Source organism: Setaria viridis, chromosome 2 (assembly GCF_005286985.2).
Source record: "Setaria viridis chromosome 2, Setaria_viridis_v4.0, whole genome shotgun sequence".
NCBI classification, from domain to species: domain Eukaryota; kingdom Viridiplantae; phylum Streptophyta; class Magnoliopsida; order Poales; family Poaceae; genus Setaria; species Setaria viridis.
This window is the reverse complement of record NC_048264.2, coordinates 22306635-22377717: the sequence shown is the minus strand read 5'-3', so window position 1 is coordinate 22377717 and position 71083 is coordinate 22306635. Positions and strand designations below refer to the sequence as shown.

The following is a 71083-nucleotide window of genomic DNA, read 5'->3' as shown; positions in this document are numbered from 1 at the left end:
TACTTGATGAGGCACAAGTCTGAAACCTTTGAAAAGTTCAAGGAATTTCAGAATGAAGTTGAAAATCAGCGTGGCAAGAAAATTAAGGCCTTACGATCTGATCGTGGAGGCGAGTATTTAAGCCACGAGTTTAGCAATCATCTAAAGAGTTGCGGAATTGTTCCACAACTTACGCCGCCTGGAACACCTCAGAGAAACGGTGTGTCCGAACGACGTAATCGAACTTTGTTAGACATGGTTCGATCAATGATGAGCCAGTCGAATCTACCGTTGTCATTTTGGGGATACGCTCTAGAAACAGCAGCTTTCACACTTAATAGGGTACCATCTAAATCCGTAGTTAAGACACCATATGAGATATGGACTGGAAAGGTTCCTAGTTTGTCTTTTCTAAAGATTTGGGGATGTGAAGTGTTTGTCAAGCGACTTCAGTCGGACAAGATCACACCCAAGTCGGATAAGTGCATTTTCGTGGGATATCCAAAGGAAACCTTGGGATATTATTTCTACAACCGATCAGAAGGCAAAGTGTTTGTCGCTCGGAACGGGATTTTCCTAGAGAAAGAGTTTCTCAAAGGAGAAAAGAGTGGAAAGACAGTGCATCTTGAAGAAGTTCAAGATGAGCCAATCGGGCAAGAATCAATGAGTGATGCTAACGTAGCAGAACAAGTTGAGATACCCATGGCAAGAGAAGCACCGCCACAACCACGAAGGTCGGCAAGGCTCCGCGAAATGCGGGAAATATTATTGTTGGACAATGATGAGCCTGCGACATATGCAGAAGCAATGATGGACCCAGACTCCAAAAAATGGCAGAGTGCCATGCAATCCGAAATAGAGTCCATGGGAGACAATCAAGTTTGGAACTTGGTTGACCCGCCTGATGGTGTTAAAGCCATAGAGTGCAAGTGGATCTATAAGAAGAAAAAGGACATGGATGGAAATGTTCACATCTATAAAGCACGACTTGTCGCAAAAGGTTTTCGACAAGTTCAAGGAGTTGACTACGACGAGACCTTCTCGCCCGTAGTGATGCTTAAGTCCATTCGGATTATTCTAGCTATAGCTGCATATTTCGATTATGAGATATGGCAGATGGATGTCAAGACAGCTTTCCTGAATGGAAACCTAGCTGAGGACGTGTATATGATACAGCCCGAGGGTTTTGTCGATCCGAAAAATGCTGGAAAGGTATGCAAGCTTCAGAGATCCATTTATGGATTGAAGCAAGCATCTAGGAGTTGGAACATTCGTTTTGATGAAGTGGTCAAAGGGTTTGACTTCACCAAGAACGAAGAAGAGTCTTGTGTTTACAAGAAGGTTAGTGGGAGCTCTGTAGTATTTCTAATCTTATATGTGGATGACATATTACTGATTGGAAATAACATTCCTATGCTTGAGTCCGTAAAGACTTCACTAAAAAATAGTTTTTCGATGAAGGACTTAGGGGAAGCGGCATATATTCTGGGCATTAAGATCTATAGAGATAGATCGAGAAGGCTTATAGGTTTAAGCCAAGATACTTACATTGACAAAGTGTTGAAGCGGTTCAGCATGGAAGAGGCAAAGAAAGGGTTCTTGCCTATGTCACATGGCATACATCTCAGCAAGACTCAGTGTCCTTCGACTGCTGATGAGCGGGATCGCATGAGTAGAGTGCCATATGCCTCGGCTATTGGATCTATCATGTATGCAATGATAAGTACTCGCCCAGATGTTTCATATGCGCTAAGTATGACAAGCAGACACCAATCTGATCCAGGTGAGAGTCACTGGACAGCGGTGAAAAACATTCTTAAGTACTTGAGAAGGACTAAAGATATGTTCCTCGTCTATGGAGGTGAGGAGGAGCTCGTTGTAACAGGTTACACCGATGCTAGTTTCCAAACCGACAGAGATGATTCAAAGTCACAATCAGGATTTGTGTTCACGCTGAATGGTGGTGCTATTAGTTGGAAGAGTTCCAAGCAGGAGACGGTGGCCGATTCTACGACAGAAGCCGAGTACATCGCGGCTTCGGAAGCCGCGAAGGAAGGTGTTTGGATAAGGAATTTCCTCATTGAGCTTGGTGTGTTCCCGAATGCGTCCAGCCCATTGAATCTCTACTGTGATAACAATGGGGCAATTGCGCAAGCAAAGGAGCCAAGGAACCACCAGAAGAACAAACACGTAATGCGGCGATTTCATCTTATTCGAGACTTCGTTAATCGGGGTGAGATCAAGATATGCAAAATACACACGGATCTGAACATTTCTGATCCGTTGACAAAACCACTCCCGCAAGCTAAGCATGATGCGCATGTAAGAGCTATGGGTATTAGGTACCTTCTAGATTGACTCTAGTGCAAGTGGGAGACTGTTGGAGGTATGCCCTAGAGGCAATCATAGAGATGATGATATTCCATTTGTATCCATGATTTGTATATTGTGTTCATTGAATATCCATTAAAGGCTACTTGAATTGATTTGCAATTATGTGAATTGTATGTGAAACTCTTTACTTGTATGGTTATTCTAAAGTTGTCCCTAGTCGGAGTTCATGTGAGGACACACATGAATATTAGACTAGCACATGTATTAGTTGATGACTATGTTTCACAAGTCATGGACATGGAGATGTTGAACTAATAATGTGAACACATGTGGAGACATGTGTTGGGACTGACCCAACACGAGAAGTAGTTCTCTCTTTAAACAACATATACGCTTTGTCCTTAGACCTGAGATTGTCGCATGTATTCTAGATGTGGATCGACCTACTTAGGGGCCATCAAACGCTACGCCGTAACAGGGTAGTTATAAAGGTAGCTTTCGGGTTTGTCAAGAAGCATGCTATGAGACATGGTCAATCAAGATGGGATTTGCCCCTCTCTGATTGAGAGTGATATCTCTGGGCCCCTCGAGTGATCGGATCCGAAAATGCATGGCCATGCTACGTACGGTTAAGAGTTAACCTACAAAGGGATTCCGAATCACAGGATCGAGAAAGAGCGGTCGGCTTGAAGCTAGACCAAATATCGTGAGGCAAAGGGAATAACATGTATATTATGTTGTGATGGTTCGTCTGATATGATCTTCGTATGCGTATAGGAGTTGGCACGTCTTGCTAGAGGCCGCTACCGACTATTGGGCCGAGTAGGAGTACTCGGGCCATGTCTATACGTATCCGAACCCATAGGGTCACACACTTAAGGGGCTGGAAGCCCAATTCGGATCTGATCCGAGTTGGATTAGGTTTAGGAGTACTAATGGGCCTCGGATCCAGAGGCCCATCAGGAACCTCTATAAATAGAGGGGTGGGGGCACCCTAGGGTTTACACCTTTTGGCGAAACAGACTTGCCGCGCCTCCCATGCCCTCGCCTGTTGCAACTCGCGGATCTAGCAATCCGGCTTGCGACGCTTCCTCCCTGCACGTGTGGATACCTTGGAGGTGTTGCGCCTGCAGCACTTGGACGAGCCATCGACGAGCCGCCGACGAGCCACGACGAGCCGACGACGAGCCGCGGCACCGGAGGCGATCTTGCTGCACGTGGACGAGCTGCTGAGAAGCTGCTAGACGTGATCGACTACGTACGACTACGTGATCGTCTTCACTGCACCGACGCATATCTACATCTTCCGCACCAGTAGTGCGTCGAGTGGTAATCCCGTGATCCTTATACGGCAGTTCTTCCTGGTTATACGCGGTAGAAAATTTTGATTTGCGCTAGCGTAGCCTACCTCGTATTCCAACATTTTCAACCCAAATGCAACACTTGTAGTGAGGTTGCTTCTCCCTCTAAGAAATATCGTCATGGAGGGATGAGCAAAATAGGATTCCACTATGGAATGAGCGCCCCAAATGCCACTGCAGCTTCCGTGTGTGTAAATATGGGAGGATCGATTACCTCGGGGGAAGAAGATGTGTAGTTACTTCAAGTGTCCTGACATTGATGATGATTTCAAGATCCGTCCGTTCATAAGCATTTTAAATATGTTTTCTATGTACCGATACCTAGAACTAATCACGAATCAACATGTAGGCTTGCACATTTATGGAATGGATTGACACTACACCTTTAGGGGAGGTGGGTATAATCCTAGTGGTGCTAGAGACCAAAGGCCAATACTATGCTAGGCTGGAAGAGGCTCGAGTGGCGGCACGTCTTGCTCGGCTCGAGAAAGAGCGACACATCCGCCAACAATTGATTCGTTTGAAGGGTAAGGAGGATGAACTATAGAGGCGACGTGAGAGTTAGGTGCTTGAGAGGCAGCACTGAAATGCTATGAGGAAGAATTCAAAGCTCGTCAGGCGCAACTCCTATAGGAAGAAGAGCGACAGAAGAACATGAAGAAGCAGGATAGAGAATATTCCTCCAAAACAGCAAGGACGGGAAAACTTCCCCGGTTCACCCAGTAGAACATTAGTTGTGATCCACCAATTTACATTACCTAAGGCATTTTATCCTAGGCAAGGTGCTCTTTAGGTTTGTCATGTTGGGCACCTCATATGCCATTGTACTGTTGTTTGCACTTTAATAACATTTCTTCTTGATGCTTCAAGTACTCAGATTCCACACTATTGCCATTATACTACTCTGCTGCTAGTACAATACTCAAATAGCGCTAATCCACTGTTGACGTGAACTGTCACTGAAAAGCCTACATAATGGACTGCAAGGACCCTAAACGTGAGCCTTCTTAGGCAGATGGGACTCCACATTGGGCCCTACGTCCCTGCACCTGCAAAGCCTATATTTAACCTTTTTTCAGGATGATTGAACATGACGGGGTACTGAACAAATGGGGGCACAGTGCATCTCCATCTCAACACTCCTTATATGGACCTCCCTCTCCCGTATCCTTCCACACCACTGAGTAGGAGGAAGAACAATGACGTCCGCAAGAGGGAGATGTCGTGGGAGGAGGGGAAGAGGAGGAGATGCTCCTATTCCCACCATCACTTGGCCAGGTTCTTTTAGCCCAACGGAGTATAAGGCACCTCTCGATGACTTCCCTCTGTATGATATGGCTAACTACGCCCCTCCAAACTGCCTTAGGCCTTATGATGACCGCCATGATGCTGACCAATGTGTCACCATGGTGTGGCTTGCATCGTGCAGCTGTTTGATGGCTACGGTAATTGTCGGTGTTTTATACCGGCCGTCTACCAAGGGGTACCCGAGGTAGCAGAATGTGTAGCGGGGGATCGCCGGACCTGGAACTTGAAGGTAAAAGCGAGGGCACAAGACACGGATTTATACAGGTTCGGGCCACTAGAGTAGCGTAATACCCTACGTCCTGTTTTGGGGGTGTTTGTATATTGCGCCCTGCGCTTGGGTGTTGAGATGTGTTCTGCTGATCTAAGTACCCTCGTCCTCCTTTATATACTCCAGGGGGCGGGAATCCTAGTCGGATTACAAGGAGGATTCCTAGTAGGGGTACACGGTATGAGTCCTAGTCGGATTACAGGGGAATCCTAGTAGGAGTCCAACTTCTTCCTTCCTTGCGGGTACTGGGGATCTATCCCCGACAAGCCCCCGAGCGCTTCATAGTCGAATGCAGTAGTCTTCAAGTACTTTTAAGATATTTGCCGAGTAGTCTTGGTGTTCCGCGAGTACTTTATCTGGCGGAATCTTCAAAGCTTCTCAAAGCTGCCATGAGGCTATGGTGTGCTCAAAGCCTTGATCATCTTGATATTGCAATCTTCATGTATGGAGGGCGGCGAAAGTCGCACTCCATATGGAGTAGCTCCCGAGCCTTAGGTTGAATCGCAGAATCAGGCTGAGGGTCAAAATCTTGAATCTTCTTCTTTCAGCATGAAAAAAGTCTTGGGTGTAGCTTATCAGCCCCCGAGCCTTGAATTGATTGAAAAATCAACTCAAAGGTCTTGAATTTTCACTCAAGTTATCATCCGAGTAGTTTTTGCGGCATCCAGCCCCCGAGCTTATGTGCCAGGTGAGCCATAGGAGCCACGTCGAGTAGTTTATTGGCGCTTAGCCCCCAAGCCTGAGAGTTAGCTGGGCCACTGGAGATATTCCAAGTAGTGATTGGTGCTTAGCCTCCGAGTTCGGGAACTAGTCTGTGCCTCTGGAGGCACGCTTAGCGTCACAACGGGCATTGTCGCCGAAGCTTGGCCTGAAAGAAAAGATGCATACATTATGTAGCATTTTTGCAGAATATTGAAACTGTTGAAATTTATTCAGCGATCAATGTAAACATTGTGTGTCATACTCTTGTTCCAATCATACTCTTCCCGAGTAGTTAGCCTGTTACGTTTTAGGCTCTCAGTCCCTGTTTAGCGTAGCCGCTGCGTGTGTGAGAGCTGTGTCTTGTGTACGCGTATGGGCATTGCTGTTTGCACGTGTATGTGTGCTAGCATTTGACGTCACAGGTGCACCCGAGGCTTTCACGAATTAAGGCGTGTTCTGCTCGAGAAGAGTAGTGACCTTAAGAGAAGACAAAAAGGAATAGTCGCTGTTGCGATAAAAACAGAGCACGGTAGCGCGAGAGAGTTTGCTACCCTCCGGCGAGTAGAGCGCTTGTTGCGCGCAAGAGGAAAGCAAGCTAGGAAATAGTCAGAAAAGTGACTTAGTTTGATTCGTGGACGATTGTCGATGAAGCCGTGGCGGTCGTCGATGAAACCGCGACGATTGTTGATGAAGCCGACTAGTCGGAGTTGATTCCAGCTAGTTGTCGACGGCGGGAGGCCCGCCCCCGACTAGTTTTTTAGTCAAGATGAGTAGTCGCCATAGTTGCCGGCGAGTCGTCTGTCGAAGTAGTCGTCAGTGAGCGTCACGACGTAGCCGGAGTAGTCGTCGGTGAGCATCGCGATATAGTCGGAGTAGTCATCGGCGAGCGTCACGACGCCGTAGGAGTCGTCGACGACAAGCGCCACGATGCCATAGGAGGAGTCATCGGTGAGCGCCGCGACGTAGTCGGAGAAGTCATCGGTAGACGTTACGATGTAGTCGGAGTAGTCACTGGCGAGCCACTCGACGAAGTAATCGAGACGAGTAGTCGAAGTTGTCATCAACGAAGCTGAAGGAGTTGTTGACGAGGTAATTTGCGGCTAGATGTGGCTGGAGCAGTACTCGTGTACTTTCTGTACGTCTTGAAGCTTCATGATAGCCTCCGTGTGCGTGTAGCACAATGCTTTGAGCAGTAGCAAAAACTGCTCCCTGTCTTGATCCATGTGCGCAATACATATAAGTAATTTTATCTCATTACGCCTCAAATTGTTTTGTTTTTGTTTTTTTTTTCACGAGATGTACTCAGAAGCCTCCACGCTTGAGCAGCCGGTGTTCCTTCTTGGAATCGGACACGAGAAAAGAACCTTTGTCCGTTCCGTGTCCGGCTAGGAACGGAGACAGTTGTGATGCATTGATAGACAACACAGAGAATCGTGTGGGTTAACCTCCTCTGTTGTAGCATGCTCGGCGCCTCTGCAGATGATCCTATGACCAAATTGGACGGAAACCAATGTGCTTTGGAGTCGACGCAAGAGCTTGTTGAGTTGCTTATTGGTCGAAACAACCACCTTGGCACGCTGAGTAGATTGATTTTGAAGATGAGATCCTTCAAGCTCGCCTAATAATCTCGACGATGTGCCCCACGGTGGGCGCCAATGTCGGTGTTTTATACCGGCCGTCTACCAAGGGGTACTCGAGGTAGCAGAATGTGTAGCGGGGGATCACCGGACCTGGAACTTGAAGGTAAAAGCGAGGGCACAAGACACAGATTTATATAGGTTCGGGCCGCCAGAGTAGTGTAATACCCTACGTCCTGTTTTGGGGGTGTTTGTATATTGCGCCATGCGCTTGGGTGTTGAGATGTATTCTGCTGATTTAGGTACCCTTGCCCTCCTTTATATACTCCAGGGGGTGGGAGTCCTAGTCGGATTACAAGGAGGAGTCCTAGTAGGGGTACACGATATGAGTCCTAGTCGGATTACAGGAGAATCCTAGAAGGAGTCCAACTTCTTCCTTCCTTGCGTGTACTGGTAATCTATCCCCAACAGTAATGGAAGCTGGCATTTCTTTTGATGCCTATATGGCTTCGTGAGTAATGTTATTACTTCCTTACTCTTGCTAAGCTTTTCATGCTACAAACTAACATCATGTTCAGTCTTATCTCGATGAAGGAAACTGCCGCTATGCGAAGTGGGTCGATCCTCCACTTCATGAGCCAACTCAAGAGTAAATCCACTACCTCAAGTGTAAGATCTTTGACCTCGAGCGTAGGGTAGAGGATCTTCAATCCAAAGTTGATGCAAATCCTTGGGCAAACATCGCAGGTGACTTGATTTGTACCGACTCATGGTGCAAGTGCCCCTATCACCACAACAAAGGATTGCCCACTGTCATCGCCTTCCTCTGGGGGTGCTGGCTACTATGAGGCTGGACCCTCCCAGCTCTCTCAAAGCTAGTTCTACTAGAAAGTAGAGATGACCCTATCCCGGCTATTTCAATTACCTAAGGCATGTTAGGTTTAGCAACGGCACATGTTTAGGATAGCATCCATGCCGCACATGCCACTACAATCTATAATTAATTGTTCAGTCTAGAGTCATTGGTGTTCGTATGTTGTACACAAATTTCATTTTTATATGTTGCAATTTTGCTGGAAACAGCTATGTATTTAATAGCCGGGAGTTAATTCAATTTCAATTATTTCCTCGAAGGGTTCTATCTCCCTCAAATTAGGAAGTTTCATATTGCAACCAATAGTGACATATTCGAACATTTAGTGCTTCCAATCTAACTTTATTTTTTTTTTTTAACTTAGAGAAAAAATTAAACGAAATAAAAATAATAAAAAAATCAGCCGATTGAAATGGCTGCTCCACCTCCTGCCACCGGCGGAATGGTGGGAGGGGGAACTTACTGCTGTTTGAAATGACGGTAAATTCCCCCTCCGCTACCACATCACCACCATGTAACCAACTGCCGTTTGAACTGGCGGTAACTCCTTTTAATTTTTTTTAACTTACCGACATTTCAACTGGCGATACAGGTCTAGTTCTGCGATTTTTTTGCTCGGGTATTTATTTCTGCAAATTCGTAAAAGAAAAAAATAACGTAAAAGAAAATAATAATAATAAAAAATTCCCTGGTCCCGATAATGCAAATTTAACCTTTAAATTCAAATTCACCTTATGTGTTAGCTTGATGAACCTGACACTCTTACACATGCATGGATTGTGCTAAATACGTGTAATAGTTTGGAAGATACACAAAGTTTGATAGGTTTTCAACGGTTTAAGATTGAAGACACCCATCCATCCTTTCTTTATGAACGCGCCATACTTGTTTTTCATTAAGCAGGAGGAAAAGCGACCTTTATATCGCCAGCTAGTTTATAAGATTTTTAAAAATAAAAAAAAGCAGGAGCTCTGCTAAATTATAGAAGAAGTTAAAATGGTTTGTGTTGCATGAATGAAAGAAAGATCTCAAACTCAACCCGGGCAGAGCTTGACCAAGCAACCAGGAAGGGCCGCCTATGTTAATCGAACTGTGAAACCAACAAACAATGTAAAAATTACGGTTTAATCAATGGAAAATTTTGCTTGGTGGTCTTTTTTTTTTTGGGGGGGGGGGGCATCTAAGATGGCTTAGATCTGGCTTATGCGTAAGTCATTTCTTTAATTATTGGATCTACATATAACCGTTCAGATGACTGACACTTTTTGTTTCTCTTTTGCGTAGCACATTTTGTTATGAGGCACACTATTTTCAATTCCTCATGAAGCTGCAACACTTTTTTTTAACAAGTGGATATTGTTACTTGGGAACTACTATAGGCCATAGAAATGACTTATCGAGTATAAGAATTTTATTGAACAAATTATAGTGCAAATTACGTTTCATACACAAAGGGCTAGAAAAAATTACCCATAAAAGATACAAGTCACCTTACAAAGGTGCAAATTTGTTTTAGTTTCTTTTTTAGGCAAATAAACATGATCTTTAAAGATTAGTTAGGGGACACTACATTACAATAAGATTCAACTAGTGGGCAATGCAAGTGGCACTTGCCTCAACTTAGGGGGTGTTTGGGAGGAGGGGGCTAAATTTTAGCCCCCGTCACATCGAATGTTTGGACACTAATTAGGAGTATTAAATCTAGACTAATTACAAAACTAATTACACAACCCCTAGGCTAAATCGCAAGACGAATCTATTAAGCCTAATTAGTCCATGATTTGACAATGTGGTGCTACAGTAACCATTCACTAATGATGGATTAATTAGGCTCAATAGATTCGTCTCGCAATTTAGCCTAGGGGTTCTGCAATTAGTTTTGTAATTAGCTTATGTTTAGTCCTCCTAATTAGTATCCGAACATCCGATGTGACAGGGCTAAAGTTTAGCCCCCTCCTTCCAAACACCCCCTTATTATATACTGCAGCGTGAATGGATCTCCTAGCTAAATGCCCTAAATCCATCCCCTCACGCTGTACCTCAATAATCTTGGCCTCCTGCCGCAGCTCTATCAGCTCCTTGGTTCTTCCATTCTACCAAAGGGTAAGGGCTTCCCATAATCAACCATGCATGAGTATCAAAAAAAGAAAAAAACATGCATAATCATGTCTTATTAGCAGACACCTTATCATTAGTTTAACTAGCATAAACAACAAGTGTTTTTGATTTTAAATAAGGATAACTTTTGTACACCGAGTCCTTATCCTTTCTTCAGGGAGAAAAAGTCCTTATTCAGTCGGCTTATGAGCTGAAGCGAACAGGCCAGGCCTGTTCAGCTTATAAGCCGGCTGAAAAGCTAAAACGGCTGATTTGTGGTGAGAGGAAAACACTGTTTGGTGGCTGATAAGCCGACTGAATAAGTTGAAGCGAACAGGCCGTGTCGGCTGGCTGCTGCTGCTCGGCTCTCTATCACAGCAGCTGCTGTGCACGCAAGCTGCAGCAGGCAGCAGCCAGCTGCAAAGCAACCAGCCAGCTGCACGTTGCATGTCTATTGACTATTCTTTGCCTTCTGTCAAGATTTTTTTTGAGCAACTTCTCCCAAGAATTATTGAGGCTGCAACCTCCAGGAAAGGCATCCTCCCGCCCATAAAGCTTTCAGCCACCTTTGCCACCGACAGCCAAGTTATCAGCTGCTTTCTTCTCGTGCGAGGCTGACCTACGTACTCTATACTGTCAGTTCAGTCACGCACCACCATGTCCATCCACTCCGTCCCACATCAGCGCCGGCGTCCTGAAGGAGAAGAACGCCATGGCGCCCAAGGCGGAGCAGCGGCAGACCGTGGTGATGTACCCGAGCTTCGGCGTGGGCCACATCATCCCCATGACGGAGCTCGCCAAGGTCCTCCTCCGCCGCGGCCTCGACGTCACCATGGTGCTCATCGAGCGTCCCTTCTGGTCCTCCGACTCCGGCGCCGCCGCCACCCAGCTTGTCATCGCCGCCAACCCGGCCATCACGTTCCACTTCCTCCCTCCCGACCCGTCGCCCCCCGACTTCGCGGGATCCAGCAAGCCCCCTTTCTTCCACATTCTCCAGCTGCTGCGGCGGTACAACGGCGAGCTCGCGCGCTTCCTCCGCTCCTTCCCGCGCCGCCGCCTGCACTCCGTCGTCACCGGCATGTTCTCCACCTACGCCGCCGAGGTCGCCGCTGAGCTCGGCGTCCTCGCCTACACCTTCTTCGCCTCGGGCGCCGGGTTCTTCGCCGTCGTTGCGCAGCTGCCGGCGCTGCTCGCCGGCAGGCGGGAGGGCCTCAAGGAGCTCGGGGACGCGCCGCTGGAGTTCGCCGGCGTCCCGCCGATCCCGGCGTCGCACCTCGTGAAGGAGCTGCTCGAGCACCCGGAGGAGGACCTGTGCAGCGCCATGGTCGACGTCTGGAGGCGCATCGCCGACATGAATGGCGTCGTGGTGAACACGTTCGAGTCGCTGGAGCCCCGCGCCGTGGAGGCGCTCCGGCATCTCCGGTGCGGCGTCGGCCCCGGCAAGGCGCTGCCGCCGGTCTACTGCGTCGGGCCCATCGTTGGCGACGGTGCGGACTCGGCGGCGGACCAAGAGACGCAAGAGAGGCGCGACGGGTGCCTTGCGTGGCTGGACGCGCAGCCGGAGCGCAGCGTGGTGTACCTCTGCTTCGGGAGCAGGGGCACGCTCCCGGCATCGCAGCTCCGGGAGATCGCCGCCGGGCTGGAGAGATCCGGGCACCGGTTCCTCTGGGTGGTGCGCACGCCGGCCGGCACCGACGACCCGAAGAAGCTCCTGGAGCAGCGCCCCGAGCCGGACCTGGAGGCGCTGCTCCCGGCGGGGTTCCTGGAGCGGACCCGGGGCCGGGGCCTCGTGGTCGCGTCGTGGGCGCCGCAGGCCGCCGTGCTCCGGCACCCGTCGGCGGGCGCGTTCTTGACGCACTGCGGGTGGAACTCGGTGCTGGAGGCCGTCGCGGCCGGGGTGCCCATGCTCTGCTGGCCGCTCTACTCGGAGCAGATGCTCAACAAGGTGCTGATGACGGATGAAGGGGGCATGGGCGTCGCCGTGGAGATGGAGGGGTACGCGGCGGGGTTCGTCGGGGCCAAGGAGGTGGAGAGGAAGGTGAGGCTGGTGATGGAGTCCGAGGAGGGGAGGGAGCTCAGGAAGCGGGTGGCCGCGCGCAAGGAGGAAGCGGAGGCGGCGCTACGGGAGGGAGGCTCGTCGCGGGTTGCGTTTGACCGGTTCTTGGCGGACGCGGAGGAGCTCCATGGGCATCTCGGCAATTGATGAACTTGATTGTGAGCCATTGTCGATTACTTTTCGGTTCCTTCTCCGTACATTTCCATCACTGCTCATGTCATTCTCTGATTGTGTAGTCGATCGATTAGGAGTTTTACATTTGCCGAGGAACATCCGCTGGAATAAAGAAGCATGGCGAAGGACGTTTGTGTGTGTCTAGCTGTGTAAATGTGAATGAATTTGCGCTTGCGTTACTGAGCACCACGGCTGAGTCAAAAATCCACAGGTGTGTTCCAGGCGCTGTGATCAGCTAACCTGATGAATTGATCTAAATTCTATCCCGAAACCTATCCGAATTAGAAGCATGTGCTGAATCCAGAAAGAGAATTACCTGTTCCGTGAGCGTGGAAGAGCTGGCGCGTGCTGAATCCAGAAAGAGAATCCTGTCCACGTGCCTGATCGAAAAGAGAAAGCTTTACACTATATATGTCGGAAATCGGTGGTTCGGTGCGCTCCTGGTATTTCTTAATATTGTGCTTGTTCCCTGCGGGGGAACTACATCTAAGCACACAGGGATACTAATTAAAAGCTATCGTTTATCTTTTACTTTACTACTACTAGTAGAGTACACGTGCGGCAGGCACGTGTTTTAAAAAATAATAAATAAGAATTTTCTATTAATAATTTTGCATCAGACAAAAACTTAAAACACACCACTTTGCTTCAAACAAAACGGTAACTAACACTAACCATTAAGAAAATTCCATTTATTTCATATAAAACTGTTTTACTCCACTGCAACCTTGGATCCTAAATTAACAAAAAAGACTCAGGGGGTGTTTGGATACGAGGTGTTAAACTTTAACAGTGTCACATCGGATGTTCGAATGCTAATTAGGAGAACTAAACATGAGCTAATTATAAAACTAATTGCAGAACCCTGTGCTAATTCGCGAGACGAATCTATTAAGCCTAATTAATCCATCATTAGCAATTGGTTACTGTAGCACCACATTGTCAAATCATGGACTAATTAGGCTTAATAGATTCGTCTCGTGAATTACACTCCATCTGTGCAATTAGTTTTGTAATTAGCCTATGTTTAATACTCCTAATTAGCATCCAAACATCCGATGTGACATGTGTTAAACTTTAACACATGGTTGCCAAACAGGCCCTCAATATCCAGCTCTCCACCATTAGATGGAAGTCCTGGACCATCTTCATGGCGTTCTTGATCTTAGCAATTTAAGATTGGACGTAGCCAATGATCTTGAACAAATGTAGACTGATTCGAAGATACCTGCATAGTTATCAAAGTAGAGAGCCGCTCTTGCTACAATGCGGACTGCATCTTGTTCTGCACGCACCAAAAATAAATTAGACAGCAAGGTACATTTTCCAGCACATAACAACTTAATCGCTTAATCGAGTTATTCACAGTTTAGTTAGAACAACTAATCAGTTCAAGTGACCATTGAATTTCTAAAGATTCTATATTTCATAGATAGATTTGAGTGGTAAAAGCTATCAGGGTCAAGATATAATTGCAGAGGTGGGGCTAGCTTTAATCTGATAAAAAATAGCATATTTTAACTACAATCAAGCAGATGCATCCAAGTAAGGTCCGACAATAAGAGATTTCCATAGAGAATATTTACTTAATATTAGAGTTGTCATTATTGTACATCTGATAATCAAAGAAGAAAGTTATTCATTTATTTAACCTTTGATGGAACAGTACACAAAAAATAAAACACCATTACTTAGGTAGAGCGCAGTAAACTCACATTTTTCTATGCTTCCAATACATCCCTATAAACAACGTTCTTAGTTCTTTTCCCATTAGGGTCAACATCCTTGTTGGGCTTAGCCGATACCCATGTAGTCTTTCGGGAAACACCTCTAGACAACACAACATATAACTGACCGTGAGAGAACACAGGTTCAGAGAGCTATATGCCAACATTCGGTATAGTTTGCCTGAGCCTTATTAATGGTCATTGCAAAACTCAGCCTGATTGGAACTGCTTTCTTTTGAACTTAAATTCTTTTGAACTTGAATGGAAGTGTAATATCCTCTGAAGGGGACAGATGTATTCTTTGTAGAAAAACTCTACTCCCGGCATGCTAGCCATTAACAATCTCAGCACCAATTGCGTTGTCTTCGAACCCCCTCACCACCAACCGAGTACCATTACAAAGCCCATTATGAGGATCAAGATTCCGAAGGAGTATAACGGGACAATTGTTCTTGACCTTGAGCTCATGAGGAGGTAATCCGTTCGTTGTAATCGAGTTAAGAAAATCAGGAGGTTAGTTATTGTTGGTGTCATTGTCAACCGAGTCATGGCTATAGTATACCTTTTCTTTACCTGGAAACATGTCGATCATCCTAGCATTAAGCCCATCAACATGCTCATTCCTCATGGAAAGAATTGCACACTCGCGCATATATTGCATAGAGTTACAACAACCTTTAAGATCCAGAACACGTGCTCGATGAGTGTGTTGATTGACTTATCAGAGTTGTGCCCAATGATAATGTCATCGGGGAGCTGTACATAATCATTGGTGTATGTTTCTTCAATCCCATTGCCAATCCTTAGCAGAAAATTAGAGTACCAACTATCATTGTGCTCTCATGTTCTGCTGCAGTCGTATCATCCGTACCTTGTCCCATATATATGAGCGCTGCAGTGTCACATCAGTGATCTCGGCTCTTGTCCTGCGAGGCACAACAGGAAGAATCTGTCTAAAGTCTCCTCCAAACACCATAACCTTACCCCAAAAGGTTCAGTACAACCCATTATATCTTGCAATGATCGATCAAGCGTCTCAACTGCTTGTCTTCGGGCCATGGCAACTTCATCCCATATAATCAAAGAAGCTGTATGCAACAATGCAGATGTACCACTTTGCTTCGTAAAGTTGCATACGGAATTATCACCGAGTTTGATGGGGATTTTTAACCTAGAGTGTGTAGTACGACAACCTGGCATAGTACAGGTTGCAATACCAGATGTCGTGGTAGCGATTGCAATAAGATCCATGGAGCGCACCTTAGCAAGCAATACCCTATACAGGTACGTCTTGCTGGTTCCGCCAAGACCATCAACAAAGAATACCTTGCCTCAGTTAGTAACCACATGATCTAATATTTCATGGAAACCAGCCCTCTGTTCCGCATTCAACGTGTCTATAATTCCCAGATTCTCTTCTTTGAAACCAATTTTTCTCTCCTCTATTAGCTCTCTATAGTAGTCTCTTGACTTGTCATCTGTTGTTATTTGCCAAAAAAAAATATTAAGAAGTGGTTATATGGAAATAAATGTAACTAATAAACAACAAGTAAAAATTACATACATTGTTTTTAGATGGAATGCACATATAGTTTGAAATTTCAACGGTAAATGGTACCATTAATATACAATGCATCACGTCCTAGTGCGATCAGTAACGTGTGGTGCAACTATTTAATGTTTACGAAGTATATACGAGCAACAACAGAAAAAGTTAGCATGTCTATTAGGTAGGACACATGGTGTTTTATCTACATATCAGTACAAATCTGTTTGAATGTTGTAATACTAATTTCTTATCAAGGCGACCATCTAATAACTCACCACAGCCATAGCACTATGAAGATCCACTCATCTATTATACATTATCAATGGCTACAGGATTCACACCTCATGTAAGATGCTACAGTTTTAGCAAGACAACAGAAAGGGTTCAGTTTGAAAAAATAAATTTCAAAAAAAGGCAACAAAAATCTGTCACTTAGTTTTTTTATTAGGACCACTACATATAAAGCTAACTGTTCTATGGAGGTAACAAACAATTTATACTACATGCTTATGAAACCACGAAAATTGTGCATTATTTATATGAAAGTAAACCTTGTCATATATGAAAGAAAACTAAAGTGACACACAGAATGTTCACAATGCTAATATAGTTACAATGATTAAAAACACAAACAATATCTTAAACTTTATAAATTATTTCCATCCACTCATCATTCGAACTCTAATGGCATCATTAAGTATAATAAAAAATAAACACTAATATCCAAATAATGCCAAACAATCTAACCTGACTCATCAAGCTCAGGAAGACCATAGCTCCTCATGTCCTTGCCCATCGAACGAACGATATCCGCTATGTCCTTGAGCACGAGTTGAAGAACCAATCTGCAACTCCCATGAGTTTGACGATAGTCTTCAGCCATAGATTCGAAGTGCTTGTCACAAAGTCCACGGATATTGGTGTACTCACAAAATACGATAATCATGGCAAACAATCTTCTCAAAGCACAAGGCATTTTAAATGACTTAGCTTCAGTCAGTGCATCATCTAGAGACTTGTCAGTCTCCACAAGGCCCAGCACCTCACAAGCTTTTCTAAAGTCGGACTTAGCATACCATGCACAGTGCAAAGTGCAACAAATGAAGTTACTCCTCTAACATGGTTTAGCAAAACTCGTAGGTAGTACCTATCACCTTCCGTGGGGTGTGCATAAACAAGCTTTCCACTCTGAAAGAGTTTATTCTTCATAGGTTTCCAGTTTTTTTCAGATTTGATCCACCTAAAATGCTCTGGAAACTCCTTGTACAGATACTTGGGTGCATTAGGATCTTCTCTGTTCATCCTAAAATACTTTGTAAGCATTGACTGTTGCGACTGTGAACGCTGCGCTACTTCTTCAAGGTTGTCGGTCTCATTGAATGGAACCATGTGCATACCGGGCATATGCACCTGCATTTGCAGAACAGGGGGTGACATAGAGTACATTGGAAAATGATACAACCTGTAGATTGCTTCTATTGTAGTGATGCATCTTGCTTTCCTGTACTGCTTGATCTCATTGATCTCTATAGGTCCATTTTGAGCACAATCTTCGACCGAAAAGGAGGCACAGCCATGTCCTTTATAAATGTACTTATAGAGATACTTAATAGATTTGATGCTACAACATACCTCGACATTAATGTGACAGTTATAACGCATCAAAAGAGTGGGGTTATAGGAAACAACCCATCAATTGTCCAACCACCTTTTCATGATAAAAACTTTCTGTCCATCTTGACGCCTTCTATAAACAGGATATGCATCCTTTCCTTGTTGAGTGGCTTTACAAAACTAGCGTGGATACTTGAAACGACACTGGCCATCCACCATGCATGCACAATGCAGGTTGAGAGTTCTACAAGGGCCATGCATCATGTGTGTGCAGACAAGTCAATGGAGGACTAGATGTTTCTTTTCATCAGGAAGCTCCGCTGATATATTCTTATCAAAATCATCAGGCCGCTCAGCTTAGCACTCTTGTCCAAAATTAGCAAAAAATTGCTCATGCGGCAAACCCCTCTTTTGAAACTCAATGACATGTGCCCAAGCAGCCACCTTTCCAAAGTGTCCCTTATTGATCAAGAAATCATGAAGGTCAAGTAGTTTCGCATGATACACCCTTGCAACAATATCTGGTCCGTCTTGTGGTGTTTGTCCAGGCAACAACTGTTCCATAATCTCTGGCCATTAAGGATTGCAAGTCATTGTCACAAAATAATCCGAGCGACCAAAGCGTGCAACTAAGGCCATTGCATCCATGAACCTTGCACAGACATCACGATCACTTCCAGGAAAATTCTTAGTTAGCACAATTTGTTTACCAGCCTTTAAAGCATCCACCTCTCCAAAAGCAAGGGTGTCAAGGATGCCCTGTTTTAAAAAAAATTAATTAATGCAAGAAACATTGATAATGGATACAACCCTAATGTAAATTCATATGCATTGGCAGAAAGCACAGTAACAATGACAAATGGTTTTTCAAACACCCATATAATCTTCTAGTGGTCTGGATTAGAGTACCAATCCAAGTGCATGGACTCAATCTTTATATAGATATCAACAATCAACTGTTGAAATAGACGTCCTCCATAGAAACATATGTTAAACACCCCCTCACGTATTTGCATGATATAACAGTAATACTCCCACGCACTCACGTGCAGTCGTGACCCTGAGTTACCTATACACGTATGACATTTGCAAAAAAAGTTAAAACACATATATCATTTAAAATGACACATTTGATAAAATTATAGCAAAAAATACAATGTAAAAACATATACACACACCTGTTACCATAATCATTGTCCCCATAGCCACCATCATTCTCTCCATCAATCTCTTCATAATTATCTGTATCAATCACTTGTAATTAGATACATGTACGTTATAAAAATTGTGAGCAGGATAAATCTAACTCAATAAATCTAAAATGGAACCTTGTTCGGCACCACCACCAACAATTCTTGATGGCATTCTTTTATATCTATCAACTTGTGTAGTTTCAACTCTTGTACATGAAGATTGACCCTTATCTTTCAGCAATCCACCATTTGTATCTGCAAGAAAAATGCAACAAATAAATAACGTTACAGCTGGTAGATATCATAATCACATAGTGAGCTTAGTGTATTTTCTCCTTTTCCTTGGAAAATGCACCACTTGTATTTCTTCCAACAATATCTTTTTATCCTCCCAACTGGTTTCTCCTCCAGGATAGAATAGAGGATAACACAACGGATTATAGCAGCCATAGTATTCTTTTATAAATTGTGCATGACCTGAGTTTGTGTTGGGGGGAAATATTAACGACCTCCTAATGCCGCTTAAAGCAACAGTCATGAAGGCCCAGGCCCACCTGCGGTAATTACGATTACCGCCGACCCAGTAGAGGCAGAGAACATCCCACTCCGTCTCGCCCGACCCAGGGCCCCGGGGTCGGACAGTCCCGACTCCTCGATGGCGGGACTCCGCCTCGCCTGACCGCGGTCCCAGGGTCGGGAGCGCCCGACCCCTCACCGAAAGGCTCCGCTTCGCCCGACCCAGGGCCCCGGGGTCGGACAATCCCGACCCGTCGATGGCGGGACTCCGCCTCGCCCGACCGCGGTCCCAGGGACGGGAGCGCCCAACCCCTCGCCGCAAGGCTCCGCTTCGCCCGACCCCGGGCGTAGGGGGTCGGACTCATCCCGGCCCACGAGACAAGTGTCCACCACGGGCGTAGACTGACGAAAAAGGGTGCGGATCTTGTGGGCCCCCCAGCGGTCTCGCCATAAATGCACCGCGGCTCTGGCACGTAGAAAGGCGCCCGCGCCCTCGACGTGACCCGCCACAAGTACCCGAGCGGAACACTGTAGCCACGACCGCACAGGCTACAGTAGCCGTAGATCCCCCTGATTCGCAGCAGGGCACTCATGGCTTGCGCCGCCTGGAGCAGGAGGAAGTCGCGCCCGTCCTCGCACCCCACGCATCCGGCGACAGGGACGCGACGTCCGCCTTCCGCGGGCCGTCAGCAGATGGCGGGATCCGCCACCTCCCCCAATGGACACAGGTGCCACGACGAAACACCATCATCGCGCATGGCGGCGACAGCTGTCGAGGAGACCATCGACGGGACGCGACGGTGGCCGTCCTTCTCCGGCAGACGCGATGGCAGGAGCCGAAGACCGGCGAGGGCGCCGGTGGCCTGGGGACTTGGTCCCTCTCCTTGTGTTGTTTTCTACCTAGCTTTGTTTATCTCTTTTACTTCTCCTGACAGTCGGTCTCACCTGTAACCTCGGTGGCCTCCTTGCGCTATAAAAGGAGAACCGGGGGCCTGAGATATGGGGGGGGGGCCTTCCAGGCAAATAGAACGGACCCGCACCCACTTAGAGCACAAGCGCACTCTCAAGAGACCTGGGATCGGTTCCCTCTCTCACACTACTGTAACCCCTACTACAGAACCCCGCGTGGGTAACACAAGCATCTCCCGATACTGGACGTAGGGCCTTCCTTTGCCCGAACTAGTCTAACCCCGTGTCTCCCACGCCACCATCCGAAGCCTTACGCGCATAAAAGAAATTTACTAGTCTAAGTCTCGATCCGCAAATCTTGACAACGACAGTTTGCATGTACCATTATACTCTTTTGAAATTTACGCTGCTCATCTGATCCATCCTGGCAGATGGTGGCCACCTGATCCATTGCCGGTGCATTAAATCTCCTCTGGTCCACAGAAATGCTCGTATTCAATTCAATCTTGTATTCATGAAGGTTTGGCACCTGATCTAGATGTCGGAATGTATGGACATACGGATTGTTATTCTATATCTGTATATCCAAAACGGTTCTAATCAACTTGGCATCAAGATAAGGAGACCAATGTGCTTCATGTGCCATAGTCCCATCCGTATCATAAAAATACAGTTGCATGTGCCTTGGACTCTTCGCACTGGGCTTTAATTGATCTAGCTTGTGATATATCTGACCATGTACCTTGAAAGTATAAACATGCGTACCTACGAAAATAATGAAACTTTGAGGTACGAGTCAAACTAAAGGTGTTTTAATTATTATTGTAGCTTGCAAAATAATACCAGCAGCAGTGGCGAGACGACGATCGACAAAGGCACTTAAGCTAGTCAATGAGAAGTGTGAGTTGAAATATCGAATATTCTTTCTAAAATACAGTGCATCCCTGTCTATCTGGCTTGTGAACAAGTGACGAAGCTCAATGGGCACATTTGGAATATATATATTCACCTTCACTTGGAAACTTTATAGCACCACAATACTCAACAATTCGGCACTCATGGTCTAGCACAACCATGTTTGAATCTCTACATACCGAATAGCTGTCACACCAAATATATGAAAACAAATAAATGCTAATAAAAAACTATGCAAATAGAAAGATGCTAATGTTTGAGTGAACATATACCTCGCTCATGAAACACCCTTGCTTCATCATCTTCATAAATATCAATATCACCAACCTTGGGCTCCAAGCAATCCAAATCTTCCTCTGGCGTTCAAACACATTTCAATCAAGCGTGAAGACATTCCTAATGGTGAGTGTGGACTAAGATGAGAAAATTTTTACCTTCCAAAGCAACCGTGATCTTCTGGTTCCCAAATTCCATGGTCCACTTGCTCTACATTGTTTGAACCACTATTCATCCCTGATTGAATCAATATTATTTTGTTAGTGTGACAGTCACATAAAGTGTCATAAAAACTTATTAATTCCAAGTGGAAAAACCAACCATTGATAACCCCTCTTGTTTTAGAACGTGTTAATACTTCTGTTACGGCAGACTGCGCGGACCCAAACACTAGAGCTTGAGAAGCCAAGGCTGCATATATGAAAGTATTATAATCAGCACAGCCCCATTAATAATGTCATTATACGTAGTGTACCTTGGTTAGACATGTTCTTGCATCTGCGACCCTCATTATTTTTTAATATCTTCTTTTCTCTTGCCAAGTCTAACAGGTTTGCATATCTCTTCCTCTCTTTATCCCTCTTTAGCTCTATTTGAGACACCTCCTCAACGCCAACTGTATACATATAGTATACAGATGCAATAAAACTAGGAAAAAACATACATATATAATTTATGCAGCTGTTAAGATAACAAACATGTGACGGCCCAATGATCCGAGATGAATTACCTATACCAGTAAACCTAGACCATATGATACGGTCTGACTGGAGGTGACTCGAACACAACACCTACAACAAGGAAAAAAAACATGAGTAGAGCCTCAATAGCTTATTTAACAGAATTTATTTCATTTATATTTAGTTTCTATGAACCACCTGTACTGGTCAACCCAGAAGGCATGATCTCGATCATAGGAGTTTGTAATGCAACACCTGCAGCAACCACAAAATATAAGCATAGATCCAATAGCCTACTCAAACTAATTGATTTTCTTCACCGAAGAATTTAATAAACATGATAGTACATTGGCTTTGTAGAGTCATGTTGGTTGCAGGATCGTTGCCATTCTTACAATGTTAAATTTCTCGGGATTTTGCATTCCCTCGGCCTTCTGATCCTCTGTCATCCTAGAATATCTGTTCCTTGACTTTAGATTCTCTTTCTCCTCCTGCAGTTCGTCTATAGACACCTCCTTATTAACACCAGCTGGAATGAACAAGTGTAACATTCACTAATATTAAAGACTCAATAGAACAAATGAAAGCATGCAAGGATTCCTTATTATAATATTTGTTGCTGATAATACAGTTTCACCAAATAGCATGTGATCAGTTAGCGGATTTGAGTTTGCTTCTAGCTGTTGCTGCATATGTATCATTGCGACGAAGCCAATCTCCACCGGCATCATCTAGCTCAACACCCTGGGATAAAACTGCACAAAAACACGTATAATAATGACCATATGCATGACACACTAAAGTTACTGTTCTAGACAAATCTATCTACACTATAAAGATCCATCGCACAGACAAACCTGAGAGTGGGGTTTGGTTTGTTGCGGCAATTACTGAAGAAGCATCTGCAAATACACATTGATCTATATAACCTGATGGGTAAGGCAAAAAAATATGAAAAACATTGCATTAGACATAGTACTAGGATTTTGCATAGTCACATCGGTTGCTTGTTTTTCAGCCTTTCTACGATGGTAGTTTTCTCTTTTCTTTGCATTGAGCTTCATTTTCTTCTCTTCTGACATCCTCGCATACCTTTCCCTTGCCTTTTGCTGTTTAAGTTATCTCGGATCAAGATCTTCATAGATAAAATCACGCTCAATTGAAGACAACATTAAAACTTAAATACAGATATGATGCCGATTACTGAAAAGAAAAAAAAAGAAAAATACCATGGTTACCACCAGAAACATTTTCAAGGTCGTCCCCAGCAACATTTTCACCTTCCAATGTTGTTGGCCCTGACTCCAATCTTTGCCTTTTATGATTTCCACCAGAACGGCAATTGGATTTGTTTGTCACATCTCCAAGACGATAGTCCATTTAGAAGAAACAAATCACGGCATGCAAATGAATATGCAGCTTGTCAGCAAGGTAATGACGTCCAGGTCCTATCAATTTTTTTTTTTGATTTTATAACAAACAACATAAGCACATGGAAGAATCATGTATTACTTAATTACATGATACAGGACAAGCATAACCAAGAACGAAAAAACCTCACCTTAGTGAGATGCCGTCCGCTGCACTTTATGCAGACCGCCTTGGTGATATTAGAACTTGGCAACTGTGGGCCTGTTCGCTTCAGCTTATAAGCCGGCTGAAAAGTTGAAACGGCTGATTTGTTGTGAGAGAAAAACACTGTTTGGTGGCTGATAAGCCGGCTGAACTCCGTTTGATTGTTGTATCCAGGTTCGCCACGCGCACGGTACCAAGGCAAGGCAGTTAGAGATGGGAGACGGACCAAGATCTCCCTGGTTCGGAGGATACCTGGGTATGGATTGAAGGGCAACAGAGCTGCAAATACCTGAACAGACCACGTACGGACGACGTCGCTGGGAGTGGCGACGAAGAGGCCTTCCCCGCGCCGCGAGCGCATGCACGATGGAAGATCGTACGAGCAGTCGACAGCCTCGCCGACGCCTAGCGCGCGTTACGTGGACTGCGGCCTCGCCGGACGATCGTACGAGGCTGCGCAGTCGACACCCTCGCCGACGCCCTTCCCGGGCGGCGAGCGCACGATGGAAGATCGTGCGAGTAGTCGACAGCCTCCCGGCCGCCCTAGCACGTGGTACGTGGATGTGGATGGACTGCGGCCTCGCCGGGCAATCGTACGACGCCGCGCAGTCGACACCCTCGCCGACGCCCTAGAACGTGAGGCACGCACGTATTTTAAAATAAATATATTTGAACTAATATACCTGATGATATACCCTTGCTGCAACGTCTTCATACATGTTCAGATGTCCATCTTCGGACTTGAAGCAATCCAGATCCTCCTCTGGTGAGGAAACAAAATATGAGTGATCATCTTGTTCACATTGAAATAAAAATCAAATATACAAGTATACATTACCAGAGTGTTCATCACAATTCCAAGGGGACGCCGGCTACGATCCGTGAAGATTGTGGATGAGGACAAACATAAAATTCTTCCGTAGCACCTAGCAGACGATGCATGAAGATTTTGAGGTCAAAAACAAAATTGTGCCATAGCACCAACCAGAGACCGATGAATCAATACGAACAAAAATCTGGTTCAAGCAAATCTACTATATCTTTACCTATTATTAAAGCAAGTAACGTCTCTGCCTGGCTTTCTTTACCTATTATTAAAGCATGTAACGTCTCTGCCTGGCTTTTCGTACGTCGTGGTCATTTTGTAAAAAAACCCCTCAAGTTTTCAGTAATCAACCCGCAGTCCAATTTTGAAGAGAGGGGAGCTCGGGTGGAAAACGAAGGGAAGAGAGGGGGTTAAATGAGAAAAGCCTCTCCTTTCAGAGTGGGGACGGTCACCACCGTCGGAGCCTTGGTTCATCATCCCCGCCCTCCCTCCGCCGCCCTTTTCCCACCTCCGCCGCCCTCCTCCCGCGTCCAACACCATCCTCGTACAGCACGACCGCCCCCTCACCGACGTGCTCGTGCGGCATGACCGCCCCCTCACTAACCTGGTCTGCGCCGGCGGCGGCGGACTCGACAGGCGACATGGGGCACCCAAGCTGAGGCCCAAGCCGAGGTAGGGTCGCTTACCTAGAAGCAGTCCAAGTCCAGATGAGCGGATCTCCGCTCCGCCCCCAGTCCAGCGAGTAGAACGGAGGAGAACGACGACCCACCAGGTATAATCCCACCTCGCCAATTTACAACCAAAATTGCGGGCTTAAAACCTGAGATGCGGATGCGGGTAATGTCACCCGAAGAACGGAAGAGTGAGGGATTGGACTAAGTGATGGATTCGGCAAAATCTTCGGGGGAAGCTGTTGTCGCGGCGCAGAAGGTTGTGGAGATGTGCTCGAGGCGGAGGTGGATGACGGAGGCGCGGAAGGGAGGGTGGCGGCGACAGCTCAAGTTTTCGGTAATCAACCCGCAATCCTATTCCCTTCCGCGGAGACGGGCGGTGGCCGCACCGACCGCGGAGACGAGCGGGGGGGCATCCAGACGGCCGCGTCCTGCTTGGCGGCGTGGACGGCGGTGGTGAGCGGGCGGCGGAAGCGGCGGCGTAGGATGGGAGCCCCCGCATCGGGAGCGGGGAGGCCCGTGGAGCAGGAGTGGCGCCGACTGCTCCTCGTCAAGATTCTCGTGACGGATTTGTTTCCTCCCCTTTTCAGAGGATGAGGCCGAGACGTGAAGCACTTTGCAGGCCTTGCGCGGCGCGGACACGCGTCTCCGGCTATTCCAGATGGACCCTTCTGGATCCTGCTTCCGGCCGGCCGGCGGTCAAGGGCACACGCGGCGTCTTCCACCTAGCGTCCCCGTTCATATTGTGCAAGCAGAGGGACCCAGAGGTAATTCTTCCTTCTGAATAATTAATCACCCCATCGATGCAAATCACAGTCCAGTATCTATCCCGTTGCTCGAGTAGGTAATCCTTGGATTAGATTGCTGATGATTCTGCTATTGCAGAACGAGCTCCTGGAACCGGCGGTGAAGGGCACGCTCAACGTCTTGCGTGCCGTGAAAAGATTTGCGGGGTCGGCCGCGTCGTCCTGATGTCGTCGCAGGCGGCCATGGTACCGAACCCCAACTGGCCCGCGGACAAGGTCGTAGACAAGGACTGCTGTGCCGTCGTCGAGCTCCTCAAGAAAGTTCAGGTACAGATTAAAACTAGCTCCTGTATTCTGATCTGTGTTATGGTTGTGGTTGAGGCCTGTGCTGACTTTATTCCTTGAGCCTGCAGTTTTGGTATAGCGTATTGGACTTCGCTGGGAAGGAGGGATTGCAATGGCTGTGCTCAATCCAGGGATGGTACTGGGTCCAATGTTAGCACCATCAGTTAACACCAGTCTCCAACTACTTCTGCAACTTTTGGCAGGTCAGTCACATCATTAGACGCTAGGAGCCATGTGGTACTTTTATCTTCTGATGAATTGGAACTTTGCAACGAGTACAAAGTATGGGATGGTACTGGGTACAAAGTACCCCGGCGAAGAAGCTTGATCTGGATGACATCTACATTGGCTGCGTCGATGTGAGGGAGGCATCATCAGAAGTGCAAGGTGACTGTTGACTAATAGTAATAGCATGTCACCTATATTAGTACTCTGAACTATGGTTATGTGATCTTTTGGTACCGAAAGACTTGGCTATTTAAAGAATGCTTTCATGATCTCAATAGAAGCTCCTTTTGTATATGCTTGTAAGTGTAGAACTGAAATGTAGAATCTTCTTGATGAAGTGTCAGGCAAATAGAAAATATCTAGCTCCCTTAGGTCCTTCGTTGTATTGGTTAGGTTCTTATAGTCGCCATGCCATGGTTCTTGAGCAGGTCCAAGAGGAGGCAACATTCCTCTGGAAGAAGCTTGGGGAATCTTGATCCAGTTGATGAAGACTTTCCATTGGAGCAAGAAGTGAGGGACTTCAAGATGAGAAGGCTTTCAGATTTTGGGCCAACTCCTGGTTGGTTGTGTTTCTTTCCTTTATTCGCTCTGTTATATATAAACATGTGAAACTGTTTTCTCGACCACGTGAAACTGTTTGAACCAACATAGAATTAAACAGTTAACATTCGTTTCAGACCTTCTGGAAGAAACCGAACCGACTCAAACCCCATATGAGAAGCGCTCTGATCCTATCGACAAGGTCACAGAATCAATCCAGTCGTAAGTAGCCTGGGTAACTTAAGTTTGTTGAAGTGAAGTACAACAGATGCGCATACATTGTCTGATGCTAGAGCCATATTCATGCAGGCACCTCAAACTACATTTTGATACCCCAGGTGGACAGCAATCTGAGTCACTAAATCTGCTAGCTTCAGGGATGACCACAGCCAGGGCAGCTCGACTATTCTATCAAATGACTGGTATTTATTCCTCTATTTTGCTTATACCAGAAAACAAATAGTGTGGTTGATCGAGTAAATAGTGGTTGCACTGACATGATTTTTAAAAGTTATGCTACCATTGTTGGCTTAATGCCTATTCAATGTTTTTGTAATTAGTTTGGCTTTACACTTTGGACGCTATGCAAGCATAAGTTACATCAAGGTTACTCAGCTGATATATGCCACAAAATTCGGCACCCTTTCTTTGAACCTATAAGTTTATGGCTCCACACAGTTTTCTAATAAGTTTGGCAAGTAATAGTTCTGACAAGTTTCACACTATCCTACACTATGCTGGCCAGATAACTTGTGCTTACTGAGTTTGCTTGAAATGTTCTACACGGGGAATGGCTAATTGGAAGTTTATCATAGCACTCATTCAATTTTACTGTATTGCTAGAATGGAACATATTATTTACTGAGGAATGTTTGTTCTGCAGTTTTGGCAACTTTAGATTACATCAAGGTTACTCAGCTGGAACCGTACGGGGACATCTTGATCTCCAGGGGAACCGTACTGGTGCTGCAATGTTGCGAACAGTTTCGCTGCGGAGGTTCTTGCAGTGCCCACATCCGTGTTAATATTATACAGCAGTTACATTTTGCACAGGAGGTCTTGTAGGTTATATTATTATTGCTTATGCTGAAGAGAAGGAAAGGAAGCAAAGTTATAAGGCAGTAGATTTGTGCAGGAATGTTCTAAGCTATGTTGATAGGAAGCTGTAGGCTGACCGTCCAAGGAAGTTACAGGATTACGAGCTAGCCGGCGGTCGGCGACGAAGACCAACGTGCGATGTGGAAGAGGCGGATGGAGATGACGGGGCTGTGGTGCGCGTGCAGCTCCCGGAGGAGCGGGCCATGGTCAAAGATCGATCGCCGGAGCACCAAGAACTTGGTGACGAAGACTAGCGCCGGTGGCTCGGGAGGGAGCTTCCCCTTGCATGCTCGCGTTGGGTTCTTGCAGCCATGGGCGTGGTGAAACAAGAAGAGGAGCGAGTCAACATGCCATGAGTTTGCCCTGTAAGGTAGATATAAGATAAGCCAAGGCAGCATAAAACGTAGCCTGTGATTATACGACTTTCTGGCTAGGAGCAATGTAAGGATCGAGAGTTTGGTATTGAGCTGTCGGCCTTTAGGGACTACTGAATGCCCTATTGGGCTGTCTATTATCCTTGGGTAGGCTTGGTTGTCGCCACGTCGGGGAAAAAATGAAGAAAGCAGACGGTGGTCGATGGATGGATGACTGTGCTTTACTGCACTTGTGCCCTGCCACGACTTCTACTGTAGTTTACTGTAGTTGATGCGTGTGCTGTGCACTCAGATATCTGTTAAGGCATTCAGTATTACTGATGATGTCACTGTTGTTTGATATGTAGTATTTGCTGATATCTTCCTATAAGTTTCATATTTGGGTGGTAATTGTTGTTTCCTTCATAATGGTGATGGAGTAATGGTCTTTTCTGCCACTCATCTTTGATGAATTGTCTACCACATATTATGAAGCGAAGCTAACATAGTATGAACAAACGTAAAATAACGTGAGAGCAAGTAATGACCCGTAGCAACGCACGGGCATTTCTGCTAGTATACTTAAAAAAAGTGAAACTGGGACTCTTTTTCGTACATCGCACTCCGCTCCGATACGTGGCCCTCGCTCGGAGCCTTTCCTTCCGTCCGATCCCGCATCCTCTCCTCGCTTGCCCATCCCTCCGCCTCGCGTGACCTGCACCGCCTCCTTCCGCGCTCCGCTCCGTCCGATCCCGCACCGCGTCCTCCGAGCCATCCCTAAGCCTCGCACGCTTGCTCCTTGCCCTGCTCCGCCGTCCTGTGCTCTCCTCCACTCCACGCTCTCCCTGCGCCGCCGCCGCCGCCCCCTCTCCTTGCTCACCTGGCACCGCCGCCGCTCTCCTCTCCTCGCTCGCCCGGCGCCGCTGCCCTCCGAATCGTCCCTCCACCTCCTCTCCTCGCTCTCCTTGCGCCGCCGCCCTCCGAGCCGTCCCTCCGCCTCCTCCTCTCCTCGCTCGCCCTACGCCGCTGCCCTCCGAGCCGTCCTCCGCCTCGCGCGCCCTGCTCCTCTCCCTGCGCCGCTGCCGCCGCCTGCTCTCCTCGCTGGCCCGACGCCGCCAACATCCTCACCACTCGACCACTCCATAGCTACGAGACCTCCATTGCCGATCCAAATCGGATGCCTGCCACGATCCACGGGCAAATTGGATGCCTGCCACTGTCCTCCACGGATCTTCATTGCTGATTCAATTCAATTTCGAAGGTCATCTGCCGGTATGTATACTTTCGACCGATCCATTCAAATGTGTGCATGCTACTAGCTGATGTGTGCATGCTGCTAGCTGATCGATGTGAATGCAGTGTACATTTAAAAGTTCACTAGTAGAGAATTGGCTTTCGATGCGCCCCCTTTTGTCCCGATTTAAAGTTGGCTCGGGACAAAAGGGGGTGCGCCACGGTAGGCAAAAATGGAGGGGAGAGTTAGTCCCAGTTGGTATTTTCAACCGGGACTAAAGGCTCCCCTTTAGTCCCGGTTGCAACGGCTAGTTCCGGGGCGTCGGTGGTGGCACCCTTTTGTCCCGGTTGGAGGCTCCAACCGGGATAAAAGGTCCACCCTTTTATCCTGGTTGAAGCCTCCACCCGGGACAAAAAGTTTAGTCTCGGTTGCAGCTTCCAACCGGGACTAAACTTTCAACCGGGACAAAAGGTGTTCCTTTTTGTCTCGGTTGGAGGTTTTAACCGGGATAAAAATTCATCCCCATTATATACCAAGGCAGAGGTCTTTCTTCCTCCTTCAGCCCGAGCCAGTCCAGCACATAGACAGAGAGCTGAGCTTCACCTACTCTCCGGTGGTGCCGAAGCAAGGGAGGTGCTGCCCGAAGTTTTTTCCCTCATTTTCGTGGGAATTTCACTCAGCCAACACAAGTGTTGTGAAGGTTTGCTACTTCATCCTTGTGTTATGCTTTGATTAATGCTTTGAAGATGGAAACATTAATTGTTAGAATGTGATGAAGTAGAAAATGGAGAGGTATTTTGAGCTAGAATGTGAGGGAGATTGATGTGTCATATATAGTATGTATTCTTGCAATGGTTTAAGAATGATGCTATCTTGTCTAGACGGTTTATCTTATCAAATTCAATAAGATTTTTCAAATCCATACTTGTTGAACTTGCATACCTTGTTCATCTTGGCGAGGATGTTCTCCGCCGAGCAGCAACGTATGTTAAGAAGGAGGTTCGATTCTATGAGAAAGAGTGGATACAGACATCATGACTGTGTCCTCTTTTTCGTAGCATCGAACCTCTTTCATAACGAAGTGCGGTGCCGCCCAGTTGAGAACATGCTCGCGAGATGATCACGGTCTTCAAGTTCAACAACTTTTGCAGTGCTAAGAAAAGAATTTTTGTACATAGATGGCTTCTGCTACTTGTTGAACTTATCAAATTCAATATGGTTTTTCAAATCCATACTTGTTGAACTTGCATACCGTGGTCATCTCTGCGAGGATGTTCTCCACCGAGCAACAACGTATGTCAAGAAGGAGGTTCGATTCTACGAGAAAGAGTGGATACGGACATCGTGACTGTGTCCCCTTTTCCGTAGAATCGAACCTCTTTCATGACGAAGTGCGGTGCCGCCCAGTTGAGGACATCCTCGCGAGATGATCACGGTCTTCAAGTTGAACAACTTATGCAGTGTTAAGATAATAATTTTTGTACATAGATGGCTTCTGCTACTAGAGGAAGTGGCGATGGTGGGGGCGATCGTGGTTCCTCTTTTGGCAAGGGGAAAATCATAGTTGGCCCTCAGCATAAGCCGAAGAAAATGAGCGTGTTGGAAAAAGCAATGCTTCGTTATTTGCAGCAACATCATGAAGAAGCTGTTGCTGCGGGTCAGGAACCTCCTTTTGGTGGTCGTTATGCTCCACCCTCAGTCCCGGGTGTTTCACGTCCACTTAGTACTACCATTTCAGATGGCACAAATAAACCTAACGATGAGGCTGGGTCAGCGGAACCTTCATCTTCACCGCCCAAGGATACTTAAAGTCCTCCTAGATAATAACCAGTGGATGGCTTGTTGTATTGTATCATGTTGTTTGGATCTTTAATCAATTTTCACGCGTAATTCATTATCAAGTGTAATCCATTTTCATGCGTAATACGATGCAGATGGACTGGCAATGGATGTATAATACAAACAGGCGGAGCAAGGTGTTTATTGATGGCTTGCATTATTTTCTCGAAGTGGCCAAAGCGAACAAGACAGAGAATGGGTTCGTATGTTGTCCATGCTTCCAATGCAATAACAAGAAGGAGTATTCAAAGGATTCCTGGAGGACTATTCACAGCCACTTGTTTAAATACGGTTTCATGCCTAACTATTTGGTTTTGGACCAAGCACAGTGAACGAGGGGTTGTAATGGAAGATGGCGAGGAGGAGGAGGAGGAAGATGACAACATTCCGGACTGGGTTGCAGGCCAAGCTTTTGCAGATACTACAATGGATGAGGCTGATGAAGATGAGTTTGCAGAAAATGGCCCTACTGATGACCTTGGTCAGGTGCTACGAGATGCACACAGAGATTGTGAAACTGAGAAGGAAGCAGCAAAGTTGCAGCGCATGATAGATGATCACCAAAAATTGTTGTACCCAGATTGCCAGCAGGGCCATAAAAAACTAGGTACGACACTAGAATTTGTGCAATGGAAGGCAAAAAATGGTGTGTCCGATATGGCATTTTAGGGGATTTTGAACATTGTCAAGAAGATTCTTCCCAAGAATAATGAATTACCATCCACAACATATGAAGCTAAACAAATTATTTGCCCTCTCGGATTGGATGTTCAGAAGATACACACATGCCCTAATGACTGTATCCTCTATCGTGGTGATGAATACGAGAAATTGGATGCTTGTCCCGTCTGCGAAGCGCTGCGGTATAAGATCAGGCGAGATGATCCTGGTGATGTCGAGGGGCAGTCTCCCAAGAAGAGTATTCCCACGAAGGTGATGTGGTATTTCCCTATAATACCACGCTTGAAACGCTTGTTCAGGAACAAGGCGAATGCTAAGTTGATGCGATGGCACAAAGAAGAACGTATGGAAGATGAGATGCTGAGACACCCCGCAGATGGGGCCCAGTGGAGATCAATTGATAGAGCATTCCCGGACTTTGAAAGTGAAGCAAGGAACATAAGGTTTGGTTTAAGTACTGATGATTCAATCCATTCGGTGAGTTGAGTAGTGGCCATAGTACTTGGCCTGTGACCCTATGTATGTTCAACCTTCCTCCTTGGCTGTGCATGAAGCGGAAGTTCATTATGATGTCGGCGCTTATCCAAGGCCCAAAACAACCCGGCAACGACATTGACGTGTACCTAAGACCATTGGTTGATGACCTTTTACAGCTCTGGAGGGAAAAAGGTGTATGTGTGTGGGATGAGGATAGACAATAGATCTTTAATCTACGAGAATTGTTGTTCGTAACTGTTAATGATTGGCCTGCACTGAGTAACCTTTCGGGACAGACAAATAAGGGATATCGGGCATGCACCCACTGTTTAGATGACTTAGACAGCATGTATTTGAAGCACTATAAGAAGGTCGTCTATATGGGTCATCGTCGATTTCTCCCTGCTCACCACCAGCTGAGAAAGAGCGGGATGCATTTCAAAGGGGCGCCAGACCATCGGAAAAAACCTGCACACCATAATGGAAAGCGTGTCTTCGAGATGATGAAGGATGGAAATGTAGTCTTTGGAAAGGGTCATAGTAGCCAACATGTTCCGAACGACGATAACGGACATGCACCTATGTGGAAGAAAAAGTCAATATTTTGGGAGCTACCTTATTGGGAAATCCTAGAGGTTCGCAACGATAGACGTGATGCACTTGATGAAGAATCTTTGCGTGAATGTGCTAGGCTTCATGGGTGTTTATGGGACCTCGAAAGATACATTGGAAGCACGACAGGACCTAAAAGCCATGGGGCAACGAGATGACCTACATCCGAAAAAGAGAGATAATGGACAACACTACTTACGTCCTGCTAGTTACACTCTCAGCAAGGAAGAGAAGGATAGCATGTTTGAATGCTTGAATAGTATGAAGGTCCCGTCTGGGTACTCCTCGAATATAAAGGGAATAATAAATATGAAACAAAAGAAGTTTACAAATCTCAAGGCCTATGACTGCCACATGTTGATGACCTAGTTGCTTCCGGTTGCACTGAGGGGTGTTCTACCAGAAAATGTCCAGTTGCCGCACGTAAAACTATGCGTGTTTCTCAACGCGATTTTGTAGAAGGCAATCGATCCATCCAAGCTATCAGAGCTACAGAACGATGTGGTGCAATGTCTTGTCAGTTTTGAGTTGTTATTTCACCATCCTTCTTCAATATTATGACGCACTTACTTGTTCACCTAGTAAAAGAGATTGGTATTCTCAGACCTGTATACCTGCACAATATGTGGCCTTTTGAGAGGTTCATGGTAGTCCTAAAAAACTATGTTCTTAATCGTGCCCGTCCAGAAGGAAGCATCGTCAAGGGATATGGAACAGAGGAGGTGATTGAGTTTTGTGTTGATTTTATTGATTCAATTGACTCGATTGGGGTTCCAACTTCACGCCACGAGGGGAGGCTCCGGGGAATGGGCACCCTTGGAAGGAAATCAAGTTTCAGCAACGATACTGATTTGTTCGACAAGGCACACTACACTGTTCTACAATAGTCATCCTTTGTGTCTCCGTATATCGAGCAGCACAGGCAGATGGTAGTTTCCAAAACCCGACCAAATCCGATGTTGGCTTACACATCATCACATGGAAACTTTTCCCTCCTGGTTGTGCCAATAACTTATGGGTAACTCTGAGATTCACCCATAGCTCGCTTGGTTAGCTAGAGGACCTGCTAGCACAATCGTGAAATTCCAAGGCTATGAGATAAATGGTTATACATTTTACACAAGAGCCCAGGGCTAGAAAAGCACGAACCAGAATAGTGGTGTCCGCATAGATGCCATAGATAGAAATAATAGCAAGGAGTCGTATTATGGTTTCATACAGGAGATATGAGAACTCGAATACGGGCCGCTGTACATCCCTCTATTTCTTTGCAATTGGGTGAAGCTAACAGCCGTAACCAAAGATCAGTACGGAATGACAATAGTAGATCTGAGCAAGACTGGATACAGTGATGACCCATTCGTACTTGCCAATGATGTGCATCAGGTGTTCTATGTGAAGGACATGTGTAGCAAACCCAAGAGAAATCCAGAAGAGACATGGGAGCCAAAGTGCCACATAGTTCTTCCAGGTAAAAGAAAAATCATGGGAGTCGAGGATAAAACAGACCAATTAGATGATTATGATCAGTTTGATGGCATGCCTGCATTCGCAGTTGAAGTTGATCCAAGCATCCTGCTATCCAAAGAAGAGGTTCTGTACTTACGCCGCGATCATTATCAAGGAACTTTCGTGAAGAAGAAATTTTGCAACGTTGCATTGTAATGCGCTAAATTTACATGACTTTTGTGTAGTATTTGATACAATTTTTAATTTACCCTATGTATGATTTCATGTGTTCTTAAATTTGTTAGGTGAAGATTTATTAGATAAACATGAACAATGTTAACCACATACATACATGGATTTTTTTGCGCGTTGAAATTATTTAATTGAATAATTTCTTGATCACAACGATGCAGTAAAATAATTATTTTAGAGGCTAAACGAACTGGTACAGAACTAATGACTAAATCACACTTATTGTCAATATACTCGCTAATTAAATATATTTTTGCATGTACAAAATATGTGAAGTTTTTTGTTTTTGCGTCCTGAAATGCAGTGAAAACATAAATCAAATCCTTTTCCAAAAAATAGGCGGGAGATGAAAGTGTGGGAAAAGGCCCTTTTATCCCGGGTGCCAATTGAAACCGGGACAAAAGGCCCCCCTTTAATCCCGGTTGACAACTGCAACTGGGATAAAAGGGTAGTTTTCGATTCCCGCCGGGGACGTACCCTTTTATCCCGGTTACAGTTAGCAACCGGGATAAAAGGGGGGCCCTTTTATCCCAGTTGGTATTGGCACCTGGGATAAAAGGGTAGGTTTCCATTCCCGCTGGGTGGACGTACCCTTTTGTCCCGGGTCCCATCACCAACCGGGATAAAGGGGGGGGCTTTTATCCCGGTTGGTAATGGGACCCAGGACAAAAGGGCCTTTAGTCCCGGGTGCCATTACGAACCGGGATAAAAGGGGAGGATAAAAGGCACTGTAGCCTCTTCTACCCCCCACGCCAGTTACAGTTAGCCAAACTTTCACCAAGATCCCACGCTCCTGCTCCGTCGCCGCCCGTCCGCCTCCCTTGCCGGTCGCCGTTGTCATCCTCCCCCATTGCCCCAGCCATCGTCGTCCCACCGTCCGACCGCCTCGCCCGCGCCCGGACCGCCTCCTCCTCTATCACTCCAACCCGACTCGATCCTCCTCCATCCCGCCCCCTCGACCTCGTCGCCGCCGGCCGCCTCCATCGCGGGGCCTCGTCGCCGCCTCCGTCCTCGTCACCGCCTCCATCAACGCCACCTCCTCTCTCGCCGCCACGCCCTCGTCCGTCGCGGGGCCTCCTCGTCGCCGCCTCTGTCGCGCGCGCCGCCTCATCGCCCCTTGTCGCCGGCTGCCTCCGCCCGGTGTTGCTTCGCTCCGTCCTCGCCTCCGCCGTCCCGCCGCGCCGGCCACCTCGTCGCCCCGGCCACCGTCGACCGCGCGAGGTCCGCCGGCACTGGCGCCGGGAACGTACCGCTCTTGCTGACACAAGCCCATCGGCTTGCGTCAGCAAGGGCCTTTTTTATTTTTTAGTTAGAAAATAAATAGAAATTAGTAGTAATTAGTTAGAAAATCAATAGATATTTGTATATTAGTTAGAAAATCAAATTAGTGGAAATTAGTAGTAATTAGTTAGTCCCGGGTTACGAAGGGCTCCGCCTAGGTTAGAAATTAGTTGCCGTGGCCACCTCGCTTCGTCCCCACCTCCGCCGTCCCGCCGCCCTGGCCACCTCGTCGCCCAACCTAGGCACCATCGACCGCGCGAGGTCCGCCGGCACTAGCGCTGGGAACGAATTAGTTAGAAAATCAATAGATATTTGTATATTAGTTAGAAAATCAAATTAGTAGGAATTAGTAGTAATTTGCTAGAAATTCCAATAAATATGTATAAATTAGTAGAAATTTAGTAGAAATTCATACAAAGTACTACTAATTTGTTGAAATTTGTATAAAAATTTCGGACTTTGTGGGATTCATGTTATTGTAAAATTAGTAGGAATTATTAGTAATTTGCTAGAAATTCCAATAAATATGTATAAATTAGTAGAAATTTGGTAGAAATTCGTACAAAGTACTACTAATTTATTGAAATTTGTATAAACATTCCGGACTTTGTGGGATTCATGTTATTTTATGATTCATGTATATACCCTTATGTACATATAGCTAAGGAAATTTCTATGACTGTCATGTATGATTCCATGTATGTTTCAATCAATAGTTGAAATGGCAGACGACGAGACCGCAAGGTATCTCATGGAGCAGATAATCTCTGGTGATGGTAGTGGCGACAACCTTCCAATATCGTACACCGATGAAGAGGGCACCCAGGCGGACATGTTGAGGAACATGTCCGCCGATGGGAATGAAGAGCATGAGCCCCAGCAACACCTTGCCATGGCGGAAGGTTCCAGCGAGGTATATATAAATTGTATTGTTTCACGCCACCGTTACTACTACGTACTAATTAACGAATCTTGAACTATTAGCCCTCTGGATCGACGCAAGGGCAGAAGACCCGAGGTCGTACAAAGGTGATGGAAGGGAGGCTTGTCATCACGGAAGTGACAGAAGAGGGCAGGCCGGTTGCTCCCGAGAAAGTAGCAAAGAAGTACGTGAGTCAGGTCGGGGCAATCGTCCAGGACAACGTGCCTATCAGCATCAGAGAAGGGAAGGGCAAAAGCACTAATCCGTACGTCCTCCCGGAGACAGAAAAGAATATGCTGTGGGAAGATGTCAAGAGACATTTCACATTCCCCGAAGGATATATTGAAAAGGATGTGAAAGCGTGGACGCTGAAGAAGATGGCTACACAATTCCAGACATTCAAGAAGACGCTGGATGCCAACTACATTAAAAAGGGCCGAACTCCAGACTTCAATGTGTGGCCAAAGTTGAGGGACCACTGGGAGACATTTGTTGAATATAAGAGGAGTGAAGACGGTGTGAAAAAGATCCTGACCAACACTACAAATGCTGGTCAGAAGGGCTACCATCATCATCTAGGGCGAGGTGGTTATGGCATAGCAATTCCCAAATGGAGGAAGATGGAACAAGATTTGATCGAACGGGAAATTGTACCTGCAACTATTGAATGGCCTGAATGATCAAAAAATTGGTATTACGCTCACGGAGGCTCCCTGAGCCAAGAGGATGGGACGTTGATTTTCAATGAAACAATACGTGAGAAGGCCGAACGTCTTATGAAGAACATTGAAGATTCTAAGGCTAGGAGGTTGAAGGTGGACCGAGAGAATGATGAGCTCACATTGGCCATCGGTAATCCTGAGCACCCAGGACGTTGCCGAGGGTCATTCCGTGGAAGTTTGCTTTCCGAGGTGACATCACATCGTACAGAAGCTGCAAGCGAAGAAAGGAACATATCAAGTTGAGCTGGCGGCAGATGCTAGAATCCAAGGTGCATGCACAAGAAGAAAGAATGTTGGAGGAAATCAATTGTCGAGTGGCCCACACAGTTGCGGAGTTGGCCCAATCTGGAGCATTGCCGAATCCAAACTACGCCAGCCCTTCTCAACGCCTCTTGAGCAGTTGTGCTTCTATAGGGGTCTCTGATGCGTAGACCTCCAGGTTACCCGTGGAGGAGCAACGGTTCCCCATGGATGCCATCACGCAATGCACCACATGTGAGTTGCATGCACCGGTCGGCAACCTCACTATTAAGGTATACTTATACATAATATTTATGCAATCTTGTCAATTGATCCACGCCTCGTGATCGGAGTTTAATAACTTGTTTACTTCTGCTATATGTACAGGTAGCGTACAGGAGTGCGTTAGCAACCCTGGCGGGGCAGAACAGTCATGGCATGGAGATTCCACCTGGCTACGCCAGCGTCCGCGTAGAACAAATTGTTGATAGCCAATATGAAGGCCTAGAGCTCGACCTCCCGGGAGGTGATAGGGAAAGGACACTGGCAGATGCGCTTCATGGGATCATTCTATGGTGAAAATGCTACATCATCATTCCCGGCATGGAGCCATCTCCTCAGAGCTCAAGACCGCTTCCCGTAGATCCCCAGCAGCGACTTTCTCCTCATAGCTCGAGATCATCATCTCCTGCACAACCTGCTCCAGGACCATCGCTTCCTGCTATATCAAGGTCTCCATCTCCACCACATCCTGGTGGTGGGAGCGACGACGACAATAACAACACGCCTCCCCGATCACCGTCGCCGGGACCAAGAGCAGCCCCCATGAAGGAACCTGCAGCACCACTAAAGAAGTCACGAGCACCACCTCCCAAGCAAAGACAAAGAAAGAAGAAAACAAAAGAGCCTGAAGTGACTCGTAAGGAATGGTGGGAGGCAATGACTCATGCGGAACAGTGGGCAGAAATCCAACGAGAGGCCAGTGAGTGGTTCAAGAAACAAGCCGAAGAAAAAAAGCAAGGGAGATGGAGCCACCGCCAGTAAATCGAAGAGATTTAAACTTTTTTTATCAGGATGGAAGAAGGAGCCAAGAAAAGGATACCACTCTTATCAAACTATGAACGGGCTTTAGTAAAGGCTAATGAAAGGACAAAAGGAAAGGAAAGTCATCTTCCAGTGGTGCTGTCCCCGACCTCGGGCATTTATCAAAAAAAGACGCTCAAAGGGTAGCAGCAATGCCCTTGGATCAACATGCAGAAGTATTGAAAATCATGCAAGAAACAGGTCTGGGACTTGATGAATGTTTAGGGCAAGTTGAGACGCCAACTGCACCGCCCCCTGAGCCAAGATGGCCTTATGAGCTAGACAAACCTCTTGTAAGGCCTTCGTTAGTACGGAAGCTATCAACAAAGATGTACGAATTCTGTCAATGCTACATGATGGCATCCGCCAACTCGAGGGAGATGTTCGGCCTTAAGGTAAAATCGATAGATTTTTACGGCGAAGGCTAGAAAGTGCTGTGGCTAGACTTCAAGGATATATACGAAGTGTACCATCATGATGCCCTGGACATCTCTTTGATCAGCGCTTGGGTTCTGTAAGTGTCTGTTTATCTCTACATGTAAATTTTGGCGTGCGTCACCGTACTAACTTCATCTTCCATTTTATGTAGGATGCTAATTCAGACGTGCTGACGAGAGGCGTACCTACATATAGGCTTCATGGATCTATCTGTAGTTAACCAAAAACAGATACAATTATCGCCGGAAAAAACCTTGGTGGAAGTATATAATTTCCTAGACAAACAAACATTCAAGGATTCCATACTACTTCCATACAACTTCAAGTAAGTGTGTGTATACCGTCTACTTTCGTTGTATTTTTCCTTACCTGATTAATGTTAGTTAGCTCTAATATGCATGAACATTTTATGTACGCAGCTTCTGTTGGGATACGAAGTAGGCTACACTAGCTCAAATCAAAATTTTCTACCGCATAAACCAGAAAACTGTCGTATAAGGATCACGGGATTACCACTCGACGCACTGATGCGGAAGATGTAAATTCACGTCGATGCAGCAAAGTCGATCAGCGTAGTCGTACGTAGTCGATCACGTCGACGTCCAGCAGCTCCTCAGCAGCTCATCCACGTGCAGCAAGATCGCCCTCGTGCCGTGGCTCGTCGGCGGCTCGTCGGTGGCTCGTCGTAGTGCTTCAGGCACAACACCTCCAAGGTGTCCACATGTGCAGGGAGGAAGCGTCGCAAGCCGGACTGCCAGGTCCGCAAGTTGCAACACGCGAGGGTGTGGGAGGCGCAGCAGATGTGTTTCACCAAAAAGGTGTCAACCCTAGGGTGCCCCCACCCCTCTATTTATAGAGGTTCCTAGCGGGCCTCTAGGTCTGAGGCCCATTAGTACTTCTAAACCTAATCCAACTCGGATCACATCCGAATTGGGCTTCCAGCCTCTTAAGTGTGTGACCCTATGAGTTCGAATACATATAGACATGGCCCGAGTACTCCTACTCGGCCCAATAGTCGGTAGCGGCCTCTAGCAAGACGTGCCAACTCCTATACGCACACGAAGATTATATCAGACGAACCATCACAACATTATATACTTGCTATTCCCTTTGCCTCACGATATTTGGTCTAGCTTCAAGCCGACCGCTCTTTCTCAATCCTATGATTCAGAATCCCTTTGTAGGTTAACTCTTAACCGTATGTAGCATGGCCATGCATTTTTGGATCCGATCACTCGAGGGGCCCAGAGATATCACTCTCAATCAGAGAGGGGCAAATCCCATCTTGATTGATCATGTCTCATAGCATGCTTCTTAACAGACCCGAAAGCTACCTTTATAACAACCCTGTTACGGCGTAGCGTTTGATAGCCCCTAAGTAAGTCGATCCACATCTTGAGTACATGTCTAAGGACAAAGCGTATATGTTGTGTAAAGAGAGAACTACTTCTCGTGTTGGGTCAGTCCTAGCACATGTCTCCACATGTGCCCACATTATTAGTTCAACATCTCCATGTCCATGACTTGTGAAATATAGTCATCAACTAATACATGTGCTAGTCTAATATTCATGTGTGTCCTCACATGAACTCCGACTAGGGACAACTTTAGAATAACCATACAAGTAAAGAGTTTCACATACAATTCACATAATTGCAAATCAATTCAAGTAGCCTTTAATGGATATTCAAGGAACACAATATAAATCATGGATACAAATGGAATATCATCATCTCTATGATTGCCTCTAGGGCATACCTCCAACAGCTTCCACTGGATCCTTATTATAATTGAGGCTGAAAGAAGCCACGTCACTGTCTTCGATTCGTTGAGGAAAGATCCGGTGGAGTACCAAGACATGCAAGACATGCTAGGCTTGTAATAATTCTGGACCTTTATCTCTATGCAAAAGTTTGTTTCCTAAATTTTATCTTTGTTACACTATATCATTCATTATTCTAATCCGCAGCGCATGGAAACAATTCATAAGGACACACAAAGGTCCATTCAAAGAAAAACTTATATGGAACACAGACTTTCCGGTACGTATGAAGTCTGCACATTTATTACATTGTATAACACGAATATTTCATAACTTATTTTTTTCCGCACTGAAGTGCTTAAGACAGGAACCCGGGAATAATCTATGTGGCTACTACATCTGTGAGCACATGCACAGTTTTATGGGACCCAAGGGACTAAAGATGACGCCACACAACTTTAAAGTACATAAAATAAAACTATTACTAGTTAATTATTTTCTAGCTCCTTATATTTAATTGTTTGGGTAACATTCACAAATTTCCAAATTATAGATGTTAAATATTCAACAAGGACTCTTGAAGGAAGAAAGAGTAGCAGCAATATGTGAAGGTCTCATTGGATTCCTAATGGACGAGGTGGTAAATCCAAAAGGAGAATTTTATTACGATGGACGACAATTAGACGCTCCGAGCAACACCTCGACGGGAAGATTGTAGATATATAGTTTGATTTATTGGTATATATAATACGCACTAATTATGATCGATTTGTACTAGTTGAATTGTGTATATATATAGTAATTGTATAATTACAAATTTCATTCGTTTAAATACTAGTTGATTTCATTCTAAAAAAAATCTCAACTACTAAAGGTTAACAAAAGGGCCGCGGTACTACGTACGTGATGCATGAAAATTTTAGGCGCCACGCAGGGTGCCATGCAAGGCGCCATTTAGTCCCGGTTGGGAAATCCAACCGGGACTAAAGGGTAACCCATTACTCCCGGTTGGGAAACCCAACCGGGACTAAAAGGGCACCCTTTACTCCCTGTTGCTTTTACCAACCAGGAGTAAAGGGCCTGTCCCGCGCCTGGCGTGGCAGGCCCTTTAGTCCCGGTTGGTGCATATCTCCCGAAAATCCATCCGGGATAAACCAACCGGGACTAAAGGGTGACCTTTACTCCCGGTTGAAAGACCCGGGACTAAAGACCCCCCCTTGTCCCGGTTGGTTTATCCCGGATGGATTTTTGGGAGATATGCACCCTACCAACCGAGACTAACGGTCAATTCTCTATGGTGGTTTCTGACTGGCCGATCCAATGCAAGGTTTCCAGCAGCAAGTTTGTTCTGGAATGGCAATAGGTGCGTATGACTTTGGAGACTCATGACTGTTAAAGTCAAGTTGTTTGTGTCAATACTCATATCTAGCCTCTTTCATATTGTTCACCTAATTCTGCACAAGTCCCCCTTCAGAATTGATAAGACGAACTAATGATGTCACACATTTCACAAACTTTAGTTTATTTTGAATCACCGCTGCATGCCTTTGCTCACGTTACTTTTCATATATGCAATTCCTTCAGTTTTGATATTTTCACTACCAGAAACCGAGATAATGCTGAGTGTTTTTATCTTTGCCGAGTGCAACCTATCGGGCACTCGGCAAAGGACATGTTTGCCGAGTGTATCCACATATACACTAGGCATTCAAAATACACTCGGCAAACATCTTGTTTGCCGAGTGTCACGAATGGAACACTCGGCAAAAAATGAGAACGACACTCGGCAAACAGAACGCACTCGGCAAATCTCTAACACGTGACTAGCACGCGCGCCAGCCGTTACGAAGCGTGCCGGACGTTTGCACTTTGCCGAGTGCCCGTTAGCGGCACTCGGCAAACCTGTCCGTCCTGAGGCACTCGGAAAATTACACCCTTTGCCAAGTGTTGCTCCAAAGGCACTCGGCAAAGTTTATTTTTGCCGAGTGTTTTCTATAGACACTCGGCAAAATAACATTTTTTTTCCTTCCCTGCCCTCCAAACGTTTTCCACTTTCCCCACACAACATGTGATACTACATGTTCAAATTTCGTATATTTGTGGATCAGTTTGCTATATTTAATAAATTTATAGCACAGATAGGATTTTTTTGGTTACGGGCAAATTTGAACTGCAAGTGTTTGAAATAATGGAATAAGTTCAGTGGAAAAATCATATTCATGTTAGTGACTCCACTCTCGGGCCTTACCCAGAAAACGAAAAGAAATTTTGAACATCTTAGTCAGAAAATACGACCATGTGGTCTAATGATTTTTAAATTCTAGAAAAACCAAATGAACTCTGAAAATCACGAGATTTGTCAAGATCTCATGATGTCATACATGGAGACTTTGGAAAAAAAAATTGAGAAGGTTTCGCACCTTCGGTCACGTACGACTCTTACAAACCGGAGTATCTCGAGAGAAGAGTCTAGAAGTTCAGAATGATCTGTTAAGATTTGGAGTCAAAGTGACGGTTGAATTAGAGTTGGACTTCAAAACTTTTTGTATAGGCAATGGACAACATAGATTGGTTCCTTTCAAATTTTGCGAATTTTTCATGTCCTTTTGATAATTTTAATGTATTAACTTCAATTGTAGAATTTAAATTGAGATAAATTAAATTTGAGCTATAACTGCCTAAAATAATGGAACAATATTCGTAGAAAAATCAAATATGTATTGTTAAGTGAATTTGACCATGTTTTTGGAAGTACATCGAAAAAATTTAGTAAAGCACGTTAGGGAAGGTATTCGTACATGAAATATGAAAGAACTTTGCCGAGTGTTTCACGGTTTGCAGAGTGTTTCGGAGAATACACCCGGCAAACTTAGTGTATGGGCCCACCACAGTGCATATACTATTTCCAATTGGTTAAAAAAATATAAAAAAAGTGTTTGCCGAGTATCCTGGATCTGGGCACTCGGCAAAATATAGTTTGGCGAGTGTTTTGGATCTTGACACTCGGCAAACACTGAATCCTATCCACAGTGCCCGCACAGTCACCTCACTCACTCAAAGCACTTTGCACACCTCGAGCTCCCTTCACCCGCCGCCACCCTGCCCCGTACCCGCCGCCGCCGCACCTGCCGCCACGCGCCTCCGGCGGCCCTCCCCCAGCTCCCCTCTCCCGCCGCCCCGCTCAGTGCGACTACCCGCCCTGCCCTCGGCCGGCTCCCCGCCCAGCAACCCCTCCAACCCGCCACCGGCGCCGGCCCGGCCGACCCTCCCCTGCCCGCGGCCGGCTCCCTGCCCGGCCGCCCCTCTGGCCCGCCACCGGTGCCGGCCTAGCCGCCCCTCCGGCCCCCCACCAGCGTCGGACCGGCCGCCCCTCCCCTACCCGCGGCCAGCTCCCTGCCCGGCCGCCCCTCCAGCCCGCCACCGGCGCCAGCCCGGCCGTCCCTCCCACCCTGGCCGCCCTTGCTCTGCTGCCCCGGCCCGCGACCAGCGCCCACCCCCTGCCGGTTCCCGCCCCTCCCTACCCGCGGCCGACGGCCTCCAATGTAGGAAAATGTTGAAATTAGAAAAAATTACAGTAGGTGATTGATATTAGAAATTAGAAAATATTGAAAAGAATAGAGAGGTGGTAGGATGTGGTAGGATTTTTTTCAGAAATTAGAGGCATGAAATTAGAAAATTAGAAAATAGAGACTAGAGAGGTGGTAGGAACTTTTTTTTTCACAAATTAGGATGTGGTTGTCGACCGTCGTGCCGTTTCTTTGGTGTGGATGTATTTGTCGGCCATCGTGCCATCTCTTGGTGAGATTGTGGTTGTTGGCCATCGTGCCGTCTCTTTGGTGAGCATGTGGTTGTCGGCCATCGTGCCGTTTTCTTTGTTGCAGGTTTTGGAAACCTCCCCGTGCAGGGGAGCTGCTGCTGAAATTTTGACTTAACAGTACTATGTTTCTTTTCTTGCAGGAGAGGCTCACAAGGACCGTCCTTGACTCGTCACTTTGCAGGATAGCAAGGTGAGGCATCTTACACATCTCTTTCCATTTGATCTTCGTATATCACGTAATCTAGTTAGGCATCTCCCGTTCGAAAGAGATACGGTTGCAAATATGCAAATATTTGCATATCTATACCCGTATCTGTTTCGAATTGTCCACATTTTTTGGACAGCCCGAGGATGTGTAGGTGCGGTTAGTTTCCATGCTCTACTCCGATCCGTGATAGAGTTTTGGCAGCACCTTCCTGTTGTTCTCCGGATACACAATCTCTAATCCTGGACGTGTATTTGGAGAACAGCGGGGAGGTGCTGCCGAAATTCTGTCTCGGATCGGATTAGGGCATGGAAACTAACCGCATCTACACATCCTCGGGTGGGATTAGGACCTATCTTCACCTATTAGACAGTATATGAACATGTAGATACAACATGATTTTTTATATTACTCGCTGTTATACTAGAGGATGGATGACCGTGAGTGGCTGTACACGGGCCGCTCTAGTCAGGATTCATTGACCGATGAATGGATTGAAAAGACCGATGCATTCTTAGAACGGACGTTTGCTAGGGTCAAAGCAGCTAGTGTCCCTTGGTGTCCGTGCAGTAGATGTGCAAACATGCGTCAAAAAACTAAGCTAGAAATGGGCAAACATCTTGTGAAGAACGAATTTACGTTAGACTACACCAGGTGGATCTACCATGGTGAAGCCGATCATGGGAGAGATGAAGTGTTGAGACAACGCATCGAGGAATATGATGATGATGCTGGGGTGGGAGACATGTTAAATGACTATCATGAAGCATAGTTCGATGAGACACGTAGGGAGGAGGAGCCAGAGGCTACCGCAAAGGCGTATTACAACATGTTGTCTATGGCACAGCAACCCCTGCATGGTCATACCAAGGTTTCTCAACTGGATGCCATTGCACGCCTAATGGCCGTGAAGTCCCAGTTTAGCTTGAGTCGAGACGCCTTCGATGTTATGCTGATTGTTTTTGGCAGCCTGCTCCCGGATGATCACATCTTGCCAAAGAGCATGTATGAGGCACATAAACTACTTCGTGCGCTTAAGATGCCATACGAGCAGATACATGCTTGCCCGAAGGGATGCATCTTATTTCAGAAAGAGTATGCGGAAGCTAAGTACTATGTGAAGTGCGAGTCGTCTAGGTTTCTGGAGGTAGACTCTGGTGATGGTCAGAAGAGGCAGCTCGCAATCCCCGTGAAGATTCTACGGTACCTTCCTTTCATACCGAGGATCCAACGGCTTTACATGATAGAGGAATCTGTGAAACAGATGACATGACATCAAAATGGACATCGATACAATCCTGAGAAGCTGGTACACCCATCCGATGGTGAAGCCTGGACAAGATTTGATGTGATTTATCGTGAGAAATCTCTAGAGGCTCGTAATGTACGTGTTGCGCTGGCAACAGATGGGTTCAATCCATATGGAATGGCGGCTGCCCCGTATACCTGTTAGCCCATATTTGTTATCCCCCTGAATCTCCCCCCTGGCGTCCTTTTTCAACGACAGAATATATTTTTGTCGTTGATAATTCCAGAGCACCCAGGGAATAATATGAGTGTGTACATGGAGCCTCTGATTGATGATTTGGTCCGTGCTTGGGAGGAAGGGGTATGGACTTACGACCGAGCTACAAAGACAAACTTTAAGATGCATGTTTGGTACCAGTACTCCCTGCATGACTTGCCGGCATATGGGATTTTCTACGGGTGGTGTGTTCACGGGAGGTTCCCATGCCCAGTTTGCAAGGCTTCTCTGAAGTTCATTTGGTTGACGAAGGGTGGCAAATATTCTTCGTTCGACAAACATCAACAATTCCTCCCTCCTGACCATCTATTCAAACAAGACATTAAAAACTTTATGAGAGATGTCGTAGTTGAAGACCTTGCACCGCAGATGATGAAAGGAGCCGCGATTCGTGCTCAGTTAGACGCTCTCGAGCTTAATAACAATGAAGGTGGTTTTGTGGGATATGGCGAGCAACATGCTTGGACTCAGAAGTCGTGCTTGTGGAATCTCCCCTATTTTCATGACCTTCTTCTTCCGCATAACATAGATGTAATGCACACTGAAAAGAATATCGCCGAGGCAATTTTTGGGACAATTGTGGACATTCCTGACAAGATAAAGGATAATGTTAAGGCTAGAGTAGATCAAGCGAGGATATGCAACAGACCAAAGTTAGACATGGCGCATCCCTGATCCGGCAAGTCGTGGAGGAAGTCTAAGGCTGATTTCATCCTGACGAGAGCCTAGAGGAGGGAGGTACTAGAATGGTTCCAAACGTTAATGTTCCCTGATGGGTATGCAGCAAATTTGAAGAGGGGAGTGAACTTAACTACTATGCGAATCAACGGCCTGAAGAGTCATGATTACCACGTGTGGCTTGAGCGTCTACTTCCGGTGATGGTTTGAGGATATGTACTTCCACGTGCTAGCGGAGTTGAGCAATTTCTTCCACCAGCTTTGTGCCAAAGAGTTATCTCGTACCGTGATTGCAGAAATGGAAAGAATGGCGCTTGTGTTACTCTGTAAGTTGGAGAAAATCTTTCCACCCGGATTCTTTAATCCGATGCAGCATATGATTCTTCACCTCCCGTATGAAGCAAGAATGGGGGGCCTATGCAGGGCCGTTGGTGTTATTCAATTAAGAGATGTCAAAAGGTTATGTGAACTAAATGTAAAAATAAATGCAAAATTGAAGCATCCATTGCAAAGGCATATATTTTGGAGGTCTCAAACTTCACAACAAAATATTATGCTAACAACCTTCCTAGCGTGCACAATCCACCCCCGCGTTACAATGCTGGCAAAAATGAATCGAGCCTTAGCATTTTCCGAGAGCAACTCGGAAGTGCAAGTGGTGCAACCCCTAAGACCTTGAAACATGAAGAGTGGCGCATTATCATGTTGTACGTGTTGAGCAATCTATCAGAAGTGGAGCCGTATATGCTATAAGTTCTCAACAACATTATTCTCAAGTAGTCACTATTCTGTGTGCAACTGTTCATGTTTTTCTCATTGGTTTAGGGAATTTCATAGTCAATTTTGGCATAAATCAAGGCAACCTACCCCGCAACAAACTGATACCATTCTCAGAGAGGGTGCGGGAAATGGAAGACCCGATTTTATTTCTTGGTTCAAATAGAAGGTACAATCCATTTTAGCTCGTACTTAGTATGATATTACAATTTGCTCGTACACGCGAATAATATAACGAATGACCCTGCTTGAACTTGCAGGGCCAAACTGATGCGTCTATGAGTGTCGAGTTGAGATAGGTTGCTGATGGTTGTGACTATAGGGTCAGGTCATTTACCGGTTATGACGTGAATGGATATCGCTTTCACACAACAAGACACGAGCAGAGTCAGCCCAATCGGAGAACCACAAATAATGGAGTTTTCACGCCAGGCTTGGATGGTGTTGAGTACTATGGAGTAATCGAAGAAATATACGAACTCAAGTTTCATGGTTGCAAACCTCTTAAGCAAGTCATATTCAAATGTCATTGGTTTGATCCATCGGTTGTGAGACGGACCCCTAATCTTGGGCTAGTCGAAATCCGACAATCATCCGTCTTACCAGGAGAAGATGTGTATATTGTGGCTCAACAGGCCACACAAGTTTATTACCTGTCATACCCGTGTCAAACTGAGGACCATCTTAAGGGTTGGGATGTTGTGTACAAGGTATTGCCACATGGTAAATTACCTGTACCAAATAATTAAGATTACAACATAGACCTCAACACGTATGACAGAGAGTTCTTCCAAGAAGACGGGCTCGAAGGGAGTTTTGTGATAGAGTTAACCGAAGGGATTGGAATGGAAGTAGACAATGAAAGGGTTGCTGACGAGGACACTGCAGACGAGGTTTAGAATGCGAAGAATTAGATTTGCTTCAACGATTACATTTAGGCTATGATAGTGATGACGACATTCCTACTTTGGAGCACGGGCATGATTATATCAACACACGTGATAGTGATGATGAGACTTATGATCCAGTTAATCCCGATCATGATGATTACTTCTAATACATGTACGATTTTTTATTTGTCATACCATGTTATTTTTTGAAGAATGTTTAGTTTATTTTGCATATGTTTCTAAATATGTTTTGTTTATATTATACTGATTGATTTACTCCTTTTAATTGCAGGTGATGAGCAATGGTGGGCGGTATGAGGAAGGTCGCGGATTTTTATCAAAAAGTTACATGTAAAGCTTCACGGTCCTTTTCAGGGTTTTCTTCAGGAAGAGGTCGAGGGAAGGGTGGACATAGGGGTCGAGGCAGGGGTGGGGCAGAGGTCGAGGAAGAGGTCCAGACTCGAGGCAGGGGTCGAGGAAAGGGTAAAGGGCCGAGGCACCCATCGCCTGAAATAGAGTCGGCATCTGAGGAGGAGATACCTTTCGCGCACGGCTCTGGTGACAAGGAAGAGGAGCAGGAGGAGCAGGTGCAGGTGCAGAAGCAAGAGGAGGAGGAGCAGGAGTAGGAGCATGAGCAGGAGCAGGAGGGGGATGAGGGGGAGGCAGGGGGTTCGCAGACCCAGATCTGGTTGCGAGGTCCGTCGTCCCTCCCGGCTCAACTGATACCTTTCCACAGACGCCCGCTGATTCAACCCAGTGGGAAGCGGTGCATGACTTTAGATGTTCTCAATAATTTTTCGTTTAATGTGTTGAAAATTACAATGGAAACTAATAATTGATCACTTGTGCAGGAGTTGGATTAAGCTCAGTGGGGGTGATCACAACCGCAAGGTCAACGGCATCCTTGGCCTGTTGTGCAGGATACACTTCCCGGGCTTGGTCGAGCGCGGTGGACGGGTGGAGCCAGCCTACATGTGGGACCACTACGTCGTTGCCGATGACTTTGCTGACCGTGAAAATAGGTCATTCCCAAACAAGGCGTTGCGGGTGAAGGGCGAGCTGTGGGTAAGTATTGCTCAATACATCACCTGTACTGTACAATCTTGAAATAACAACTATATACACCTCTCTATATATGCAGGACTTCTACAGATGCCAGGAGGGTTTCGAGGCCCGGGCGAACGCCGTCTGTGATGAGGTCGCCAAGAAGCTTGTGAAGGATATGCACTACGAGTTGCGCATCCAGGCCATCATCGAATTCTACGCTCAACACAGAAATATGAAGGTCAAAAAAGATGAGGCAAGGACAATGAACCTAACCAAGGACCAATTCATGACGGTAAATATAGAACGTTGATACTTACTTTATCTGACAATAATCACGCTTAATTTCTTTTTTCACATGTCACACTTGCTGATGTAGGTGCCTGTGTGGTGGTGCCAGGTGCACATGCAGCACTAGGAAAGGATAGTGGACGTGTGGGTCGAACCCGGGTGGTTGGAGAACCACCTTGGTTGCCGTTAGCGGCGTTTGATGATGCAAGGTGCATCACACCATCCGGGCAGCTTGAGCCTTGATGAGTATAGGGAAAAATGGGTACGCGAATTCATTTGTTTTGTCTAACGCTCAATTCAGCAAAATTTCTAATAGTTTGTATTTTTGCCACAGTCGTCCTCACATGATGGCCAGCCTTACTCCCAGTTCAAGGGATGGATTCTATCCAAAAAGGGTAAGGCAACGGCCAACATCGACGTGAACCTGGACGACCCGTCCGAGGCGATCCTAGCATCCACAGCTGCATCACCTCCTACACAGCGATGGCAAGGGAGATTCATGGGTCAGATTACAATCCGAGCACCCAGGATCTAGATGAAGAAGTGGTGATGAGGGTGGGAGGGGGGAAGAAGCATGGCCGGTATTGGATTGGCGATAGCGTAATTGACACGGCCTCTACTCCCACTCTCTCCCAGATCCGAGCAAGGAGCACGGACTCGAGCCCAGCGATACGCCCACGGCCGACCACTGCACAATTTCAGATGGAGGCTCTTTAGGTTCTTTCTATTTCATTCATCGTTCGTTGGTTGTTACGTACTTTACCTTTGCATTGTAATATTGCGATGAAAAATTGTAGGCCCAAGTGGAGAGGCAACAATAGGAGATGGAGGTGAGGGTGGAGCGGATGGTTCGGCAAAGGATGGAGGCCGAGCGACAGAGGATGGACGAAGAAAATCGGTTGAGGATGGAACAAATGTTTCAATACATGCAAAATTTTGCTATTGCTATGAGTATGGGTACACCATTGCCATAGCCACCGATGGTATTCCCTCCACCCCAGCCACCCACACATACTCCTGTGAGTCACTTGAACTTTAGTTTGAATACTTGACTTAGTTAGCTCAAACATAACTTAGTTACCTCAAATGACTTAGTTAGCTCAAAGATGACTTATTTAGCTCAAATGATATCAATCTTGTCTCACACGTCTTCTTTTATGTGCAGAATCAATCGGTGGCTTCGAATTCCCAAGCTCAAGACCCAGATTTGTCGCAGCGGTTCGCAAGGACGCCACCTCACTGACTTATGCGTTGTTTGTGAACTACTTGTTTAATCTCAAACATATACTTGTGGAATTGTGGTTTGTTGAAACTAGAACATGTACTCGGTGATTTGTGTGCATGTGACCTAAAATATATGCTTGTGATGTTTATTATATGCCTGTGATGTAATATACATGCCTGTGATTTTTGTTTGAGAGGGGTCCTTTATACGTAAGAAAGCAGTAAAAATAGGGGGGGTTTTGCCACTTTGCCGAGTGTTACACGCGGCAAAGCGACTATTTCTGTCATTTTCTATTACTGTTTTGCCGAGTGTCGTAGTTTTGCCGAGTGTTTTGGCTTAAACACTCAGCAAAGAGGTAATAAAAACAGCTATGTATGTGCCACTTTGCCGAGTGTTGCGATGTGGCACTCGGCAAACTTGCTGGAGTTTGCCGAGTGTGTCCAGGTGGCACTCGGCAAATTTGCTAGAGTTTGCCGAGTGTTTCGAGGTGGCACTCGGCAAACGTGATAGCCTTTGCCGAGTGCCTTTCTGTGAAGCACTCGGCAAAGCCCCCATCACCGTGTCGCGCCGTTACTCCGTCTTCGCTGACAGTTTTTTTACCGAGTGTTTACTGACACTCGGCAAAGATATTTGCCGAGTGCCCGACATTTGACACTCGGCAAAGTTCTGTTTGCCGTTAAAATCTTTGCTGAGTGTCAGATGCCGAGTGTTACACTCGGCAAAAACTTTCCCGAGTGTTTTGAGGTCTTCGCCGAGTGCCCCTGGCACTCGGCATCTTCCCTGTTCCCGTAGTGTTTTATCATACCACCATTATCCTGGTTACTTATCACGTATGCATCTCCTATATATATGGTTCTAATATAACTGCCATCCGTTAAAAAGGGAACACCTGGGGAAACGATGCATTTTTCAGTACATCTTGATTGATCTCAGATTAGTTTTGATATTTTTTGTCTACAAGACTGCACATATAGAATTTTTCCTGTGTTGGAGTTCTAAATATTCTTCTATATATATGGTTCTAATATAACTACCTTGGTTGAAAAAGGAACTCCTGGGGAAGCCATGCATTTTTTCTACTACATCTTGATTGGCCTCAGATTTCTACTTACATGCTTAAGCTCATGTAATATATTGTGATGGGTTGGCAGTTGAAGATAGATGGATCTGGTTGAAAGAAACAGTGCTAGAGCTCTGTTTCGAGATCTGCCAAATAGCATTGTATCTCTATGCTTTTGGAATTTCGAACCTTGATGCATGCTTTTGAACAAAGGAGCAATAAGTTTCTGAACAAAAGAAGCTGAAGTTGAATTTTAGGAACATAGAGCTCCATTTGTCTACCTGGTCACAAGCTTAACAAAAGAAGCTGAAGTTTATTTTTATTAGGAACATAGATCTCCATTTGTCATCCTGATCAGTGCTCCTTTTCTCTCCCTGCTCTTGTGGCTGGTTCAGGTTGCTAGGACCGCAAAATTCATTGGTGCCAGATCAGAAAGGTATGCCATTTTCTAGCCCATTCCTTGGTAGAAACATGCAAGTCAAAAACGAGCAGCCATTGTATTGTACATCATTAATTAGAACTTTAAAACTCTTGAGTTTCAAGTTTGTTACCCCGTTTTGGCTGACAATGAGACTAATATTTTTATGATTTGTGAAGGTTTGGTCTGTTCGGTTCATATTTTTATGATTTGTGGTCCAGTTCTTGAAATGATGGTGAATTGTGATCCAGTGCTGTTGAGACTCTTAAAACTTTGTTGTTCTAAATGTGAAATAGTTCTACAAAATCAGTCAGAGTTGGTGATTAGTTCTCAGGATTATGCTTGAAGCCTTGAAGGAAGTAGAGGCTTATATATACTAACCTTTTCCATCCAATGTTGTATGTCTAATCCTTTTTTGTTTGACAGGGGTACTTGTGATCTACAATCATTTCTAGATGGGACTTGGTTGGCTTCACATAAGCAAACTGAACAAAGTCCACCACAGATAGTTTCATTTTTCAGTTGTGCAGACTCTTGTTCTTTTATTCAATTTTAAAATGTTTTATTTAGATATTATAGTAGCTTGTTGCCCTGTTCTATTTTTTCTGAGTGACTTACTTTTAACTTAGCATGCCTAATATGAACTTAGCCATATGTATGATTGATAAGAGGACATATAAATACTTATCTCTTCCCCTTGTACAGCTCAATTCTTTCATTCCATTTGTACCCTTTCTGTCTTATGGAGCTACTGTTGCAAGAAGTTGCCATTTATATATCAATAAAAGATATATCATTATCAGTGGTATAGTTGTGAAGCATTTATCTAAAAATGTATATCTTATCTCATTCATTCAAGTTACACTGTGCATACATTGTTGTTCCTTTCTGCTTTCATATATGCCAATGTTGGTGACAATAGTTGCCTGCTTTCTGCTTATTGTCATTGATTTTGCTTGTTGGCTCCTTTTGGAAATACATTGTCACTGTGCCTTTACCCTTTTGTGGTCTTCTAACTCTCATGTACTTGTTTACTGTCTGCACAATTGCATCATCATTTCGTGTACCCCATACATTCAGAGAAAGCTTGTTGTCTCTCTCTCTCTCTCTCTCTCTCTCTCTCTCTCTCTCTCTATATATATATATATATATATATATATATATATATATATATATATATATCCTAATCTTCTCCGTATGCTGCTTGCACTAAGAGGGAGGCGACAGGGGGAAAGAGGGTTCCTTTACAACAGCATCGTTTAAATCACAATGGATTAGAAACGCACCCAAGAAGTGTAGCTTAGGCGGTTACCTGGTTTGGCATGGATCTCGGATCCTGAATCCCAGATCTCTGCGGCGAACTTGCCCCACAGCTACTGCCTCACCCCCACGGTAGTGCTTGCCCCAGCCACCGCCATGGCCTCCTCGCTGCTCCCGGTCGCCGTCGTGGGTGATGCCGCCCCGGCCATCGACGTCTAGGACTCCTCCTCGTGCGACTCGAGGAGGCCGCTGATGCCGAGGCAGGAGCCGAACACGTAGGGGAAGTCTAGGGACACCGGGGGCTCAGGCTTGACGGCAGGGGAAGGGAGGCGAGGCGAGGCGAGGCTCGAGGCCGAGGGGCGACTGGCGAGGTCGTGACTCATGAGGGGAATAGGGGATAGGATAGGGCCCGCGGATTTATAACAGGTTGCAACCCATGGGTTGAGAGGCTTTTGGACCCAAAATAATACTCCACATCCTAAATCCCCTCCAAACCGTATGTTTGCTGGTAAAACCCAACTCAAATCAAACCATCTATTGGGCTAGTCTATTGGAAACCAACTAAAAGAAGCCCAAAATGAAAACCAATCCATTACAACCAATAAACCCAACTCAATTAGCAGGGCTACGTGCATGCAATCTAGATCGTTGGATGCATCTCCCCATTCTCCCAAACCCTAATGTTGACAGCACACCTACCGCCGCCGCCAGACCTGCGCCCGCGCCGCCTCGCCGTCGGCCATACACCCGTTGGCCCTAGCTGCCCCACCGCGTCATCCCCTGTCGCCGTCACCGCCCGCCGACCAGCTGCTGCCCCGCGCACGACCCCGCGAGCAAGCCGCCGCCCGCGCGTGCCGACCTGGCCGTCGCCGGCCGGCCACCCTCCATGGGTGCTTCGAGCGCCTGCCATGCGGCCGCCGACCATGGCAGGCCGACGGCCTCGCAGGGCGCAAGGCCGACCGCACGCACCTGCCCCACGGCTGCTGTCTAGAGGTTGAAGAAGGTCAAAAAAATCATTTTCAAAATTGTTGATCCTTGATCCAAAAATGTTGAAGCTAGTTTGCAAAGATGTTGAAGTAGACAATGAGAAATGTTGAACGAAGTATTCTATTACAAAATGTTGATCTACATATTTTGAAATGTTGAATGTAGTATACTTGGATGTTGGTCGAATTTTCAGAAAATGTTGAATCTATTTTGTTGAAATGTTAACTTAATATTTCTAACTGGGTCTGTTGGACTTTAAAGTTATGAAACTTAATTCCACAAGTTATATAGGAGGCCCCCCGGCTCGGAGCTAGGCGATCACGGACGCACGAGCTAGGCGATGAGGCGGCGCATGAGGCGACGGCGACAGCGAATGTCTACTATCCGACGCCGATCCTCTCCACCGCCTACTCGCCGATAAGCCGCTGCCCTCCTCTTCCTTCCCTTCTTCTCTTCCTTCCCTTTTCTGTCCCTGGCGCACTGGGTTCTTGCTTCATCACATCGGTGTGCTCGCGTGCGTGGCCTCTGTCCTCAAATCTGGGTGTGTACGGGTTCTTGGCTTGGGTTCTCGTGGGCTACAGGCTCGATTTGATTCTTGCCATCGGTGTGCTAGGGTTCTTGAGTTCTTACCGCACTTTGATCCCTCAGTTCTTGTTTGTTGGTTTGTGTTCTCTGATTTCATTCGATTCAATTTGATTTGATTCGATTCGTGGAAGGCCAGGTAGGGTAGCACCATGGCTGGATCTTGGGTCAGCTTGTTCACGAATTACTGTCGTCTGCCATAGCTTGTAGATGTGGTCGTGCGAGATTTGTTCTCACAATTTAGCAGCACAATTAGTCGATTCAATCACTTGTAAGAAATGAATTGCAAAGCAGAATGCACAACTAGCAGGTCACTCGATTTCACATCTTGTATATATCTTTGTGATCCGCTCTATTGTTCTGAGAGAAACTTGCATGTCGCTGTTGTTGGGGCAGAGAACAGGCTGGTACCAACTGAACATGCGAATGTCATGATCAGTTCCCGTATCTTTTCTAGCTCATGGCTCGTCTGTGTTGGTCAGGATTGAGCACAGAGATCTTAATTCTTCAGTGTGCAGATAATTAGTATCTAGGTATCCAGTGTGTGAATCATGTTACAGTGTGTATGGAAATATGCATTGTTGTTCTGTTATTTTTTACAGTGTGGTGTTCTTTCCTAGGACATGTTATTACTTTCCTAAGACATGTTACATTTTACAGTGTGGCGTGCGTGCTGGTACTTAGCTAGTGCATACGCCATGCATGCCTTTAATTAGATGGAATGCTAGCCTGGGATGTCAGTTCTGTTCTATGTATTTGGATCCTGGGAGGTTAGTTGCTTCTTCTATGTGTTTTGGTTTCTTTATTTATTACTCACATGTAATTTATGGTCTGAAGCTTTATGGACAGTGGGTATCAAGGTACGAGGCAGATCTGGTTGCAAAGTGCTATTTTGCAAAGCACAAACTTGTGTGGGAAGTACTTGATAGTGGCCTGAAGAGCAAAATTGAGATGTAATGGTCTGATATATGTGGAATAAAGATGTTTTGTCCAAAAAAACGAGACTGACACCTTGGAGATTTTGGTAAGGACAGAGAATCAATTGTGCAATGTTCTGTAAAATTAGCTATCCAATACCCATTATATGCATGAGAAACCAGATCCCTTTTGAACAATCCTATTGTACTTAATTAGTACTAGGGATCCATTAGGAATGATAACAAGACTAATAATCACAGTATTCATATGCCTTTATCCATTTTGGTTTCTTTCTCACTGATTCTTCCTTGGTCCGACAGCTGTCGAGGCAACCACTCTTCTTCCGAGAAACCGATCCTTCGCCAAGGAAGCATACTTTGTGGCAGGGAACCTCAAATTTTACTGGTCTTCACATATTTATCAACCTCACTCGATAACCTAGAGTGCTTGTAACTAATATGAGAGATTTATGCTTCTGCCAGGTCAAACTCTATTTTATCTTGATCAAGACTGGAAGACCGAAAGGATGTTGCTATTTTTTCTTGATCAAGACTCTATTTTTGTTTGCTACTTGTTTGCTACTTCTCCCTTATTTCAGGCCCTTGCCTTCCATGCATGTACATAAATGTTTTTACTGCCAAGTGGTTGTCAAACAAGTTGCTAATATTTACTGTCAAGTAGCTGTCAAACAAGTGACCTTGATTTGCTGTCAAACAGGTGTTTACGTCAAGTTGCTAATGTGTTTTCATTCCTTACCAAAACGAACGGCCCTAATGTTGTTGAGTTTTGATTCATGGGCCAGTTCCTTTGGTGACCAGGTTACATTGAACCACCAGGATCCACTCGATCTGATCTAGGAAGAGAAACATGCCTGTTTTCAACACTGGGCTACCAAACGAGCCCTTAGGCTATCTCCGTGCTCTGCATGGCCGTGCTGGAGGACGACCTACGCCGGCCGTAAGCAAGGTATGCAAGGCTATCTCCATGCTCTCTCGCAGGTTTTGCCTAATTTCCTTATTATTTCTATGTACACATGTGTGAATGTTTGCTCCGAACCAATCATCTGCTCTACTCCATCCATCCCAAAAACAAGTTATTCTAGTTTAAGTCAAACTTTCTCAACTTTGATCAAATTTATAGTGAAAAATATAAATGTTGATGGCATCAAATATGTATATTATAAATATATATCTCATAATAAATATAATGGCACTTATTTCATAACATAAATATAATGGCACTAGTAATATAGACTTTTGAAAACTAGTAATACAAAAAAGTTTGACTTAGTACAATCCTAAAATGACTTTTTTTAGGATGGATGTTCCGGTTGGGTTAGTAGAAACAAGAGCAGGATTCAGTAGATTTGGGCTGTCTCCTCATCTACATTGAGGCCGGTAGCCATAAGCGGAGTCCGTTCAAGCAATTTGTGGATTGATTTCAATGCTAATTTTGTCTGGCAGTGATCTTGTGTACACGAAGCAACCCTCACTAGTATATTTCATAGTAGTTATAATTAATATTATGTATATACAATCATAAAATATATATACGACATACATACAATATGAGCGTATACGTATAAGTAGTGTACTCTAAAGATGTATACATATAGGTATATACATAAGTGAAACAACAATTAGTATTAATATGAAAAGAATCCAGGGTAAAAAGAAAAAAGTCTTTAGTCCTGGTTAGTAATACCAACCGGGACTAAAAGGGCTACAAGCATGCGACTGCATGACGACCCCATTTATCCCGCGTGGAAGACCCAGGACTAAATATGTTTAGTCCCGAATAATTAGTTTCGGTTGGATTTTTGAGACCTATATGTCTCTCCAACTAGAACTAAAGCTTAGTTTTCCACCAGCACCGGTCCTGAAGCCGGATGCACCTCTAATGTGCTTCTGTCGACGCACAGCTGCCATGTGTGGCTGTGTTGGACTGTTGGTTAGTTAGCTTTATCCATGGATATGGTGTGTGGCATTCGGATACAGGAGTCTGCATGATTTGTCTTTCTTTCCATAGATTCACCTGATTTCGTACGAAATACCGTCCATCTGTGTGCGTGTGTGTGAGCACTATTGAAGATTAATGAGTGTCTTTAAGGCATTTTTCAACTATTTTTTAGTTTCTTCACAAAAATGTCAAGAAAAAATTCAAATATTTTAGTAAAATTATTACTAGTTTTCAAAAGTCTATAGGTTGCACATATTTAAATGCAATTAAAGGGTGCATCGCCCATCATATTTTAACCACAAACTCATGCATATGCACTTTCTAAGAACAAGTTTCCCGTTTGAGATTTGAGTTTTGTTGTATGTAATAGTGATCCCTACATAAATTAAATGGTATATAGTATTGGAAAAAGTGACATTTCTTTTGTGTTTTGTATTAGATGTCTCCAAATGCAAGATTACACAATCATTATGTATGCTAGTTTATCATATTTTTATTTATTTCCCTTCTAGTTTAAACACATGGTATAAGATTGCAACAAATATGGATTGATCCATATGAGGTTCATTGGGAAAAAATATCATTTTCTTTTGAAACATTGAAGTAATTTTAACATTAGGGTCAACATAGGTTTAGTTCCATTAGTTTCCATTTACATCCATTGAAATAGGATCATACAAGTTCAATTTGAATCATAAATAAACTACTCTATTTTATACATTATTGCACATGTAGCACAAAGCATGTTCCAACCACTTTTTTTTATTGTAGAAATTCCTAGTTTTGGTCGTTTGACCTCAATTAGCGGCACGAAACGTCAAAGTCAACCTTGTGACCGTCTTTTTGGTCCAAGATCACGCTTTCCATCTATCTCTAAGGAAACCATATAGGTTTGTGTCAAAGCCGATGAAAAAAAATCCTAGAGGAAGAGGAAGTGGAGAAGCGCCAGGCTAATCTGCAATCTATCTTGGGAAACGTAAGAAAGAGAAAAGATATTGGTGCTAACAAAGCTTATGTGCAACAAACCTTGCAAGAGCAACTGTAGTGAAAAGGATCAATGAGGTAACCATGTCTTACCAAAATCCAAGCACCATCTTCTCGACAATAGTAAAGTTGGACAGCGGAATCAGGATACACTGAAAGAAGATTTTCCTCCAATGGCAATAAGTCCTAAATCTAGGCATGCATTTTCTTCGGAAAAAATGGTTAACCCCACCGTCATGAGCTCATTGACTTCAAAGATGAAGCAAGGATTCGTTCACCATGCAAATTAAGCTAAATTGACAAGTTCACAACAAAAGAACCTAAGGGCAATGCCAGGGTTGGTTCTCAATTTAAAGCGGTGACTTAATATTGATCAAGGACCACCCTCGCGGATACATAAGGGGGGCATGATCAATGATTGCCATGATATAACCAACAACGACAATCTTATGAGTAGGAAAGAACCATCATCGGAAGAAAAGCGCAAGGTACATAATGACAATGGTAGTGAAGGTGAGAATCCAACTCATTGGAAGATAACAAAAAGAAAGAGAAAATACATAGAGATAAATGGAGATGACATTGGCAATTATAGTCCGGATGGTATCAATAGATTGGCATCAAAAGATGATATTTTGAATGATTGTCTTGATGAAGTCTCTAGGCCACTTGTTGCCGATTGTCTCAAGAAGGAATGCTATTGTTGTTCCAATCCCATCGACGAGCCTGTGTGGAGGTACAATTCGATAGGTTCTTTGTTGTACATTTTGTAGTTTTTACCTTTTTGCTAGTTACTAATTTTGTTGTCATTTTAATAGTGGTCTCCTTAATATCGGCAATAAGGAGTATATGCCATTGTCTGGTCATTTGTCAACTAAATCATCTGAGAAAGTGCGTAATTTATCAAAATCGTTGTCCTGTGTGGTTCAAATGGCCAAACTACCTAGGTCTAAGGTCTGACCTAAGAGATGGATGGGATCAAGGCCTATAAATAAATGACAACATGGGCTTATACTTCTTCCCCCATAAGATGAGGTGCCTTGCTTTAACCTTTGCACTTACAACACAACTACCTTACTTTCCATGTTAAAGTAAAATGTCTATTTCATTGTTCCTATCCCTAGGCCTGACAAGTCCCATGACCAACTACTTAAGGAACTAATGGAAAATGATTTAGCTTTACGGGCCATTATTGGTGACACTGAGATGCTGATGTTCCCTTCTACTATACTTCTTAAACAATGTCAGAGTATGTAAATATTTTTTCCCAATAATAGTCATATGATGTTCCACTTGATTTTTACTTCATCAATTAAATTTTTAACACACTATAGGTTTTAGTTAAATAATTATTTTAAACTCTTTTAACCATTTCTTGATTGGAATATGCCTTTTTATACATGTATTTTTAATGTATTGCTAATGGGTTGTTCTTTTACATGTGCAGCTTTCCAAATGAAACACTATTTGTGGGGTGTATTCAAGCCCAAGGAAGTTGAAGGGAAACAGGGTGCTGCACAGCATCAACCTGACCACAGCACTGGAGCTACTGCATTTGCTGCTAATGCTACGGCCACCGGGATTTCTACTGATGCTGCTCGCGTACCCCCTGGACCTACCGGGGTTGCTACTGAATACTGATGCAGCTGCATACCTTCTACTGTACCTGCAAATCATGGACAGACTGACGCATCAAGCATGGGAGCACCCCCAGGCAGAATGCTTCCCTTTGTTGTCAAGGAAAACCCGAGGCTCGAGCAGCTTATTCAGGAGATGCGACGGGAAGGCGCCTTGGTCATGCAAGGGGAGATGATGACTACCGGCTCTGCTTGGCCAGGCAACATAGCAACCGTTATGCAGAGCGGGCAGCCGAGCAAGACGTGAGCAGAGGGGGCTCCGGGCCAACAAGGTGGTGGCTGCTACGGGCTATCTTGATAAAGCAGCAGCGAACGTTTGTGGAGCTAGAGAAGGAAGTGAACTTGAATCTTAGCATGTTCCTCGTGCTATATATGGGATGCTAATTTGTAATTTTGTTTGTTAATTACTCCCTCCATTCCATTCCAAATTATAAGTAATTCCAAGAATCTTGGAGAGTCAAAGCATTTCAAGTTTGACCAAAATTATAAACAAAATTATAAAAATTTATGACATCAAATAGGTATACTATGAAAATATAATTGATGAAGAACCTAATGATACTTAGTTGACATCATAAATATTATTATATTATCATATAAATTTGGTCAAACTTGATATACTTTGACTCTCCAAGATTCTTGGAATGACTTATAATTTGGGATGGAGGGAGTAGTATCCAACAAACGAAACACACCCCATATAGCTTAGCCTAGCTTAGTTTATTAGTGCAGGTGGTGCTGGTTCATCCCTGGCACTTGTTGTGACTTGTGAAGTCCTATCTATTTACAAGTTTCTGACTAGTGTAACCTCAGCTTCAAATTATTTGTAATCAATTGCTTTATCTGTCTCACATTTGGATACAAATGCACGATGCTTCTGTCAAATCCTAATTGTACATTCTTTCTTTACCTCACAGTCCAGCCCCCTTGCTAGTGTATTGCGCCCATGATTTGGATTTTTTGCTTATTAGAGAAAATAATTACTTTGTTCGCACCACATAAGAGGAGTTCTATGACAAAGATACACATTACCACTTATGCCACTCTTAAGGTACATCCATCTACAAGGTCAGAAACGTTGGTGTTTTGTACACGGCAGTCCACCGAGGGTATCCTGAGTGGTAGATTATTTGGAGGGGATAGTCGGATCTAGAGCCTGATGGTAACACAAAGGACACAATGCTTATGCAGGTTCAGGCCGATAGAGTAGCTTAATATCCTACTATTGACGCCCAAAAGTGGCAAGATTTGGGAAATCTGGCTTGTCCAAACCGGTCTCCCAACCGGTCAGATTGGTTTGGAAAAAGTTCTCAAATGCAAATTGTACTTCACCATAGCATAGTTCTCGTCGAGACGATCCAAATGTATATATGGAACGTCCGATTTGGGCTTTGTATGAGAGAGTTATGCCCTTGGGAAGAACAGCACCCCGTGAAGACAGGTCAAACCGGTTGGCCCTATCGGTCAGACCGGTTGGCCCTACCAGTCAGACCGGTTGGATCAAAGTGCTCCAAATGAAGATTAGACTCTACCATTGCATAGATCACGTCGAGTAGATCAAGATTCATATATAGAACATCCGATTTGGAGTTCGGACGAGTGAGATACGACCTTTGCAAGATCTGCACCCGAGCAAACCGGTCAGACCGGTTGCCTAGGCCGGTCTGACCGGTCTGGCTCTGTGTAATCTGAGTGGGAGTTGTAATTTAGCACGAGTTGTATTAGTGTTTCGACTCCTGCGTGGGAAAGACCTTCCTTCCCTATAAATATAAAGGGATTTGACCAATTGAGGAGATCCAACCCAATCGATAAAAATCAATCTACTATTTTGTATCTTTTCCTTTATTCTTTTGCCCTAGCTTTTCCAATCTACTACTTGCTATTCTTCCTTCGTCTCGACGATGTCTAAAGGTGCTCTAGGTGGCCTGCTGATCCTAGAGCAACCTGTGTGTGCCTGCCCCAACGGGATCCTTCCCGAGCGAGCGTTCGAAGGTCTACCGTCAGCCTGCCTGACAACCGGTCAAACGGTCCCTGTAACCAATCAGACCGGCCTGCGCTGAGGTGCTGTAGCGAGCCCCTTCGCGCATCTCACGATTGTGTGCGTTCGTATGTTGGCCCAAAAAAAGCGTCAACACATTTTAGCGACTCCGTTGGGGAAGAAGAAGAAAGACTCATCAGTTGCAATGGCTGGTGAAGAAGATCTTTCCAATATTACTGCGAAGAACGTGGTTAACCTGACGTTCGAGCAACTTCTTGAAGAGATCCGCCAGATGCTGGAGGAGGGCAAGAAGAAGCGCGATGAGGAGGACTTGCGAGCTGCAATTGCAAGCTTTGAAGTCGACCGAAGAGGCGCGGTCAAGAAGATTAAGGAGATCGACTTCGCTTCTACCTCCAACAACGCTTTCAGCACTCCACCACCTGAGGTACAAACCAATGTGAGTACATCATCATCGCCATCTCCTTTTGTTACCATGCCTGATCTTACTACCATAATTGACGATCTGCGCTTATCGATAAATAAGAGTGTGCAAGATATGGTAGATAAGGCTAATGGTAAACGTGTGGAGGGGGGCAATGATGTTGCATCTGTTTCTAGTCTTGTACCACCTCAGATCCCATCTAATAGTACATCGGTAACACCCACAGCGGGGCCTCCGTATGGCATGCCGTTTGCCGTTGAACTACTTCGTGGGACAATCACCTCTACCTCGATCTAGTCAGTATCAACCAGTCAGATCGCATGGTCTAACTGGTCAGACCGGTCAAGGTGCTTTGGTCCCGTATGTGTCGTCTCCTGAGCCTATAGCTGCTGTACCTCCTGTTCAGGCCGTCTCTGGCCGATCTGGTGAGATTCCTGGAGATTTAAATCCATATCCTGCAGCAGCTTATAGCGCTCCACCTGTGGTGCCTTTTGGGTTGGGTAGTTCATATAGTTCCATGCCTAATTCCCAATTCAATAACCGTTTGCAACAGAATGTTCATAGTCCACCTATACAACAGAATGTGTTGCAATCAAATGCTGTTACACCACAATTACCTCCACCAACCACTATTCAAGAAGTTCTTGATAGGTTTCATGCCAATCTTGCTAAGCAAATGAAGGAAGATTATGGAATAGAGGTGAAGCATAAAACCTGTACCTATCAAAAGCCGTATCCCTTGAACTTTGATTCGGCTTCTTATCCTTGTTGGTGTTGTCCTAAATTTGTCAAGTTTAGCAGGGATGATGGCAAAACCACTTGTGAACATATTAGTCAGTATCTTGCTCAATTAGGAGAAGCTGGTTCCATATAAGAATTAAAAGTACAGTTATTTCTTTATCTTTAACTGAAACCACTTTTTTGTGGTTTGCTTCATTACCTGTTAATTCTATTCATACTTGGGAACAATTAGAACAAAAGTTTCATGATCACTTTTATAGTGGAGATGATGAGTTGAGATTGAGTCACTTAACATCGGTTAGGCAAAAGTCTGATGAACCTGTTGGTGATTATATCAGAAGGTTTAGAGATATAAAAAACCGTTGTTATAGTCTTGTCATCTCCGAGAGGGATCTTGCTGAATTAGCTTTTAATTGATTGCGATCCCATATTAGAGATAAATTGGAGGGTCATGAATTTGCTAATGTTACCCAAATTTTGCAAAGAGCTTTGGCTTAGGAAAGCCGAAGTAAAGATAGTCGGCTCAAATCTGATCGTCCTAACATGCATATGTTAAGTTATGATTCCTCGGACAATGAGAGCAATGATGTTTTAACTACTGAATTTGTATTGCCACATAAGGATAAACCTGGTACTTGTGCTTCTCTCAAGCCGGTCCGAAGGAATCGGCAAGAAGATATGAAATTTACCTTTGATGTAGCCAAGTGCGATAGGATTTTTGATGAATTGCTTAAAATTGGGCATCTGAAAATATCTCATACTATGCCTCCATTTGAAGAGTTGAAGGGGAGGGCATATTGCAAGTTCCATAATACCTTCTCACATGCCACTAATGAGTGCAATGTGTTTCGCCAGCAAATACAATCGGCCATTAATGAAGGTTGTTTGACTTTTCATGAAATGCAAGTTGATCAAAATCTTTTTCCGGTGAATACTCTTGAATTGACAAATCTCAAAGTCCTAATTCGGCCGGATCAAGCCGAAAAGGCTAAAGGGAAAAATGTGATTATTGGTGAAGGAAGGCCTGAGAAAAAGGTGCCTCAAGTCACAGCAAAGACTTCTACGCTCGAGGGGCAAGGCAAAAGCAAGGCTACCGGTTCTGCATAGATCAGTCTAACTGGTCAGGGAACTGGTCTAACCGGTCATCCTAGAAAATCTGGAGCCAAGCGAAATCTAAAGAATAAGGTAAACCTGACTTTTAAGGATCTATTGGCCAAATATGAGAAGAAAGCATCTGATCAAAAACAAGGGAGTTGGCATAATAAAGGTAAAAATCAAAAACCATCTTGTTCTTGTGAATGTCATGCAAACTACGCTGTTGCATCGCATACACCTTTTTGGCTGACTACACCATGGTCTTGGCCATACCCCTGCTATTATTCACCTCTTGATCATAAGGGTTTTTATATGCAACCATGTATTGCTTCATATTCTCCTGCATATTCAAACTGTGGTTCATTGCAAAGACCGATTGTTGCTAGTAATAATCTGGTTAAAAGTGCACCCTTTGTTACTAAAGGTGGTAACAAATATAGCAAGGAAGATTCAAGATACCTACAGCAGAGGTGGTGTCCCTCTAGCTTATCTCACACTCAAAAAAGGAGGTTACAACGGATGCGGAAGCAAGAATCAATGGAGCAGCAAGCAACGGCTATACCGGTAAGGTCAGAAGCCACCAAGCAGGTATGGAGGCCAAAGCAAGTTGTTTCTTGACTCAAGAACAAGTTTATGGCCGACGAGATAATTATCGCCCTTAGAAAAAATATATGGTCGATGCTATGTTCATCATCGTCCTTAGGCACTTTTGGACCAGGAGAGTATTTTCTGGCACGCAAGCTTTGCCAGAAAATAGGAGGGCATGTGTTGACGCCCAAAAGTGGTAGGACTTGGGAAATCTGGTCAGTTCTGTCTAGACCGGTCTCCCAACCGGTCAGACCGGTTTAGGAAAAGTTCCCAAAATATAAATTGTACTTCACCATGGCATAGTTCTCGTCGAGATGATCGAAATGCATATATGGAATGTCCGATTTGAACTTCGGATGAGGGAGTTATGTCCTTGGGAAGATCAGCACCCCTTGCAGATAGGTCAGACCGGTTGGCCCTGCCGGTCAGCCGGTTGGACCAAAGTGCTCCAAATGAAGATTGGACTCAACCATTGTGTAGATCGCGTCGAGTAGATCAAGATTCATATATAGAACGTCCGATTTGGAGTTTGGACGAGGGAGATATGACCTTTGCAAGATCTGCACCCGGGCAAACCGGTCAGACCGGTTGCCCAGGCCGATCTGACCGGTCTGGCTCTGTGTAATCCGAGTAGGAGTTATAATTTAGCACGAGTTGTATTAGGGTTTCGACTCCTGTGTGGGGAAGATCTTCCCTCCCTATAAATATAAAGTGATTCGGCCGATTGAGGAGATCTAACCCAATCGACAAAAACCAATCTAGTATTTTGTATCTTTTCCTTTATTCTTTTGCCCTAGCTTTTCCAATCTACTACTTGCTGTTCTTCCTTCATCTCGACGACGTCTGAAGGCGCTCTAGGTGGCCTGCCGATGCTAGAGTAACCCTACGTGCGCCTGCCCCGACGGGATCCTTCCCAGGCGAGCGTTCGAAGGTTTACCGTCGACCGCGCGACAACCGGTCAGACCGGCCTACGTCGAGGTGCTGCAGCAAGCCCCTTCGCACGCCGCATGATCATGCGCATTTGTGTATTGACCCAAAAAAGCATCAACACCTACGTTCTATTACATGGAAAGTCTCTTAGTCGAATACTATGAAGGATTCCTAATTAGATTACATCTATATCGGGGGAGTTCTAGTAGGACTATGCTATCTTCTTCCTTTCTTGCCGGTATCTAGAGATCTATCCCTCACAAGCCACTAAGGGCTTCATAGTCGAACAATGGCCTTTCTTGAAGTCTTGCGGACTTGATTCCTTCATGGTCGATTGCTTTTTTGCCTCGCTCAAGTAATATCTCCTTTGAGATCATCTTCTGGTTGCTCGAGCCTTGAAATGAATGGATCACCATTTGGATCAACAAACATAATTCTTGTAGCAACTTCTGTGAAGCGTGGATGTCCAAGTTTCGAACTGTGAAGCAGTGCTACCGCCCGCCTCTACTCTGCCGCCGCCCACCTTTGTCCGCCTCCACCCGCCTCTGCCTACCTCCACCCCGCCCTCGCCCGCCACCGCCCGCCACCGCCTGCTACCGCCCACGCCAGCTCGCCCCGTCGCCTCCGGCTGGCCGGCGCCGTTCCCCCACGCGCCATTGCCCTACCCTCGCCCTGCTACCGCTCCTCACTGCTAGTGAGGGGCGAGCAGAGGGGAAAGGGGAGGGGCAGCAGAGAGGGAGGGGGTGGCGGCGGCGCAGAGAGGAGAGGAAGGTGCCGGTGGAGGGAGAGAGGAAGCACTTAAAAGAATGCAAGGAGAGGAGGAGGAGAGCGCTGCCTGCGCAAGGATAAGGGAGGAAGGGTGAGGAGAAGATAAGGTGGAGAGAGGGGGCTGCGTAGAAAGGGTGTTTTGTCCCGGTTGGAGGCACCAACCGGTACTAAAGCCCCCCTGTCCCGGTTGGTAATCCAACTGGAACTGGGGGAGCTTTAGTCTTGGTTGATGTTTCCAACCGTGACAAAACATCCCCTCATCCCACTAGACGTTACAACCGGGACTAAAGGGGAGGCTTTAGTCCCGGTTAGTCTTTCCAACCGGGACTAAAGCTCCCCCGTCGGTAGCCTTCGGTGGTTCATTTTTGATCCGGGACTAAAGGTACTTTAGTTCCGGGTCCAAAGTTAACTGGGATAAAAAAGTGTTAGTGAGTACTGACTAGTTCTAAGGTTGGTCTTAATCCCTTGAAACCTCTGGTGCTTCTCATCTTATGGGCTTGTGGCTGCTGGAAAGTAACCAACCATTATATTTTCTATGACTGTAGCTTGTTGAACTTCACCTTCATGAGCAGCTGTGGTGGTATCGGTGATTCTCTTCTTTGTTTGTGGCTGGCATTGTGGTCTATCCGCCTTGGAGTGACAAACTGATGAGAAGGGGTGGAGTGCGGTTGGTGGCGATGTATAGGCCAATTTTGCCCACAGATTGACTATTTTACCCAAAAAAATGTCATCTTCACGCGCACGTGAGACATCTAACATCTTCCCATTTATTGCTTCTATATATTGACAGCAACGTTCCAATTCCAATATTTTTCGCGTCTAGAAAGTTAACTCGATGGATGCATCAAGATGTTGCTTCCTAGTCTTCCGTCAGCTCGTACAACTCTCTTGTCGCATGCGCAGCAGGCCTGTCGCTCGAGCTTGCCTCGCCGGTGAAGCTCATCCACATCTCTCAAGGCCGAAGCAGCACGAGCTAGTGGATGAGGAAATAGCTCATCACGCTCCTCCGGTTCCACAGTGGATGAGGAAATGAAAGGAAACACAACAGAAAGATGGAAGCCCAAAAGAGTAACGAATAGACAAGAGCGCAATGAATTATGAATGGATACGATTAATATCAAAGCTCCATTATGAAACATAGGCAACTGAATTAGTGGGTCCTTTACAAGTGGTTTTGATCCCTAGACCCATGACTGTTTTCTAACTATACATGTTGCAAAAAAAAAGGAAATGCATGTTAGAATTGATCATCAAATGCTAACTCTCATCCCTTAGAATAGGACAACAGTTGATATTAGAAGCCCATGATCAGTGGGCCATAACTAATTCCTGTGGGACCGGTGCCAAATTGCACGAGCAATAAGTGTGTCTCCAACAGTATAAGCTAGCACTAACTCTAAGAATTTTAAGAGCTTTAATATGGAGGAGTGAAGGTAGCATTGAGTATTGTGCAGTGTGAGAGAAGTACATCGGAAAGCGTTCGAGACTATCTCTTTATCTCCATGCTAGTCTTTTCCTTTTTCCACTATTCAACAACTAAACTATTGATTCAGCTAGCTCTAAGCTACACCATTAAAGACCCTCTGAAGAGAGGGGGATCACTCATCTCTCGGTAACTAGAGGTTAGCAAAACCATCCAATAAACCTACCGAGCATGGGGGAGCTCGGCAGCAACTTGAAGACCAAGTTCGTCCCGTCATTGCAGGCCCTCGTCGATGACCGTCCGCCACGATCTACACTACCAGCGGTGTGTGCCTGCTACGAGGAAACCAACACACGCTACGGGCATCTCAATGAAATGAATAAGATTAATAAGTGCTAATCAATTACGGAATTAGATGTCATTGTTTTTTAGGCTAGTGATCCCATGGGTTAATCATGTTCAAGTTTTAACAGTATAAAGAAAGGACACGTTATTAGCTAGCTACATCGAACAAAACGCTATAACGTTTAGCAAAGGCTAGTACCCTACCATTGTCCTACAGTAGAAATAAAATACTCTCCCCCATCTAGCTTTTTCTGGTTCCCCACACCTTGATCCACCCTTTTACATGCAAGGAAAATATATTTTATACATTAGTTCAGGGTGCTAACTTTGGCTCACGAAAAATTTTCCAAGCTAGCACCGGCGCTCCAGGTGGGATGGTCATCTCTTTCCTCGTAGTCGTAGCACCTCCACAGAAGATAGAACACAACACACATTAAGGCCTCGTTCGGCAGGCTAGGTTTGGAAACAGGCATGTTTTCATTCCTAGGCCGGATCGAGTGAATCTAGGTGGCTCACTAAAACCTGGTCACCAATGGATCCGACCCAAGAATCAAACCTGGTCCTTTTCAAAAGCAGTGTTCGGCTGGAGAGGAAAGAAAATAGGGGATCAAATAGAGCTGTACTTGACTGTAAGCAATGAACATCCAGAAAGCAATGAACATAGCTAGTCAGGATCCAAAGCTATATATAGATGGTGAGCTAGATCGATCGTACCAGGGTTGGAGATGACGCCGGAGGAGTCGGTGCTGCTGGTGGTGGTGTGGGTGGGGCTGCTGCCGCTGGAAGTCAACCCATAGCGCTGGATCTCCACGGTGCAGTCGAAGGGGAGCTCCAACCCAAGGTCGCGGCACGCGTGGACCTCTTCCACATCCATGGTCACGCCGTCGCCGCCCACCGCGCCTGCATGCTGGGACTGAGCCGGTGAGGAGTTGCCCAAGCCTCCTCCTCTGGCCGCGCCCCCGCCTCACCCCCACCCCCCTCTCGCCCCCCTTCCCTCACCCCCCTTTCCCAGCACCACCACCACCACGGTGGT

The 71083-nt window shown here is 45.4% G+C and overlaps 3 protein-coding genes, 1 long non-coding RNA gene and 2 pseudogenes across 24 annotated transcripts; 5 read left to right on the top strand and 1 right to left on the bottom strand.

The window, feature by feature from the left end:
* The first annotated feature begins 11049 nt into the window (after nt 1–11049).
* Nucleotides 11050–12919, top strand: LOC117843634 (UDP-glycosyltransferase 13). Its single transcript, XM_034724287.2, has 2 exons — nt 11050–12714; nt 12793–12919. Exon 1 carries the CDS (start codon nt 11213–11215, stop codon nt 12701–12703), a length of 1491 nt encoding a protein of 496 aa, XP_034580178.1. The 5' UTR covers nt 11050–11212; the 3' UTR covers nt 12704–12714; nt 12793–12919.
* A 488-nt stretch (nt 12920–13407) lies between these two features.
* Nucleotides 13408–25775, bottom strand: LOC117843636 (uncharacterized). Of its 19 annotated transcripts, none has more exons than XR_011897617.1 (19): nt 24731–24864; nt 24523–24610; nt 24402–24447; nt 23671–24313; nt 23339–23557; nt 22967–23218; nt 22739–22864; nt 22457–22638; nt 22308–22364; nt 22160–22220; nt 21905–22077; nt 21751–21840; nt 21588–21666; nt 21426–21509; nt 18949–19068; nt 18799–18862; nt 16754–18379; nt 14446–15935; nt 13408–14015 (listed from the first exon to the last, which is right to left on the bottom strand). XR_011897617.1 is itself a non-coding variant. In XM_072292167.1 (19 exons), exons 12-16 carry the CDS (start codon nt 21625–21627, stop codon nt 18686–18688), a joined length of 312 nt encoding a protein of 103 aa, XP_072148268.1. In that variant the 5' UTR covers nt 21628–21666; nt 21751–21840; nt 21905–22077; nt 22160–22220; nt 22308–22364; nt 22457–22864; nt 22967–23218; nt 23339–23557; nt 23671–24313; nt 24402–24447; nt 24523–24610; nt 24731–24864; the 3' UTR covers nt 13408–14015; nt 14446–15935; nt 16754–18379; nt 18530–18685. The 19 variants fall into 19 exon arrangements, 2 of the variants coding, with proteins under 2 accessions (XP_072148268.1, XP_072148267.1); XR_011897620.1 differs by having other exon boundaries at nt 22747–22864; XR_011897613.1 differs by having other exon boundaries at nt 22457–22864; nt 22967–23011; nt 23089–23218.
* A 36-nt stretch (nt 25776–25811) lies between these two features.
* Nucleotides 25812–28902, top strand: LOC117843635 (uncharacterized). Of its 3 annotated transcripts, XM_072292165.1 has the most exons (8): nt 25812–25948; nt 26067–26254; nt 26341–26659; nt 26929–27059; nt 27178–27262; nt 27350–27462; nt 27924–28037; nt 28176–28902. In XM_072292165.1, the coding sequence occupies exons 1-3, from the start codon at nt 25843–25845 to the stop codon at nt 26425–26427; spliced, it is 381 nt and encodes a 126-aa protein (XP_072148266.1). In that variant the 5' UTR covers nt 25812–25842; the 3' UTR covers nt 26428–26659; nt 26929–27059; nt 27178–27262; nt 27350–27462; nt 27924–28037; nt 28176–28902. The 3 variants fall into 3 exon arrangements, with proteins under 3 accessions (XP_072148266.1, XP_072148264.1, XP_072148265.1); XM_072292163.1 differs by having other exon boundaries at nt 27924–28902; XM_072292164.1 differs by having other exon boundaries at nt 26929–27063; nt 27924–28902.
* Nucleotides 28903–45935: 17033 nt separating this feature from the next.
* Nucleotides 45936–51427, top strand: LOC140221864 (uncharacterized; annotated as a pseudogene).
* LOC140221993 (uncharacterized) lies at nt 46779–48157 on the top strand (annotated as a pseudogene).
* Nucleotides 51428–55720: 4293 nt separating the features above from the next.
* On the top strand, nt 55721–57717 carry LOC117843637 (uncharacterized). The gene is made up of 3 exons (XR_004637798.2): nt 55721–57012; nt 57092–57266; nt 57481–57717. It is a non-coding gene; the product is annotated as an uncharacterized lncRNA (long non-coding RNA).
* The last annotated feature ends 13366 nt before the right edge of the window (nt 57718–71083 follow it).

Bases quoted from the DNA above. Each gene is read 5' to 3' on its own strand.
- LOC117843634 (XM_034724287.2), top strand. From the start codon at position 11,213: ATGGCGCCCAAGGCGGAGCAGCGGCAGACCGTGGTGATGTACCCGAGC.
- LOC117843636 (XM_072292166.1), bottom strand. From the start codon at position 21,627: ATGGAATTTGGGAACCAGAAGATCACGGTTGCTTTGGAAG. The intron at 21,510-21,587 runs GTAAAAATTTTC...TTTGAACGCCAG, and splicing joins GATCACGGTTGCTTTGGAAG to AGGAAGATTTGGATTGCTTG. The intron at 19,069-21,425 runs GTATATGTTCAC...TTTTTCTTGCAG, and splicing joins AAGGGTGTTTCATGAGCGAG to ATACAAATGGTGGATTGCTG.
- LOC117843635 (XM_072292165.1), top strand. From the start codon at position 25,843: ATGGACCCTTCTGGATCCTGCTTCCGGCCGGCCGGCGGTCAAGGGCAC. The intron at 25,949-26,066 runs GTAATTCTTCCT...CTGCTATTGCAG, and splicing joins GCAAGCAGAGGGACCCAGAG to AACGAGCTCCTGGAACCGGC. The intron at 26,255-26,340 runs GTACAGATTAAA...TTGAGCCTGCAG, and splicing joins AGCTCCTCAAGAAAGTTCAG to TTTTGGTATAGCGTATTGGA.